Source organism: Entelurus aequoreus, linkage group LG17 (assembly GCF_033978785.1).
Source record: "Entelurus aequoreus isolate RoL-2023_Sb linkage group LG17, RoL_Eaeq_v1.1, whole genome shotgun sequence".
Lineage (NCBI taxonomy): Eukaryota > Metazoa > Chordata > Actinopteri > Syngnathiformes > Syngnathidae > Entelurus > Entelurus aequoreus.
The window spans coordinates 11,520,773-11,592,861 of NC_084747.1; the positions used below are offsets into that span (position 1 = coordinate 11,520,773).

At 38.6% G+C, this 72,089-nt stretch overlaps 4 protein-coding genes and 1 non-coding gene across 6 annotated transcripts in view; all 5 read left to right on the forward strand.

The window, feature by feature from the left end:
* The first annotated feature begins 3,962 nt into the window (after positions 1–3,962).
* LOC133631880 (gastrula zinc finger protein XlCGF57.1-like) lies at positions 3,963–17,064 on the forward strand. Its single transcript, XM_062024052.1, has 2 exons — positions 3,963–4,463; positions 15,653–17,064. Exons 1-2 carry the CDS (start codon positions 4,286–4,288, stop codon positions 16,822–16,824), a joined length of 1,350 nt encoding a protein of 449 aa, XP_061880036.1. The 5' UTR covers positions 3,963–4,285; the 3' UTR covers positions 16,825–17,064.
* Positions 17,065–21,560: 4,496 nt separating this feature from the next.
* On the forward strand, positions 21,561–34,734 carry LOC133631881 (zinc finger protein 501-like). Its single transcript, XM_062024053.1, has 2 exons — positions 21,561–21,842; positions 33,257–34,734. Exons 1-2 carry the CDS (start codon positions 21,668–21,670, stop codon positions 34,402–34,404), a joined length of 1,323 nt encoding a protein of 440 aa, XP_061880037.1. The 5' UTR covers positions 21,561–21,667; the 3' UTR covers positions 34,405–34,734.
* A 6,111-nt stretch (positions 34,735–40,845) lies between these two features.
* Positions 40,846–67,421, forward strand: LOC133632358 (oocyte zinc finger protein XlCOF22-like). Its single transcript, XM_062024740.1, has 3 exons — positions 40,846–41,120; positions 51,829–52,218; positions 64,964–67,421. Exons 1-3 carry the CDS (start codon positions 40,943–40,945, stop codon positions 66,211–66,213), a joined length of 1,818 nt encoding a protein of 605 aa, XP_061880724.1. The 5' UTR covers positions 40,846–40,942; the 3' UTR covers positions 66,214–67,421.
* Positions 67,422–69,521: 2,100 nt separating this feature from the next.
* The window catches only part of LOC133631883 (zinc finger protein 84-like), a 6,731-nt gene continuing 4,163 nt past the window's right edge, over positions 69,522–72,089 (forward strand). The window contains exons 1-2 of one of the 2 annotated variants that reach the window (XM_062024055.1): positions 69,522–69,842; positions 71,088–71,304. In XM_062024055.1, coding sequence (XP_061880039.1) covers positions 71,160–71,304 — 145 coding nt within the window. In that variant the 5' untranslated portion in view covers positions 69,522–69,842; positions 71,088–71,159. The remainder of the gene's footprint in view (positions 69,843–71,087; positions 71,305–72,089) is intronic. The other variant, XM_062024054.1, reaches the window with a different exon arrangement.
* On the forward strand, positions 71,799–71,885 carry trnay-gua (transfer RNA tyrosine (anticodon GUA)). Its single transcript is given in 2 exon segments — positions 71,799–71,835; positions 71,850–71,885. It is a non-coding gene; the product is annotated as a tRNA-Tyr (tRNA).

Genomic DNA, 72,089 nt, shown 5'->3' on the forward strand with positions numbered 1-72,089 from the left:
GTTGCCCGTATCGTGGTGAAAATCGCCAGAGACGTTAATCACGACAAGACGTACGTAAAAGTCTCAGGAAGCCACACTACATACATACATACATACAGGAAGTCGGCCATCTTTGTTTCTGCCTGCCATTTTTAGGCCAAAAACAGCAGTCCTACTTTAACAAACTCCTCCCGGGGACTTTGACCTAATGACAGAAACCAGACCGATGGGTGGTGATAAATGGCGAAGGAATTGTGTCTACGTGATAAGATGTGGGCGAAGCATGGCGCCAAACTCAGTGGCCTAGTGGTTAGAGTGTCCGCCCTGAGATGGGTAGGTTGTGAGTTCAAACCCCGGCCGAGTCATACCCATACTTGCCAACCTTGAGACCTCCAATATCAGGGGGTAGGGGCTTGGTGGGGGCGTGGTTGGGGGCGTGGTTATTTACAGCTAGAATTCACCAACTCGAGTATTTCATATATATTTCATATATATATATATATATATATATATATATATATATATATATATATATATATATATATATATATATATATATATATGAAATACTTGACTTTCAGTGAATTCTAGCTATATATATATTTATTTTATTTAATACAAAAAAAAAAAAATACTTGAATTTCAGTGTTCCGTTGGCTATCCATTAGATGGCAGTATTGTCCTGTTTAACTTCTCCGTTCATTGGGCAGGCAAGCTGTTTATATTGTGGGAAAGCGGACGTGAGAACAGGCTGTCCCCACTCAGTCTCAGGTCCGCATTGAGCTGGAGGGGGCGTGGCCTCCAGCTCCGGCTGAATACCGGGAGTTTGTCGGGAGAAAATCTCTGCCGGGAGGTTGTCGGGAGAGGCGCTGAATACCGGGATTCTCCCGCTAAAAACGGGAGGGTTGGCAAGTATGGTCATACCAAAGACTATACAAATGGGAGCCATTACCTCCCTGCTTGGCACTCAGCATCAAGGGTTGGAATTGGGGGTTAAATCACCAAAAATGATTCCCGGGCGTGGCCACTGCTGCTGCTCACTGCTCCCCTCACCTCCCAGGTGGTGATGGGTCAAATGCAGAGAACTAATTTCACCACACCTAGTGTGTGTGTGACTATCATTGGTACTTTAACTTTAACTTAACTTAACTTTGATCTGATGGTTGGCCACAAAACTTTCATGGTTTATAACTTGGCTCCACAAAGTGAGATCACGCTAACAATCGGTTGAAATGATGATGACCACACCTTGAACTTCTAGATGGGTCAGTACCTATTCGTACCAATCCGTGGTGGGCAGAAAAAAAAATATGCTCCTCGCTATCATACATCAAACTTTTACAAAGTATTACTTGACATTAAAGGGGAACTGCACTTTTTTTTGGGAATTCACAATCCTTATGAAAGACAAGAATATACATCCATCTTCTTCCGCTTATCCGAGGTCGGGTCGCGGGGGCAGCAGCCTAAGCAGAGAAGCCCAGACTTCCCTCTCCCCAGCCACTTTGTCCAGCTCCTCCCGGGGGATCCCGAGGCATTCCCAGGCCAGCCGGGAGACATAGTCTTCCCAACGTGTCCTGGGTCTTCCTCGTGGCCTCCTACCGGTCGGACGTGCCCTAAACACTTCCCTAGGGAGGCATTCGGGTGGCATCCTGACCAGATGCCCGAACCACCTCTTCTGGCTCCTCTCCATGTGGAGGAGCAGCGGCTTTACTTTGAGCTCCTCCCGGATGACAGAGCTTCTCACCCTATCTCTAAGGGAGAGCCCCGCCACCCGGCAGAAACTCATTTGGGCCGCTTGTACCCGTGATCTTGTCCTTTCCGTCATAACCCAAAGCTCATGACCATAGGTGAGGATGGGAACGTAGATCGACCGGTAAATTGAGAGCTTTGCCTTCCGGCTCAGCTCCTTCTTCACCACAACGGATCCATACAGCGTCCGCATTACTGAAGACGCCGCACCGATCCGCCTGTCGATCTCACCATCCACTCTAGTTAATAGTGTGAGAGTCCAGTCCATAGTGGATCTAACATAATAGTGAGAGTCCAGTCCATAGTGGATCTAACATAATAGTGTGAGAGTCCAGTCCATAGTGGATCTAACATAATAGTGAGAGTCCAGTCCATAGTGGATCTAACATAATAGTGTGAGAGTCCAGTCCATAGTGGATCTAACATAATAGTGAGAGTCCAGTCCATAGTGGATCTAACATAATAGTGTGAGAGTCCAGTCCATAGTGGATCTAACATAATAGTGTGAGAGTCCAGTCCATAGTGGATCTAACATAATAGTGAGAGTCCAGTCCATAGTGGATCTAACATAATAGTGTGAGAGTCCAGTCCATAGTGGATCTAACATAATAGTGTGAGAGTCCAGTCCATAGTGGATCTAACATAATAGTGAGAGTCCAGTCCATAGTGGATCTAACATAATAGTGAGAGTCCAGTCCATAGTGGATCTAACATAATAGTGAGAGTCCAGTCCATAGTGGATCTAACATAATAGTGAGAGTCCAGTCCATAGTGGATCTAACATAATAGTGAGAGTCCAGTCCATAGTGGATCTAACATAATAGTGTGAGAGTCCAGTCCATAGTGGATCTAACATACCGGTAATAGGGAGAGTCCAGTCCATAGTGGATCTAACATAATAATGTGAGAGTCCAGTCCATAGTGGATCTAACATAATAGTGAGAGTCCAGTCCATAGTGGATCTAACATAATAGTGTGAGAGTCCAGTCCATAGTGGATCTAACATAATAGGGAGAGTCCAGTCCATAGTGGATCTAACATAATAATGTGAGAGTCCAGTCCATAGTGGATCTAACATAATAGTGTGAGAGTCCCGTCCATAGTGGATCTAACATAATAGTGAGAGTCCAGTCCATAGTGGATCTAGTTAATAGTGTGAGAGTCCAGTCCATAGTGGATCTAACATAATAGTGAGAGTCCAGTCCATAGTGGATCTAGTTAGTGTGAGAGTCCAGTCCATAGTGGATCTAACATAATAGTGAGAGTCCAGTCCATAGTGGATCTAGTTAGTGTGAGAGTCCAGTCCATAGTGGATCTAACATAATAGTGAGAGTCCAGTCCATAGTGGATCTAGTTAGTGTGAGAGTCCAGTCCATAGTGGATCTAACATAATAGTGAGAGTCCAGTCCATAGTGGATCTAGTTAGTGTGAGAGTCCAGTCCATAGTGGATCTAACATAATAGTGAGAGTCCAGTCCATAGTGGATCTAGTTAGTGTGAGAGTCCAGTCCATAGTGGGGCCCCCAGGAGATCATCTTGAGTGGAGACAAGTCAGCAGTGCAGAGACGTCCCCAACTGAAGACACTTTAGTGGTCCACCCCGGGTCCCGACTTTGAACAGCTAGCACCTCATCTGTGGTCACCTAACAACCTCTCTTCCACGCAGGAGAGGTTATTCTCACGTTGTTTCCACAAAGTGCTTAATTACACACTGTGCAAGTACTGTTTGAAAGCGCTCATTCACACTTGAGGGAGAAATCTTTCCCCAACAGAACAGAAACATGCAGAGATGTGTCACTGATGGTTCACTCGTTTGTTTTCCGGGAAATAAAACATTGTTCCAACAGTCCGTAAAGGCTGTAAAATTGTAAAAATGAATACAAATAATTGACATAAAACAGACTCTGAGTTGTCCTTTGTTTCAAATTGCCAAAATAAACTGAGACCGATTGATGTTAGCTACTTAATTGTCTGAGACCATTTTGGTTTAGTCAGACGCACTCACGGCGCTTTTATTGTGAAGACCGGAAGTGTCGTGTCGGAGCTCGTAACAACTGTTGTCAGGCGGGCAGGCAAAGTTCGGTTCACGTAAATGAATACATCAATAAAGTCATCAAACGGACTATGAGCTCTCTGCAGCGGTCATCTTTAGTCGTGTTTACAGGCATAGCATGGGGCAGCTATATTTGGGTCCTGTGTGAACTCTGGCCTGACCTAGAAGCGGTAAAAGAGAGCGGAAGTGGATGAGGAGAATTGTTGACGTGAAAGTGATCGGTCTTTGATAGCTGACACCTCAAATATATTCTGTGTGCTGCGACAACAAAAGAAGCTGCTTCGTCATTTTCCGAGTTTGTGACGTCACTGAGTTGCTCAGCAACTCACCGAGCCAACTAAAGACAGTCTTCAATACCGCCGCAAGGTGGCAGCAGTGTGACGTCATCAGTGCTTAAACTGCCGGAAACCAGTCGACGTCGAAGGAGGCGGAAGTTAAAGACAAAAACGCGAGATAAAAAATCACGAGGACTGTGAAGTTTAATCGAGTGAAAAACATCCAAAATGTTGAAAGAGTTGGTGAAGGAGCGACTCATGGCGGCGGCTGATGAAATATTCGCGCTGTTTGAAAGAACCATCGCGTCGTACGAGGAGGAACTTTCTAGAACACGAGAGGAGAAGGAGCGACATCGACAACAACTGGAAGCTGTTTGCAAAAGTCAAATTGTGTTACATATTGAAGGTATGTTTACATATTTAATAACATTCTATGTAATAATCAAATACACGTTCTACATTATTCACATGTGAATAATGCTGTATAATAGACTGTATTTATGTTATTCACATGTGAATAATGCTGTATAATAGACTGTATTTATATTATTCACATGTGAATAATGCTGTAAAATAGACTGTATTTATGTTATTCACATGTGAATAATGCTGTAAAATAGACTGTATTTATATTATTCACATGTGAATAATGCTGTATAATAGACTGTATTTATGTTATTCACATGTGAATAATGCTGTATAATAGACTGTATTTATATTATTCACATGTGAATAATGCTGTATAATAGACGGTATTTATATTATTCACATGTGAATAATGCTGTAAAATAGACTGTATTTATATTATTCACATGTGAATAATGCTGTATAATAGACTATATTTATATTATTCACATGTGAATAATGCTGTATAATAGACTGTATTTATATTATTCACATGTGAATAATGCTGTATAATAGACTGTATTTATATTATTCACATGTGAATAATGCTGTATAATAGACTGTATTTATATTATTCACATGTGAATAATGCTGTATAATAGACTGTATTTATATTATTCACATGTGAATAATGCTGTAAAATAGACTGTATTTATATTATTCACATGTGAATAATGCTGTATAATAGACTGTATTTATATTATTCACATGTGAATAATGCTGTACAATAGACTGTATTTATATTATTCACATGTGAAAAATTCTGTATAATAGACTGTATTTATATTATTCACATGTGAATAATGCTGTATAATAGACTGTATTTATATTATTCACATGTGAATAATGCTGTATAATAGACTGTATTTATATTATTCACATGTGAATAATGCTGTATAATAGCAGTGTTTCCCATACACTGCCAAGATACCTGTGGCTATGGGCGTGGTCACCATGACATCAGCGAGTAATTTGCATAATTTACTACAATGATTTGATTTTCTCTAAAAAGGCTAAAAAAATGTATACTTATTAATTAATAATAACAGTTTTGTTTTAAACGTCCATCCATTTTACAATATAATTACAACACTTTATGTACATATTTATATACAGATTTGAACAATAAGTTATTCACTGAAATATATTTATTAATTGTGGTTCTTACAAAAAATATATCTTATAAAATATAAAAGCTAAAATGTCTCAAAGCTCTGCCCCTTTAATTAGTGCATACTAAATCATTTAACTTTAGCCTACTACTACAACCATATTATTTACCAGCAACATAAAGTGAAACAGAGGGAGAGGTGTCCTGCCACAGTCAGTAACAAATAAACAGAAAACAGTAGTGGTGGTAGATCAGGGGTCACCAACGCGGTGCCCGCGGGCACCAGGTCGCCCGTAAGGACCAGATGAGTCGCCCGCGGGACTGTTCTAAAAAAAAAAAATGTAAAAAATGTAAAATTGTTTTTTTTTTGTTTTTTTTTTAAATTAAATCTACATAGAAAAAACACAAGATACACTTTCAATCAGTGCATCAACCCAAACAACCTCCCCCATGCACACTCATCCACACCCACTCACACAAAAGGGGTTATTTCTTTCTGCTACCAATATTCTGGTTCCCACAACATAGACAACACATCTGCAAGGGACACAGTCCCTGAAGCACACATGATTGTATAGGCTGCTGGTCCACTAACATTTTCATTAATTACTATTTTTTATGTAATTATTTTTATATTGTTTTACTTTTTTTTTTTATCCAAGAAAATGTTTTTTATTTATTTATCTTATTTTATTTTATTTTTAAAAAAAGGGCCTTATCTTCAACAGACCAGGTTGTCAATGAAATTAGATTTGTTTAAAGGGTTTTTTAAACCAGGCCCAGTCCAGATAATGTCCAAGTCGGACTCAGCAACACACACCTTCATTCATGTACACAGAAAAAAATTAGGGAACACAACAGATTGCATATAATTTATAAACAAAATTACATTTCCAAAATAAGCATTTATGTACAGTCCAGATTATGTCCAGGTCACTCAAATTATGGAACACAACAACAGATATCATATCATCTATAAACATAATTATACTTTCAAAATAAGCCTTTGAGGACTTCTCATCTTTTTTTAAAATGTTTTTTGGCATCATTATCGTTTTCAACCATGTAACTTTCTAAAATTAGAAAATACTGAATAAATGTTTTAAAGAAAGTAATACTAAGTGAATATCTGTTTTTGGCCTTAAAAATAAACATTTTACCGAGTACTATAATTAAATTGACTAAATCATGATTGTCAATGAACTCTCCTAAAATAACAGAAACCACATTAAGCTTCATAAACAAACCAATCCTTAAAAACATTTTTTCAACTTCCACCCAAAACAAAGACACAATATGACAATACCAAAACAAATGCAGGGTGGATTCAGGCTCCTGACAACAAAATCGGCAATCATCTGACTCTGTCATATTCCATAATTTTAACATTTTCCCTGTGGGTAAGAAGTTATAAATAATTTTAATTTGAAAAAAAACGATTTTGCACATCGATAGTGGTTTTATAGATTAGTTTGAATATGGCATCCCATGGCAACGGGCAGTCAAAAAAGTCCTCCCATTTTCCATTTGTGTTGTATGAGGCAGCCTTCAAAGATTTCTTTATTAAATAAAAATTATATATTTTTCTATTTATTTTAGTTCCTTTTTGCCAACTAGAATTTCTTATTAGAGGTTTACAAACTAATAATTTAGTAGTTCCATAATTAATTATTTGTTTCCATCTTTTCCCAATTACTCCAGTTAGTTGATAAAATGAAAAGCTTGAGCAAGCATCACCATACATAGCTCTAAATTCATCATACTTCATAATTTTACCATTCTCATTGATAATATCATTGACAAAAATGATTCCTCTTTCAAACATATTTTTCCAAAAGAAAGGCTTTCCATCTATTACAATATTAGAGTTCATCCATATTAACTGCTGCAAAATATCGTCTCTTTTTTCTGGCACATAAAATTGAAAACACCACTGTGAGTGGATTGTTTCCTTTATGAACCCCGCCATGTTTCCCAGCAGACTCTCTGGGAAGGGATCACTTGTAAAAAAGGATACAATTTCTTTTGATACAGTACATGTTTTTTGTCCAACAGGACATTTGTGTACCACTCAATGTTTAAATACATCTTTGGAACAATTGATGCTTTTAAAGGCAGACACATAGCCTCAAGGTTGAGAAGTTTCAGGCCCCCATATTCATACTCTTTGTACAAAACCTTTCTTTTAATCTTTTCTGGTTTGCCGTTCCAGACAAAATCGAAGACCCTCCGCTCATAAATCTTAAAAAAGTTTTGTGATGGAGCTGGTAATGACAAAAACAAATAAATAAATTGAGGAATAATTAACGAGTTGGCAATAGACATTTTACCATACAAGGTTAGGGATTTCCCTTTCCATAATTGCATAATTTTGTCCAGCTTTCTTAGTCGATTATCATAATTTACTGACCCTAGATCTTCCAGATTTTCTGGGACAACAACACCAAGTATGTTAACTGGTCCATCTGTCCACAAAACAGGCACTTTGCATTCCATTCGAAAGGACGTTCCCTTTAGATTTCCGATCCTTAACATTTTACATTTATCATAATTAAGCTTAAGGCCAGATTGCTTTGAAAATATGTCCAAAAGATTAAGAAGGTTCCGCAAACAATGAGGAAAAATCTTATCTTTGTGAATCAGCCTTTTCTGACATGAACTTCATCAAGAACAAACACAGAACACGCCTCACTGATGCACATCTGCAAGACTCACTCAGAGTTGCAGTGTCAAGTTACACACCAGAGTACAACACACTAGTTAACAGCATGCAATGCCAGGCTTCCCACTAACTGACAAAGAAACAGATAACAGATTTGGTGTCCAGTTCAAAGTGTGACATGATTTAAAAATTTGAGAGTTGACTTTTGTATTTTACATGAGTTATTATTTGTACAAACATGGTGCAAAGTAATTCATGATTTGTTAAAAAAATGTTAGTGGCTAGCTAGTTAAAATGGGATATTGTGATTTCACAAGACTGTCTTAGAAGTGATCATTTGAAAATGTTCAATTTGAAAAATGTGCACTTAGAGAAAATATAAAAATAAAGTGTTGCATATTGATAATTATCTGTTTCTATATATATTTATTGTGAGAAATCATTAAGATGATCAGTGTTTCCACAAAGATATATATAATTAATTATTAATAATAACAGAGTTAAAGGTAAATTGAGCAAATTGGCTACTTCTGGCAATTTATTTAAGTGTGTATCTAACTGGTAGCCCTTCGCATTAATCAGTACCCAAGCAGTAGCCCTTGGTTTCAAAAAGGTTGGTGACCCCTGTGGTAGATAGACACAGAGCTTCATCAAACATATGATCCACTGAACAAAGAGCTCCAAAAATCTTGAACTTTAGACTGCCATCAGTTTTACTCCCTACACTTAACCATGTGTTTCCTAGACTTTGCACCCTTTGTTATATACACATGTTGTGTTTCTAATATAAATACATTTAATAAAGTCAAATACAAATAAGGCAACAAGAGAAGTATCCTACACTTCTCTTTTGTAAAGTAAATCTGAACAGCCGATATGGGAATCTACATCTACTATATGATTTGCCTGAGAAGCTGGAGAGGACAAAAAAATATATATATATATATATATTTTTATTTTATTTTTTATTTTATTTTATTTGTGGCGGACGTAATTCTTTCGTGGCGGGCCACCACAAATAAATGAATGTGTGGGAAACCCTGAATAGACTGTATTTATATTATTCACATGTGAATAATGCTGTATAATAGACTGTATTTATATTATTCACATGTGAATAATGCTGTATAATAGACTGTATTTATATTATTCACATGTGAATAATGCTGTATAATAGACTGTATTTATATTATTCACATGTGAATAATGCTGTATAATAGACTGTATTTATATTATTCACATGTGAATAATGCTGTAAAATAGATTGTATTTATATTATTCACATGTGAATAATGCTGTATAATAGACTGTATTTATATTATTCACATGTGAATAATGCTGTAAAATAGACTGTATTTATATTATTCACATGTGAATAATGCTGTATAATAGACTGTATTTATATTATTCACATGTGAATAATGCTGTAAAATAGACTGTATTTATATTATTCACATGTGAATAATGCTGTATAATAGACTGTATTTATATTATTCACATGTGAATAATGCTGTAAAATAGACTGTATTTATATTATTCACATGTGAATAATGCTGTATAATAGACTGTATTTATATTATTCACATGTGAATAATGCTGTATAATAGAATGTATTTATATTATTCACATGTGAATAATGCTGTATAATAGACTGTATTTATATTATTCACATGTGAATAATGCTGTATAATAGACTGTATTTATATTATTCACATGTGAATAATGCTGTATAATAGACTGTATTTATATTATTCACATGTGAATAATGCTGTATAATAGACTGTATTTATATTATTCACATGTGAATAATGCTGTATAATAGACTGTATTTATATTATTCACATGTGAATAATGCTGTAAAATAGACTGTATTTATGTTATTCACATGTGAATAATGCTGTATAATAGACTGTATTTATATTATTCACATGTGAATAATGCTGTATAATAGACTGTATTTATATTATTCACATGTGAATAATGCTGTAAAATAGACTGTATTTATATTATTCACATGTGAATAATGCTGTATAATAGAATGTATTTATATTATTCACATGTGAATAATGCTGTATAATAGACTGTATTTATATTATTCACATGTGAATAATGCTGTATAATAGACTGTATTTATATTATTCACATGTGAATAATGCTGTATAATAGACTGTATTTATATTATTCACATGTGAATAATGCTGTGAAATAGACTGTATTTATATTATTCACATGTGAATAATGCTGTATAATAGACTGTATTTATATTATTCACATGTGAATAATGCTGTATAATAGACTGTATTTATATTATTCACATGTGAATAATGCTGTAAAATAGACTGTATTTATATTATTCACATGTGAATAATGCTGTATAATAGACTGTATTTATATTATTCACATGTGAATAATGCTGTATAATAAGTACTTTCTATTCTATTCTATTCTATTCTATTCTATCTACACGTACACAGTCCTCAGTAAACCAGTGTCGACGAAAATGTTTTTTGATTGATTGATTGAAACTTGTATTAGTAGATTGCACAGTACAGTACATATTCTGTACAATTGACCACTAAATGGTAACACCCCAATAAGTTTTTTAACTTGTGTGAGATTTCGCAAATTTTCAGGATTTATGCAGATCCCAAATACAGATCAGCAGGTACCAGAAGGTAAGAAAAGTTGCTTTTGCATAATATTGCGAAACAAAACGACAGATAATATGTCTTACCTTATACACACAGCATAATAATACTGGTATGTTGAAGCACAGTACAATCCATCAAGCGGTGTGGCTTCATAGCTTACCAAACTCCTACTAAAACATTTTGATATATTTTTGAGAACCGTGTGTAATGTTCTATATTTTCAATAAAACATATAAAATGTTGGTGTTGTTTACTTGAGTCATATTGCAGTCTGGACGTATCTCTTATGTGTGACTGCCATCTACTGGTCACACTTATCATTACACCATGTACCAAATAAAATAGCTTTGGAGTCGGTAAGCAAAAACAGAATTATTCCGTACATTAGGCGCACCGGGCTACAAGGCGCTCTGTTGAGTTTTGAGGGGAAAAAATGATTTTAAGTGCGCCTTATAGTCCGGAAAATACGGTAAATGAAAATTGCGCAACAAATCAAATCTGTTATTGTTTTTTATCGTTTCCGAACGCACCGTTAAACACTTCCGTCTGGTATGCCTCTGAGTATAGAACGATCACTTTGTGCTAAGAGAGCACAGCTTTTAGGTTCAGTGTGCACGACTGAATATCTTAGCTGCTCAGACAGTCATGTGTTTATATACGTTCAGATGGAACTATGTCTTTTATTAATGGGGAAAGACGTTAATGTCTCTTGTTTTCATATTGGCATTCTAGGCCGCGTCAGACAGTCGGTGAGTTTAATAAAGTGCAGTTATCAATCACGGTTTTTCCATCATTTACATTTAAAAGGAATCATCTGATTCAAACCGTTCCAACTTCAATACATTCCAACATCCTGGAAATTCAAACTACCTTTTTCTCCAAGTTCAAAAAAATTCCAGGAATTTCCAGAATTCCTGGGTTTCCAAAACCTCATTTCCCCCGTTTTTTTCTGGCGACTACTCCTTTCGCATTTTTCGACGCATTTCAACAGTCCAAACATTCCTCTTAGTTAGGAAAAAAAACTAAATTGTTTTTTTAACTGGAAAAATTCCCCGGTTTCCCCGAAATTCCAGGAATTCCGTAATACCATTTCTCAATTCAACATGTTACTACTTCAACATTTCTCCACCGATTTGGAAAAATTCCAACACCAACCATTTCAACTCATTCAGAACATTCAAGTTTTTTACCGTTTTCAAAAAATTCCCGTTTTTCCCAAAATTCCCACATTTTTGGGAAATTCCCATTGAAATCAATGAGACAATCTTCAAAGTTCCACAACTCCCACATTTTTCATTTGATTCAAACCGTTCCAACTTCAACACATTCTACCATCCTGGAAATTCAAACTACCTTTTTTCCAAGTTCAAAAAAATTTCAGGAATTTCCAGAATTCCTGGGTTTCCAAAACCTCATTTCCCCCGTTTTTTTCTGGCGACTACTCCTTTCACATTTTTCGACGCATTTCAACAGTCCAAACATTCCTCTTAGTTAGGACAAAAAACGAAATAGTTTTTTTAACTGGAAAAATTCCCCAAAATTCCAGGAATTCCGTAATACCATTTCTCAATTCAACATGTTACTACTTCAACATTTCTCGACCGATTTGGAAAAATTCCAACACCAACCATTTCAACTCATTCAGAACATTCAAGTTTTTTTTTACCATTTTCAAAAAAATTCCAGTTTTTCCCGAAATTCCCACATTTTTGGGAAATTCCCATTGAAATCAATGAGACAATCTTCAAAGTTCCACAACTCCCACATTTTTCATTTGATTCAAACCGTTCCAACTTCAACACATTCTACCATCCTGGAAATTCAAACTACCTTTTTTCCAAGTTCAAAAAAATTTCAGGAAATTCCAGAATTCCTGGGTTTCCAAAACCTAATTTCCCCCCTTTTTTCTGGCGACAACTCCTTTCGCATTTTTCGACGCATTTCAACAGTCCAAACATTCCTCTTAGTTAGGACAAAAAACTAAATTGTTTTTTGAACTGGAAAAATTCCCCGGTTTCCCCGAAATTCCAGGAATTCCGTAATACCATTTCTCAATTCAACATGTTACTACTTCAACATTTCTCGACCGATTTGGAAAAATTCCAACACCAACCATTTCAACTCATTCAGAACATTCAAGTTTTTTTTACCATTTTCAAAAAAATTCCCGTTTTTCCCGAAATTCCCAAATTTTTGGGAAATTCCCATAGAAATCAATGAGACAATCTTCAAAGTTCCACAACTCCCACATTTTTCATTTGATTCAAACCGTTCCAACTTCAACACATTCTACCATCCTGGAAATTAAAACTACCTTTTTTCCAAGTTCAAAAAAATTTCAGGAATTTCCAGAATTCCTGGGTTTCCAAAACCTCATTTCCCCCGTTTTTTTCTGGCGACTACTCCTTTCGCATTTTTCGAGGCATTTCAACAGTCCAAACATTTCTCTTAGTTAGGACAAAAAACTAAATTGTTTTTTGAACTGGAAAAATTCCTCGGTTTCCCCGAAATTCCAGGAATTCCGTAATACCATTTCTCAATTCAACATGTTACTACTTCAACATTTCTCGACCGATTTGGAAAAATTCCAACACCAACCATTTCAACTCATTCAGAACATTCAAGTTTTTTTACCATTTTCAAAAAAATTCCCGTTTTTCCCGAAATTCCCACATTTTTGGGAAATTCCCATAGAAATCAATGAGACAATCTTCAAAGTTCCACAACTCCCACATTTTTCATTTGATTCAAACCGTTCCAACTTCAACACATTCTACCATCCTAGAAATTCAAACTACCTTTTTTCCAAGTTCAAAAAAATTTCAGGAATTTCCAGAATTCCTGTGTTTCCAAAACCTAATTTCCCCCGTTTTTTTCTGGCGACTACTCCTTTCGCATTTTTCGACGCATTTCAACAGTCCAAACATTCCTCTTAGTTAGGACAAAAAACTAAATTGTTTTTTTAACTGGAAAAAGTCCCCGGTTTCCCCGAAATTCCAGGAATTCCGTAATACCATTTCACAATTCAACATGTTACTACTTCAACATTTCTCGACCGATTTGGAAAAATTCCAACACCAACCATTTCAACTCATTCAGAACATTCAAGTTTTTTACCATTTTCAAAAAAATTCCCGTTTTTCCCGAAATTCCCACATTTTTGGGAAATTCCCATTGAAATCAATGAGACAATCTTCAAAGTTCCACAACTCCCACATTTTTCATTTGATTCAAACCGTTCCAACTTCAACACATTCTACCATCCTGGAAATTCAAACTACCTTTTTTCCAAGTTCAATAAATTTTCAGGAATTTCCAGAATTCCTGGGTTTCCAAAACCTCATTTCCCCCGTTTTTTTCTGGCGACTACTCCTTTCGCATTTTTCGACGCATTTCAACAGTCCAAACATTCCTCTTAGTTAGGACAAAAAACTAAATTGTTTTTTGAACTGGAAAAATTCCCCGGTTTCCCCGAAATTCCAGGAATTCCATAATACCATTTCACAATTCAACATGCTACTATTTCAACATTTCTCCACCGATTTGAAAACTTCCAACACCAACCATTTCAACTCATTCAGAACATTCAAGTTTTTTTTTACCATTTTCAAAAAAAATGTAATTTTTCCCGAAATTCCCAAATGTTTTGGAAATTCACATTGAAATCAATGAGACAATCTTCAAAGTTCCACAACTCCCACATTGTTCATCTGATTCAAACCGTTCCAACTTCAAAATATTCAGCCTGTTTGGGAATTGTGTGCTCTACTTCAGTGTTTTTCAACCACCGTAAGATACAGTCTGGTGTGCCGTGGGAGATTATCTAATTTCACCTATTTGGGTTAAACATGTTTTTTGCAAAGCAGTAATTATAGTCTGCAAATGATGTGTTGTTGTTGAGTGTCGGTGCTGTCTAGAGCTCGGCAGAGTAACCGTGTAATACTCTTCCATATCAGTAGGTGGCAGCCGGTAGCTAATTGCTTTGTAGATGTCAGGAACAGCGGGAGGCAGTGTGAAGGTAAAAAGATGTCTAATGCTTAAACCAAAAATAAACAAAAGGTGAGTGCCCCTAAGAAAAGGCATTGAAGCTTAGGGAAGGCTATGCAGAACAAAACTAAAACTGAACTGGCTACAAAGTCAACAAAAACAGAATGCTGGACGACAACAAAGACTTACTGTGGAGCAAAGACAATCAACAATGTCCCCACAAAGAAGGATAAAAACAACTGAAATATTCTTAATTTCTAAAACAAAGTAGATGCGGGAAATATCGCTCAAAAAATCCAGGATTTCAGTTCATCTTCAGCATTGAAGCTTTCACACGCAATTCCTTCAGGAATTGCCCTAATCTAATTATCATTTATGGTTACATCCCCACTCAAATGATGCAACATCAAAAACAAAAAAGATGTGTAAATTGTGTCATAAAACAATTGTTGACTGCGTACGCTCCACACTTATGGGTTGGGGTGGCTCAGGAGGCAGAGCAGCTCATCCAGAAACCAAATGGCTGGCGGTTCCAAGGCAGCTTTCTCCATTCCAGTTGTGTCTTTGAGCGTGACACTTCACCCACCTTGGGGTTTTACTTTAAATGAATGTTTGGTGGAGGTTGGAGAATGTCAGCCATGTTTGTCAGTCTCCCGCAGAGCAGCTGGGGCTACTGGCGGTCTTATAATTAAGTATAATTATGAGAGTCTCACACAAAATAACAAATCCAAAAGAAAAATACATTTTAAATCAATATAAATCCTGTTTGTGTCCTGCAGATGTCCAGCAGCTGATTGGTCGTCGAGAAAAGCGTCCCCCTCAGCTTCTGTCCACTTTGAAGCAGGAGGATCCAGAGCCCCCCTACATTAAAGAGGAAGAGGAGGAACTCAGCATCTCTCAGGAGGGAGAGTGTCGCCTCGGGCCGCGAGAGGCTGATCTCACCAGGTTGCAACTAAGTGGTGTCTCTGTGAAGACTGAAGAGAAACCACCCGAGTCCTCACGGCACCTGCACAGTCCAAGTGAGGAGAACAGAGGGGCGGAGCCTCCGGGCTGCAGCTCATCACAACACATGGCAACAGAAGATGGGGGAGACCAGTATGGCGCTCCACTATCAGATAGTGACGACATAACATCAAACTCTTCTGAGGGGGAAGGCAGGGACGACGCACAAATACCTTTGAAAAACATTTCTCGCGAGAGAAAAAACACAGGAGGAAAACCGTTTAGTTGCTCTGTTCGCGGGAAAGGCTTTCCTGGAAAAGGTGAAATGATGTCGCACATGAGAAAAATCCATGGAGGAAAAAGTTTCTCAGTTTGTGGTGAAAGATTCCCTCACAGGGCAGATCTGGTGTCACATGTGGCGATACACGAGGGCCAAACATCTTACAAATGCTCAGTCTGTGATAAAAGCTTCCCCACGATGTTCCAGATTGGCACACACATGAGAACACACACCGGAGAGAAATATGTTTGTCCAATGTGTGGCAAAGTATTCGCCAGTCCGTACTATTTGAGTTCGCACATGAAAACACACTCTGGAGAGAAACATGTTTGTTCAGCTTGCGGCAAAGTGTTTGCTAATCAGTACTGTCTCAAAACACACGAGAAAACACACTCCGGAGAGAAACATTTTTGTTCGGTTTGTCATAAAACGTTCGCGAGCAGATACTATTTGACGTCGCACATGAGGACACACACTGGAGAGAAGCCTCGTTGTTCACTTTGCGGTAAAATGTTTTCTAATCATTACTGTTTGAATTCGCACATTAGAAAGCACGGCAGGGGGAAACCCTTTTGTTGCTCTGTTTGCGCCGCACACTTTGCGGATCAGTCCAGTTTGATCGCACACATGCAGACTCACGCTCAACAAAAAGCTTTCAGTTGTTCGCATTGTGCTAAAAGTTTTACCCGAGAGCACCGTTTGAAAGTACACATGCTCACTCACACTTGAGAGAGAAACCTTTCTGTCAGGTTCAAACACTGATGACATCTATTAAACAGACAAAGAAGCAAGGAATCAAACAGAGACAGAATTAAATTTGGCTCAATTGAGGACAAACGTCTGGGCTGTACCCTTGTACAGTTTCCCACCACACTCTGACAAAATATTGTACGCCTCCTCTTTTATTTGGACTTTCCCTGATTACATGACAACAGCTGTTTCTAAAGGGACGGGGGTCATAAACAGCCGCCGCCTATGGTCACAAAACAGTTCAAAGAAAAGGTGCTTGGAGGGGAGTCAGGTCCTGCTTCCTTTCCGCTTTGTAGATCTCGGGTCAAAACAAAATCTTCCTGTGGATTACAACACATCAAAGAAACCAACACTTTCATGTCGCTTCCCATCCTACACAGTGGAGTTTTACAAGCCTTTTGCTTGGTAGGATCAAAGACAGCTTTTGTCCTCTCGCCGGGAACTCATGGCAACACAAAGTTTTGTGATAACTTAGATACAATTATTCTGACACTTTCCCCAGCTGTTTTGTTTAGGGGGTTGTGAACCAGGAAGTAATATCCCGTTCAAAAGATCCGTAAAGGCTGCATTTTAAAATCAAATTTAATTGAAATAAAACAGACTGACTTATCTTTAGGTAAATTAGGTGGATTTTTTCCATTTAATTTCACACAAAAACCAAATATAGTGTCTCAAAAACAATATAATAATGTGTAAAAATAATGCTTATATTGAAATCAATCAATCAATCAATGTTTACTTATATAGCCCTAAATCACAAGTGTCTCAAAGGGCTGTGTCAGAATAATTGTATCTAAGTTATCACAAAACTTTGTGTTACATTGAGTTCAGCTCGCCCGGCGAGAGGACAAAAGCTGTCTTTGATCCTACCAAGCAAAAGGCTTGTAAAACTCCACTGTGTAGGATGGGAAGCGACATGAAGGCGTCTGTTTCTTTGATGTATTGTAATCCACAGGAAGATTTTGTCCTGACCCCAGATCTACAAAGCGGAGAGGAAAGAGGGCCTGACTCCCCTCCAGGCACCTTTTCTTTGAACTGTTTTGTGATAAGGGCGACGGCTGTTGACGACCCCCCCTCCCTTAGAAACAGCTGTTGCCATGTAATCAGGGAAAGTGCAAATAAATCTTTCGTCAGAGCGTGGGACGACACTGTGCAAGCGTACAGCGTCTACGCGGTTCTCCTCAATTGAGCTAAATTGAATTCTGTCTCTGTTTAATTCCTTGCTTCTTGTCTTGTTTAATAGATGTCATCAGTGTTTGAACCTGACAGGCTGCACAAGCCACAACGACATCCTCGGCTCAGATCCCACATCAGGGCAAGGAAAAACTGAAAAGAGAAACCGGGTGTGTGTCCGAAAAGGAGCCGGAAGAAGCAAAAGCACAGAATGTCCAAAACTCGGCACTCAAATATAATAGTCTGATTCATTATCAATAACACGAAACATAATGACCTTGTATAACAATATTTGGTTTATAGTTACAGGAGACTTATCATATAGAAGTACATCCCACTCATCATTTCATCAAATATAGTTTGTGAATACATGACACCTTTAAGATATGTTATGTTCCCTTCTTGTTGTACTTACTAAAAACATTTTTTTGGTATTTATTTTTTTTAAATGAATGATGTTTTTGCTTACTATTTGGATTTCCTCGTCCAATTGGTTCCACAAAACTAGCATGCACAAACTTTCAAGAGTTGCTTTAAAATCCAATTTGCCCCTCAATATTATTTTCCATTTCTGTCGTTGAACATTTTGTGGATATTTGGCGGCAGCAGAATATCCATCCATCCATTTTCTACCGCTTGTCCCTTATGGGGTCCAGTTTTAAATATTACTCTTTAAGTTTTGGATTTGACCAGATCCATGAATGTAATTATTTGTGACTTTATAAAGAGCGCATGTGTGTGTAGCCGACATTGTGTGTTGTTATCAGTGCTCTTTTGTAACATGCATAACTTCTGCAAGGTGCTCTTGTGATGATTCTCCAAGTAATAATAATGTTCAATAAAGAGTATGCAAGGCTTTATAGTTCAGGGTGTGTTTGGTTTGACCTAAAATTCCAACTCTTTGCTATTTTTCTTGCTCTCAGATATTTGATGTGAGGTTTCCAGCACCCAAAAATATACCTTTATAGGTTATTTCGATCTCCGTGTCCCATTTGACATTTACGTTCACTTTACGAGTCCCAAACATCACCAATTTGGTTTTTGTTCGAGCTTTTTTGTGAAACCAACCTTTCAATTGGATTGGTCAAGGGCCAGCATAACCAACAATCAAGATAACGTGTACAATGTCAGGGCGACCTATAATGTATTCCGACCTCGCTCAACAAACAAAATAGAAAGGTAAACAGGACAGAAATTCCACTTTCTTTGGTTACTACTTCCGTGAGCTGTTCCAAGTCCTCCTCGAACAAAAGACATTTGTGGAATCTGCAAAAAGCACAAGCTTAAATGTGTTACCTTATTAATGTTATGGATGTGCTGTACATACTAATCAGTAGGGGACCCAATACTGACTCCTGTGGGACACCGCAGGTAATGCATACCTTTTCAGACTTGTCTTGACCTAATTGTACAAACCTGTTGATTTTTTTTTACACAAATGGAAAACATTTATGTGTCTTAGCATAAAACTGCAGTATTACTGTGAAAAGTTTGTGCCTTATTGAACCGCTCGAGCCCGCCCACATCCATCCATCCATCTTCTGCTTCTCCAAGGTCCGGTTCCGGGTGCAGCAGCCTAAGCAGAGAAGCCCAGACGTCCCTCTTGACAGCCACTTGGTCCAGCTCCTCCTGGGGGTACCCGAGGCGTTCCCAGGTCAGCCGGGAGACATAGTCTCCCCAACATGTCCTGGGTCTTGGGATGACAGATCTTCTCAGCCTATCTCTAAGGGAGAGCCCCACCACCCGACGAGGAAACTCATTTTGAGAGCTTGTACCCGTGATCTTGTCCTTTCGGTCATAACCCAAAGCTCATGACCATAGGTGAGGATGGGAACGCAGATCGACCGGTAAATTTAGAGCTTTGCCTTCCGACTCAGCTTATTTTTTTACCACAACGGACCGATACAATGTCCGCATTACTACAGATGCTGCACAGATTCGCCTGTCCATCTCACCATCCACTCTTCCCTCACTTTATATATATATGTTAGGTCAGGAAAAATGTCATCCCTACAAGCCTGTCAGGCTTGTAGGGATGAAATAGCCTCTGTGGTTTTTTACAAACTGACCTAACGTATACTCCGCTCTACTCCGGTATATATATATATATATATATATATGTATATATATATATATATATATATATATATATATATATATATATATATATACATATATATATATATATGTCTTAATTAGATTATCCAAAAAATAGTGCTCGATACCGTGGTAGAGCGTAATATGTATGTGTGGGAAAAAAATCACAAGACTATTTCATCTCTACAGGCCTGTTTCATGAGGGGTTTTCCTCAATACTCAGGAGATTTCTCCTGAGGATTGAGGAAAACCCCTCATGAAACAGGCCTGTAGAGATGAAATAGTCTTGTGATTTTTTTCCCCACACACACATATCTATCTATATATATATATATATATATATATATATATATATATATATATATATATATATATATATATATATATATATATATATATATATATATATATATATATATATATATATATATATATATATATATATACACACATGGCAACAGCTGTTTCTAAAGGGACAGGGGTCATAAACAGCCGCTGCCTTTGGTCACAAAACAGTTCAAAGAAAAGGTGCTTGGAGGGGAGTCAGGTCCTGCTTCTTTTCCGCTTTGTAGATCTCGGGTCAAGACAAAATCTTCCTGTGCATTACAACAATATATATATATATATATATATATATATATATATATATATATATATATATATATATATATATATATATATATATATATATATATATATATATATAATGTAAAGGCCTTTCCACTTTTTACCATCTTCAAAGAATATATTAATAACTTGAAATCGTTAAACCTAAACCATCGATTGAAACTTTTATTAGTAGATTGCACAGTACAGTACATATTCCGTACAATTGACCACTAAATGGTAACACCCCAATAAGTTTTTCAACTTGTTTAAGTCGGGGGTCCACGTTAATCAATTCATGGTACAATGAAATGCTGCTGCTGCAACAGAGATACAGTCTATAAGATATATAGATTTCTAATGTATTCATACATTGTTTATGTAGCATGTATATATAACCTCATCATATTGTTTCTTCAATTTAAAAATAGCTGATCCTTCTCTGGGATTATATTCCCAGTTTTGATCTGGGATGTCTGGTCACTTATAGCATATAAGAATATTCTATTACTGTTAAGCAAACTATGAATAATAAAACATGTGTCCGTTATCATAGCTACACGTATGACAAAAATGCGGGTGAAAATCAGTGGTATTCAGTGAGGTAAGATGAATGAAATGCGCTGACAGTTCATTGCTCCTGCCAAATGAATTGCACTGTGTGGAGCGGATCACCACTCCAAGATGGCGGCCCCGCGTCTCGTCAGCGCCAGTAGGCAGTAGCGCTCCATGCTGCCTACCTTTACAACATGTCTATGTTGAATAGCTGTTCCTCCACGCGGCCTAAACGCTCCGGTACAGCAGGGGGCGCTACGCATCTTCCAAGCGGCAACCCGCCAGGAACCTAAAACAGGAAGAAGTAAAAGCGGAAGTAGACAACGCTCGACGATAGACGGCAGGCGAGAGCGTGAAGACAGCGGAGAGAAATCAAGTGAAAACATCCAAAATGTTGAAAGAGTTGGTGAAGGAGCGACTCATGGCGGCGGCCGATGAAATATTCGCGCTGTTTGAAAGAACCATAGCGTCGTACGAGGAGGAACTTTCTAGAACAAGAGAGAAGGAGCGACATCCACAACAACCGGAAGCTGTTTGCAAAACTCCATTTGTGTTACACAATAAAGGTATGTTTCCTTTTTTTATATTAACATTCTACTTCAACTAATATATATATATATATATATATATATATATATATATATATATATATATATATATATATATATATATATATATATATATATTAGTGTAGCCGAGTATTCTGGGTTCGCATATTATGTGTACTAATATAATATAATAATAAAATAATAAATGGGAGTCATAAGAGCAGGTCCGGTCTCCACCACTTCTTTAATGTTCACCCTCCTTTTTCTCTCCCTACACACCTTCTTCCACAACCACCTTTATAGACCTCTTACGTCACAGCCCTACGGCAACTCTGGAGGGACAAAACTCCTCCTTACCTAACATTATCTTTGGTAATTTGGGACATCCTGAAAAGTTTCTTACATTAGTGTCATTAAACACAACACAGGACTGTAAATAATAGCGTGATTACATTTACATTATTACGTAACGATAAACCGTATTCATGATAACTGCCTTAAAGGCCTACTGAAATGAATTTTTTTTATTTAAACGGGGATAGCAGATCTATTCTATGTGTCATACTTGATCATTTCGCGATATTGCCATATTTTTGCTGAAAGGATTTAGTATAGAACAACGACGATAAAGATTGCAACTTTTGGTATCTGATAAAAAAAAGGCTTGCACCTACCGGAAGTAGCGTGACGTAGTCAGTTGAACATATACGCAAAGTTCCCTATTGTTTACAATGATGGCCGCATGAAGTGAGAGAGATTCGGACCGAGAAAGCGACAATTTCCCCATTAATTTGAGCGAGGATGAAAGATTTGTGGATGAGTAAAGTGCAAGTGAAGGACTAGTGGGGAGTTGAAGCTATTCAGATAGGGAAGATGCTGTGAGAGCCGAGGGTGACCTGATATTCAGCTGGGAATGACTACAACAGTAAATAAACACAAGACATATATATACTCTATTAGCCACAACACAACCAGGCTTATATTTAATATGCCACAAATTAATCCTGCATAAAAACACCTGCGTGTTTGTTATGCTAGCTCCTAGCTCCTCTGCTAGCTCCTAGCTCCATAGAACACGCCAATACAATTCAAACACCTGATCAACACACACAATCACTCAGCCCAAAAGACAGTTTACCTAACCCAAGGTTCATAAAGCTTATATATTTTTAAAAAGTTACGTACGTGACGCGCACATACGGTCAAGTTATCGAATGTTTAGCAGCCAAGGCTGCATACTCACGGTACCTGATATTCAGCTGGGAATGACTACAACAGTAAATAAACACAAGACATATATATACTCTATTAGCCACAACACAACCAGGCTTATATTTAATATGCCACAAATTAATCCTGCATAATAACACCTGCGTGTTTGTTATGCTAGCTCCTAGCTCCTCTGCTAGCTCCTAGCTCCATAGAACACGCCAATACAATTCAAACACCTGATCAACACACACAATCACTCAGCCCAAAAGACCGTTCACCTAACCCAAGGTTCATAAAGCTTATATATTTTTAAAAAGTTACGTACGTGACGCGCACTTACGGTACGGTACGTGTTATGCTAGCTCCTAGCTCCTCTGCTAGCTCCTAGCTCCATAGAACACGCCAATACAATTCAAACACATGATCAACACACACAATCACTCAGCCCAAAAGACCGTTCACCTAACCCAAGGTTCATAAAGCTTATATATTTTTAAAAAGTTACGTACATACGCAAAAAAAAGCCAAAGCTGCATACTCACAGTAGCACGTCTGCGTCTTTGTCATCCAAATCAAAGTAATCCTGGTAAGAGTCTGTGTTGTCCCAGTTCTCTACAGGCGTCTGTGTATCCAAATCAAAAGTCCTCCTGGTTAGAGTCTCTGTTATCCGAGTTCTTCCATCTTGACTGCATCTTTCGGGAATGTAAACAAAGAAGCGCCGGCTGTGTACTGTTGTGGCTGACTACGTTCGAAAAATACGTCCATTTCGCACCGACAACTTTCTTCTTTGCTTGCTTGGCTTCCTTCTCCATAATGCAATGAACATGATTGAAACAGATTCACGAACACAGATGTCCAGAATACTGTGGAATTATGAAATGAAAATAGAGCTTTTTCGTATTGGCTTCAATGTGGAAGGCATACCCGTGTTCGCCGGGCTACGTCACGCGCATACGTCATCCGCAGAGGCGTTTCGAACCGGAAGTTTAGCGGCAAATTTAAAATGTCACTTTATAAGTTAACCCGGCCGTATTGGCATGTGTTATAATGTTAAGATTTCATCATTGATATATAAACTATCAGACTGCGTGGTCGGTAGTAGTGGGTTTCAGTAGGCCTTTAAAGGCCTACTGAAATGAATTTTTTTTATTTAAACGGGGATAGCAGATCTATTCTATGTGTCATACTTGATCATTTCGCGATATTGCCATATTTTTGCTGAAAGGATTTAGTATAGAACAACGACGATAAAGATTGCAACTTTTGGTATCTGATAAAAAAAAGGCTTGCACCTACCGGAAGTAGCGTGACGTAGTCAGTTGAACATATACGCAAAGTTCCCTATTGTTTACAATGATGGCCGCATGAAGTGAGAGAGATTCGGACCGAGAAAGCGACAATTTCCCCATTAATTTGAGCGAGGATGAAAGATTTGTGGATGAGTAAAGTGCAAGTGAAGGACTAGTGGGGAGTTGAAGCTATTCAGATAGGGAAGATGCTGTGAGAGCCGGGGGTGACCTGATATTCAGCTGGGAATGACTACAACAGTAAATAAACACAAGACATATATCTACTCTATTAGCCACAACACAACCAGGCTTATATTTAATATGCCACAAATTAATCCTGCATAAAAACACCTGCGTGTTTGTTATGCTAGCTCCTAGCTCCTCTGCTAGCTCCTAGCTCCATAGAACACGCCAATACAATTCAAACACCTGATCAACACACACAATCACTCAGCCCAAAAGACCGTTTACCTAACCCAAGGTTCATAAAGCTTATATATTTAAAAAAAGTTACGTACGTGACGCGCACATACGGTCAAGTTATCGAATGTTTAGCAGCCAAGGCTGCATACTCACGGTACCTGATATTCAGCTGGGAATGACTACAACAGTAAATAAACACAAGACATATATATACTCTATTAGCCACAACACAACCAGGCTTATATTTAATATGCCACAAATTAATCCTGCATAATAACACCTGCGTGTTTGTTATGCTAGCTCCTAGCTCCTCTGCTAGCTCCTAGCTCCATAGAACACGCCAATACAATTCAAACACCCGATCAACACACACAATCACTCAGCCCAAAAGACCGTTCACCTAACCCAAGGTTCATAAAGCTCATATATTTTAAAAAAGTTACGTACGTGACGCGCACGTACGGTACGGTACGTGTTATGCTAGCTCCTAGCTCCTCTGCTAGCTCCTAGCTCCATAGAACACGCCAATACAATTCAAACACATGATCAACACACACAATCACTCAGCCCAAAAGACAGTTCACCTAACCCAAGGTTCATAAAGCTTATATATTTAAAAAAAGTTACGTACATACGCAAAAAAAAGCCAAAGCTGCATACTCACAGTAGCACGTCTGCGTCTTTGTCATCCAAATCAAAGTAATCCTGGTAAGAGTCTGTGTTGTCCCAGTTCTCTACAGGCGTCTGTGTATCCAAATCAAAAGTCCTCCTGGTTAGAGTCTCTGTTATCCGAGTTCTTCCATCTTGACTGCATCTTTCGGGAATGTAAACAAAGAAGCGCCGGCTGTGTACTGTTGTGGCTGACTACGTTCGAAAAATACGTCCATTTCGCACCGACAACTTTCTTCTTTGCTTGCTCGGCTTCCTTCTCCATAATGCAATGAACATGATTGAAACAGATTCACGAACACAGATGTCCAGAATACTGTGGAATTATGAAATGAAAACAGAGCTTTTTCGTATCGGCTTCAATGTGGAAGGCATACCCGTGTTCCCCGGGCTACGTCACGCGCATACGTCATCCTCAGAGGCGTTTCGAACCGGAAGTTTAGCGGCAAATTTAAAATGTCACTTTATAAGTTAACCCGGCCGTATTGGCATGTGTTATAATGTTAAGATTTCATCATTGATATATAAACTATCAGACTGCGTGGTCGGTAGTAGTGGGTTTCAGTAGGCCTTTAAGTCATGGTTTGGAATGAAAAAGAAAAACTACTCCTATCTAAACTTGTATTAAAGGCCTACTGAAATAATTTTTTTTTATTTAAACGGGAATAGCAGATCCATTCTATGTGTCATACTTGATCATTTTGCGATATTGCCATATTTTTGCTGAAAGGATTTAGTAGAGAAAATCGACGATAAAGTTCGCAACTTTTGCTCGCTGATAAAAAAAAGCCTTGCCTGTAGCGGAAGTAGCGTGACGTCACAGGAGCTAGTATTCCTCACAATTCCCCGTTGTTTACAATGGAGCGAGAGAGATTCGGACCGAGAAAGTGATGATTACCCCATTAATTTGAGCGAGGATGAAAGATTCGTAGATGAGGAACGTTACAGTGAAGGACTTGAGAGGCAGTGATGGACGTATCTTTTTTCGCTCTGACCGTAACTTAGGTACAAGCTGGCTCATTGGATTCCACACTCTCCTTTTTTCTATTGTGGATCACAGATTTGTATTTTAAACCACCTGGGATACTATATCCTCTTGAAAATGAGAGTCGAGAACGCGAAATGGACATTCAGTGCCTTTTATCTCCAAGACAATACATCGGCGAAATGCTTTAACTACCTGCTAACGTGATAGCATCGTGCTTTAACTGCAAATAGAAACAAAAAAATAAAGGATAGAAGGAAGGATAGATAGAAAATCAACAATAATATTAAACCGTGGACATGTAAATACACGGTTAATGCTTTCCAGGCTGGCGAAGGTTAACAATGCTGTGCTAACGACGCCATTGAAGCTAACTTAGCAACTTAGCAACGGGACCTCACAGAGCTATGCTAAAAACATTAGCTCTCCACCTACGCCAGCCAGCCCTCATCTGCTCATCAACACCCGTGCTCACCTGCGTTCCAGCGATCGGCAGAAGGACGAAGGACTTCACCCGATGCGTTTGGCGGCCCGGAGACGTAGGAAGTCAAGGTGAGGTCGGCGGCTAGCGCGGCTAGCGCTCCAACAAAGTCCTCCTGGTTGTGTTGCTGCAGCCAGCCGCTAATACACCGATCCCACCTACAACTGTCTTCTTTGCAGCCTTCATTGTTCATTAAACAAATTGCAAAAGATGTCCAAAATACTGTGGAATTATGAAATGAAAACAGAGCTTTTTGTATAGGATTCTACGGGTACCATAACTTCCGTTACTCTGACTTCGTCACGCGCATACGTCATCATACCGCGACGTTTCAGCCGGATATTTCCCGGGAAGTTTTAAAAGTCACTTTATAAGTTAACCCGGCCGTATTGGCATGTGTTGCAATGTTAAGATTTCATCATTGATATATAAACTATCAGACTGCGTGGTCTGTAGTAGGGGCTTTCAGTAGGCCTTTAACTCCTTGTGGTCTGAGCAACTTAAATATGTGTTTGTGCACAGTGAAGTGATGGTTCTATTCTCAAAAGGGAGGTGTGTTTCTTTTGTCTTTCACAACTTTATTAACACCGACAGAAGTGTATTTTTTTTCTTTTCTTATAAACCTTCATTTATAAATTGCAACATTTACAAACAGTTGAGAATGAATAATAATCAAAGTAAGTACAAAACAGCGCCAGGGGGTTGTAAATTCAAAGTAACTAAAATAGAATTATATATATATATATATATATATATATATATATATATATATATATATATATATATATATATATATATATATATATATATATATATATATATATATAATAAACAAAGTGCAAAGCCATAGGCTCACTCAATCTCAGTAAATAACTTACATTTGGAACACAGCATCATAGTTTTCGCAGTTTTTTGGTTGTTAGAGGTAGAGGGTGTTTTAACGTAGAGTTCTAAGGCACAAAAAACAGGTCGGGTATTGATAAACTTACATTTATGAATATAAAACTTAGCCAATAGTATAATGAGGTTGCAAAGGTAAAACTCCTTTTCAAAAATGTTTTCATGCAGTGTTAATCCAAACAGCACGTTTTTAAAACAAAGCCCAAATCTGTCACGAATATTCACTGACAGAAGTGTTGACAACAGGAAGTGAACTGGCGTGACGTCACATAAACCAGCAGTGAACGCTCAATTTCCATTTAACAATAATATGACATATTAAAAATAAATAAATAAATACAAGCTATTGAATGAATGAATGAATGAATGATCTTTATTGTCATTGTGCATGTACAGGTACAGGTCCAACGAAATGCAGGTTGCTTCCCTAAGGTGCTTTGCATTTAAAAAAAAAAAGAAGAAACCACACAATATACAAAAACAACACAATATACACAATATGCAATATGGCCTAAGACCACTCTAAAAGGCAATGTAGAAAAAAGGAGACAGTAAAAAGTATAAAGTGACTAGTGAACTGACTAGAGAGGAGTAATGCTGGTTCCCAGAGTGCTGAGGGGGTCGGAGTCAGCATTTCCTACCTCCTATGCTGTGCAGGCATTATTATTTTGGATTAAATATGTAAATAAATATGATAACTATTGTCCAGATGGCGTGTAATCGCTGATTGCACAGTCCCGGATCGTGATTGCTGTTCCATAAGCCAGTGTTTTTCAACCTTTTCTGAGCCAACGCACATTTTTTTCATTGAAAAAATCCCAAGGCACACCACCAGCAGAAAACATAAAAAAGTGAAACTCAGCGGCCGATATTGACAGTAAAAAGTCATTGTCGCAATTGTTGCATATGACTTTAAAGCATAACCAAGCATGCATCACTATAGCTCTTGTCTCAAAGTAGGTGTACTGTCACCACCTGTCACATCACACCCTGACTTATTTGGACTTTTTTGCTGTTTTCCTGTGTGTAGTGTTTTACTTCTTGTCTTACGCTCCTATTTTGGTGTTGATTGTCATGTCATGTACGGATGTACTTTGTGGACGCCGTCTGCTCCACACACAGTAAGTCTTTGCTGTCGTCCAGCATTCTGTTTTTGTTTATTTTGCAGCCAGTTCAGTTTTCGCTTCGTTTTGCTTCAATGCCTTTTTCTTAGCGGCCCTCACCTTTTGTTTATTTTTGGTTTAAGCGTTGGATACCTTTTTACCTGCAAACCTCCTAACATCTACAAAGCAATTAGCTACCGGCTGCCACCTACTGATATGGTCAAGTATTACACGGTTACTCTGCCGAGCTCTAGACAGCACCGACACTCAACAACAACACATCATTTGCAGACTATAATTACTGCTTTGCAAAAAGTATTTTTAACCCAAATAGGTGAAATGAGATCATCTCCCACGGCACACCAGACTGTATCTCACGGCACACTAATGAAAACACTGCCATAAACAATATTATGTTTCAAGACCACAACTTTAAAAATACTCGCACTAAGATTGTATCGTTTTGACTGATTATAAATATATACATTAATTGATACATTAATTAATATACAACAAATAATTGTTTTTTTGTAAATTAAGAGATTGCGCGTGGCGTTTAGTAAGAAGCTTCCTGGTTTTGTAACAGTCCCTCGCAGGTCACCGTAGCAGTGTTGCCAAACCATACCATACCATAACATACCATACCAACTTTATTTATAAAGCCCTTTAAAAACAACCACAGTTGAAGAACAAAGGGCTGTACACCACAAAGAAATGCAGGCAAAGCACAGACTAAAAAATAACATTTAATACAGAAGTAAAATACACATTGAAAAAGCAAATACAAATTATCCTAACAACACTTTGTGTGACGACCGGGTCGCATAGTGATGCGAATGTTCGTTCTCCCAGGAATGCAGATCGGGCTTCGGACACAGCTTGCAGGTAAACAATGATTTATTTAAGAAATAAATAATACTGGAACAAACAAAAACGTGCTCATAGCACTTAAGGCAGAAACAAAAGGAGCTAGCGTGGGAGCTAGAAGGTAAACACTGAACAGAGCCTTTAGCGTGGGAGCTAGAAGGTAAACACTAAACAGAGCCTTTAGCGTGGGAGCTAGAAGGTAAACACTAAACAGAGCCTTCAGCGTGGGAGCTAGAAGGTAAACACTAAACAGAGCCTTTAGCGTGGGAGCTAGAAGGTAAACACTGAACAGAGCCTTTAGCGTGGGAGCTAGAAGGTAAACACTAAACAGAGCCTTTAGCGTGGGAGCTAGAAGGTAAACACTGAACAGAGCCTTTAGCGTGGGAGCTAGAAGGTAAACACTAAACAGCCTTTAGCGTGGGAGCTAGAAAGTTAACAGAGCAGGAAACAAAAGTCGTCATCTGTTGTGTGAAAACAAACTACGAAGCAAGACCGACTGACTGGGAAGGCAGGCTTTAAATAATAATGTCAGTGATGAAAAACAGGTGCGCGTCGAGAACACACGCGGCAGGTGAAAGTAATCAGTTGCTATGGTAACAAACTCCGGTGCATAAACAGGCACTAAAAGGAGTCCAAGACTAGCGGAAAAACACAAATGACCCGAAAACCCAAACAGAATATGATCCGCGCAGCCGATCCTAACACTTTGTTAGATAAAAAGCCAGACACTATATGTGGTAATGCCACACTGTCGCAAAAGTAGCAACGTCAACACATGCATGTACCGTGTATTACCTCAAAATACAATCTTTTAAAGATCATCGCTCGGCGTTTTACGATTGTTTGTTTGGCAACTCTGTCCCGTAGCCACGCCCCCTCGAGTAATGGAATGTACAATTGTTTACAATTCGTCACGTCAAAAATATACCTCCTCGCAAGCGATTGCTGTTCATATATTTATATATATATATATACAGTGTTTCCCATAAACTGCCAAGATACCTGTGGCGGTGGGGGCGTGGCTATGGGCGTGGTCACCATGACATCATCGAGTAATTTGCATCATTTACTACAATGATATGATTTTCTCTAAAAAGGCTCAAAAAATGTATACTTACTAATTAATAATAACAGTTTTGTTTTAAACGTCCATCCATCCATCCATTTTACAATATAATTACAACACTTTATGTACATATTTATATACAGATTTGAACAATAAGTTATTCGGTGAAATATATTTATTAATTGTGGTTCTTACAAAAAATATATCTTATAAAATATAAAAGCTAAAATGTCTCTTAAAGCTCTGCCCCTTTAATTAGTGCATACTAAATAATGTAACTTTAGCCTACTACTACAACCATATTATTTACCAGCAACATAAAGTGAAACAGAGGCAGAGGTGTCCTGCCACAGTTAGTAACAAATAAACAGAAAACAGTAGTGGTCAAATACAAATAAGGCAACAAGAGAAGTATCCTACACTTCTCTTTTGTAAAGTAAATATGAACAGCCTATATGGGCATCTACATCAACTATATGATTTGCCTGAGAAGCTGGACAGGACAAAAACAAAAACAATTTTTTTTTTTTTTTGTGGCGGACGTAATTCTTTCGTGGCGGGCCGCCACAAATAAATGAATGTGTGGGAAACACTGATATATGTGTGTATATATATATATATATATATATATATATATATATATATATATATATATATATATATATATATATATATATATATATATATATATATATATATATATATGTACATATATATATATATATATATATATATATATATATATATATTGCATTATTATTTCTCAATTGTTTGTATATGTTGCAATTTATAAATAAAGGTTTATAAAAAATTAAAAAAAAATTGCATTTAACAATAAAAAAAACAAACATTCTACAACTTTGACAAATAGAAATGGAAGAATATAAACAAATATCAACACTCAAATACGAAGGCAGGACAATATTTAATGTTTATTCTGCCAAAAAAGTATATTATTTGTTTATTTGTTTATTTATTTTTTTCGTTTTTGCAGTTTATTTAAAAAAATAAAACTTGGTTAAATTAGTTTAGTGTGTGTATAAGTTCGTTTTGAGCACTTCCCTTCATAATACTAATAATAACCGTGATATGACATTTTATATTGTTACTTTCTACATATTTACTAATCTTCTACTTAAAAATCAAACATATATCTTATATTGAGAGCCCAGGAGACATTAGACAACAAGTTTATTTATTAGGTCACAATACTGTAAATAATCCATGAGGCTAATATAGACAGACTAAAGACAAAAAGACTATAAAAAATGGGAGCCATTACCTCCGCGCTTGGCACTCCGCATCAAGGCTTGGAATTGGGGGTTAAATCACCAAATATGATTCCCGGGCGCGGCCACCGCTGCTGCTCACTGCTCCCCTCACCTCCCAGGGGGTGATCAAGGGTGATGGGTCAAATGCAGGGAATAATTTCGCCACACCTAGTGTGTGTGTGTGTGTGTGTGTGTGTGACAATGATTGGTACTTTAACTTTGAATACACTATAGATGTGCAGCACATTGTATTACTTTGTGTTAGTCGTCACTTTATATGCAGAACGACAATATAAAGGCCAAACAATTGTTAATTGGTCGAGTATAAACGTTTTAACTAATAGCTAAATTGTATGATGTAATACACTTATATGCAAATGAGTTCCTAGAATGTGTTTTTACTGCCATCTAGTGTCCACTAATAGACAGTTTTTTGCAGCGTTCCTTACTTTGTGTGGTACTAAAACGAGTAAAAGATAAATAAAATGTACTGTATTGTGTAAATTATGTCAGAAAACAACCATTTTAGTGAGACACTTCACTCAGGATGGAGCGAGGAGATTGTCAGAATAATTGTATCTAAGTTATCACAAAACTTTGTGTTGCCATGAGTTCCCGGCGAGAGGACAAATACCAAGCAAACGGCTTGTAAAACTCCACTGTGTAGGATGGGAAGCAACATGAAGGTGTCGGTTTCTTTGATGTATTGTAATCCACAGAAAGATTTTGTCTTGACCCGAGATCTACAAAGCGAAGAGGAAGCAGGACCTGACTCCCCTCCAGGCACCTTTTCTGTGAACTGTTTTAATCAAAGGCGATGGCTGTTTACGACCCGCGTCCCTTTAGAAACAGCTGTTGCCATGTAATCAGGGAAAGTCCAAATAAGAGAGGAGGCGTACAATCCTTCGCCAGGAGCGTTGTGGGACTGTAGTCCAGACGTCTCTCCTCAATTGAGCCATATTGAATTCTGCCTCTGTTTAATTCCTTGCTTCTTGTCTTGTTTAATAGATGTCATCAGTGTTTGAACCTGACAGAGATGCTAATTGTAATCCATCCCAGAGCATCTGTGGATAATGGCAGTCTTATAATTATTAGAGCCTCAAACAAAACAACAAATCCAACACAAAAATAAACTATCCACAATAAATGATGTTTGTGTCCTGCAGATGTCCGGCAGCCGATTGGTCCTCAAGAAGAACATGCGCCTCAGCTACAGGAAGGCATGTCCACCTTGAAGCAGGAGGATCCACAGCCCCCCTACATTAAAGAGGAAGCTCAGCAACTCTGGATCGCTCAGGAGGGAGAGGCTGATCTCGGTCCATTGCAAGTAAGTGGTGTCTCTTTGAGGACTGAAGACCATGAAGAGAAACCTGAGTCCTGGCAGCTTCATCGCAGTCCAAGTGAGGAGGACAGAGGGGCGGAGCCTTCAGGCAGCTGCTCATCACAACACATAACAGAAGGTGGAGCTCCTCTATCAGAAAGTGAGGACATAACGTCAAACTCTCTTAAGGATGAAAACCGGGGCGCCACCCAACAACCTTTGAGCGGCGATACAGACTGTGAAGGTGATATCAGGACTCCAACTGACAACAAACATTCCGAATACTGTAAAAAGAAGACAGGTAAAGAAGGTTTAACTCACACAGGGGAAAAACCATTAAGTTGTCCAGTTTTCCGTAAAGGCTTCTCTCAGAGAAGTAAAATGAAATCACACGTGAGAAATTTCCACGCAGAAAAAATGTACATTTGCTCAGTTTGCGGTGATGTTTTCCCCCTTCATATTCAATTGACTCGACACATGGAAAAACACACTGAAATACCTTTCAGTTGCTCAGTTTGTGACGAAAGGTTCCTTCACCGGGCTGAGCTGGTGTCACACGTGGCGATACACGAGGGCGAAACGTCTTTTAAAGGCTCAGCCTGTGATCAAAGCTTCCCGACGGTGGCCCAGTTCGACACACACATGACAACTCACACCGGAGAGAAAAACGTTTGTCCAGTTTGTGGCAAAACGTTGGCAAGCGCGTACTATTTGAGTTCACACATGAGAAGTCACACCAGAGAAAAACCCTTTAGGTGCTCTGTTTGCGCCAGAAACTTTGGGAGGCGATCCAGTCTGAATGTACACATGCGCATCCACACTGGAGAAAAACCTTTTAGTTGTTCGGTTTGCGCGATGAACTTTGCTCATCGGTCCAGTTTGAATACGCACATGCAGACTCACACCGGACAAAAACCTTTTAGTTGTTTGGTTTGTGCGAAAAGTTTTACTCGCAATTACTGTCTGAAAGTACACATGCGCATTCACACTTAAGGGAGGAACCTTTTCTTCGCTGCTTTGTTTTGGGGTATTTTAACCAGGAACTTATAACTTGTTCAAACAATTAAAACACAATTGCAAACAATAAATACATCCATCTGTCCATCCATTTTCTACCGCTTATTCCCTTCGGGGTCGCGGGGGGCGCTGGAGCCTATCTCAGCTGCATAAATAAAACCGACTGAGTGAACCTTCTTTAGCAGCTGTTGGGCAGTAAAGAAATGGACCAGAATCGGAGTTTTTAAATCTTTATTTTCTGTGCCCTCAGTTCAGTTTGGTCGAAAATGTTGTTCTATGTTTCACATTGCCCAAATAAACTGAGACAGAATGGTGTTGGCTACTTTTCTGTGATCCTTTTTCTATTCTCGATGCAGTCAGACAGGATGTAATATGAGGCGCTTTTATTGTGAAGGCCGGTGTTGTGTCTCAGAGCTCAATGACTGTTGGTGACAAGGAGAAAAAGTTGGGTTAACCTCAACAATTGAATTAATAAATTATTATGAACTTCTAAAAAAAATGGTAATATGTGTATGTATTTAGGCACTTCCAATACATTTTAACATTTTAGATTTTGTATACCGTATTTTTCGGAGTATAAGTCGCTCCGGAGTGTAAGTCGCACCTGTCGAAAATGCATAATAAAGAAGGAAAAAAACATATATAAGTTGCACTGGAGTATAAGTCGCATTTTTTGGGGAAATGTATTTGATAAAAGCCAACAGCAAGAATAGACATTTGAAAGGCAATTTAAAATGTCTAAAGAATAGTGAACAGGCTGAATAAGTGTACGTTATATGAGGCATAAATAACCAACTGAGAAGGTGCCTGGTATGTTAACGTAACATATTATGGTAAGAGTCATTCAAATAACTATAACATATAGAACATGCTATACGTTTACCAAACAATCTGTCACTCCTAATCGCTAAATCCCATGAAATCTTATACGTCTAGTCTCTTACGTGAATGAGATAAATATTATTATTTGATATTTTACGCTAATGTGTTAATCATTTCACCAGGGGCGTCACTAGCTTTTAAGGACAGGGGGGGCTTAGCCCCCAGGAGATGCACAGGATGCGAGCGAATGTAGCGCACGAGCACAAAACTTCACAAATGGCTTACAAAGATTTAGAAATTAATCATTGTTATTATTATTATTTCAGTGGGTTTATTTTCAATGTGTGTTCAGTACAACAACAAACATGGGTTTGCACAGTGACATTTTGTTTACAGCATCAACAAGAAACAATGACTTGCATGATCCTTCAAGATACACTGAAACACAATGAAAGTCATGGCATTAGCCTCTATGTTATTACTTCACAACATAGAGGCTAATGCCACAACTTTCGCTCACAATACAATAATTGTTTGTTCCCAAATATTTTTAAGTTGCACAGATTACATTTTGGGCACATATGTGACTAAAATGGTTGTAAATTCAAGCCCTGGAAATATTACTTAATTACTTGAATTAAAGTAATATCGGGATAATTTGGCTTGTATATAATATATATATATATATATATATATATATATATATATATATATATATATATATATATATATATATATATATATATATATATATATATATATATATATATATATATATATATATATATATACATTATGGCAAGCCGTTAAGGAAATTAAATATATATGGAAGTCTGAATAGAAATGAGAAACATTTATATATACTGTAAATAAGAAAGACTTAGAGTCCGTCTGCTGATCTGAAAAAGAGCCAAAGCTGTCAAAGAGCTGAGGGACCATCTTCAAAGTGCAAAGCTGAAACAAATAATGCAAACAATAAAATGTAACTTCCAGGGCTTGAGATCAACGTAGTCCCGTCGTCACGGGGACGGTAAAAAAAATGCACGGGACGAAATTAAATGCTCCCCGGGACGATGGCTTTTAACCATTTTCTTTCTTTTTCTTTTTATGTATTTATTCATTTTACATTTTATATTAAATGTCTTGGTTTTTCCACCCTCTGAAAATCCTATGAAATGTTTAACAAGCCATCCTATAATAATACAACAGCTATTAATGCAACAATATAATAAAACAAATATATTTAATGATGTTTTTTCCATTATTTTAACAATAGGCTAATGTATATTACTTTATATAGATTCTACAAGAAACACAAAACTTAAAAACTAAATTATTTACAATTGCAGACACAAGGTTCTTGTTCTGCAGTGCTTTGTGCTAATGTGCTTCGTACACCTGCAGGACCACAAGGAAGGTCGCAGAGAAAATGCGGACTGGATTTTGAGTGATGTGGGCATTTTCTATATGAACAAGTGGAATGGATTGGATACTGACGCACTAAAGGGGCTCTCTACCTTACGCTATGAAGTGAGGGGAAACTGAGTGAATAATGACAGGTTATATTATTATTTATTTAAACTCATATTCGGGCCACTTTATAATAAATATGTCGGCATGTATTTGTAAAAAATAAAAAAAATTATTATTTTTTTTAACACCAAATTATTTAGGGGGGCTTAAGAACATTTTAGGGGGGCTTGAGCCCCCCTAAAATAGGCCTAACAACGCCAATGCATTTCACACATAAGTCGCTCCTGAGTATAAGTCGCACCCCCGGCCAAACTATGAAAAAAACTGCGACTTATAGTCCGAAAAATACGGTAGATGTTAATTTTTGTGATGCTAAATATTCGAACAAATATATGACGGAGGTGTTAGTAAAATAATATTTTCCAGGCACAATGCAAAGAGTTTACAAAAGTAAAAAAGGGGAAATTAGGACAAGATAAATTACATATTCCAAGCTGTTTGTTTACATGCTTTTTTTTTAATTGTCTTTGCTATTTGGGCTTATTGGACCCTAATTAGAATAAAAACTAAGTATCATCTTTTGATATGATATACTTAGTCCATAAGTACACAAACGTGTACTTCATGTTTAGTGACATGCTAATTCTTATTTTTACACTTTTCTTTTCCAAATTCCATTGTATGTTATACTCTTCTGACACCACCAGATGGCAGTATAAGTGTCCACATAAGCGGCCATAAGACCCCAATTCAGTAGTGTACACAAATTTGGAAATAAGAGCTAAAAGGTGCTGTCCACGCATGTGGCCACTAAGCCTTCTAGAGGTTTTTAAAGGAATACAATTCAAAATTATTAATAAAATATATACATAAATGATTTTTAAACCAAAAAAACAACATTATGGTGAACAACAGTTATGTATGTGATGCTGTAGAACAGGGGTCACCAACCTTTTTGAAACCAAGAGCTACTTCTTGGGTACTGATTAATGCGAAGGGTTACCAGTTTAATACACACTTAAATAAATTGCCAGAAATAGCCAATTTGCTCAATTTACCTTTAACTCTATGTTATTATTAATAATTAATGATATTTACACTTAATTGAACGGTTTAAAAGAGGAGAAAATACGAAAAAAATGACAGTTAAATTTTGAAACATAGTTTATCTTCAATTTTGACTCTTTAAAATTCAAAATTCAACCGAAAAAAAGATTAAAAAAACTTTAAAAAAGAATTTATGGAACATCATTAGTAATTTTTCCTGATTAAGATTAATTTTAGAATTTTGATTACATGTTTTAAATAGGTTAAAATCCAATCTACACTTTGTTAGAATATGTAACAAATTGGACCAAGCTATATTTCTAACAAAGACAAATCATTTTTTCTTCTAGATTTTCCAGAACAAAAATTTTAAAAGAAATCCAAAAGACTTTGAAATAAGATTTAAATTTGATTATACAGATTTTCTAGATTTGCCAGAATAATTTTTTTGAATTTTAATCATAATAAGTTTGAAGAAATATTTCACAAATATTCGTCGTTGAAAAAACAGAAGCTAAAATGAAGAATTAAATTTAAATTTATGTAATATTCTTTACAATAAAAAATTAATTTACTTGAACTTTGATTTAAATTGTCAGGAAAGAAGAGGAAGGAATTTAAAAAGTAAAAAGGTATATGTGTTTAAAAATCCTAAAATCATTTTTAAGGTTGTATTTTTTTCTCTAAAATTGTCTTTCTGAAAGTTATAAGAAGCAAAGTAAAAAAAATAATGAATTTATTTAAACAAGTGAAGACCAAGTCTTTAAAATATTTTCTTGGATTTTCAAATTCTATTTGAGTTTTGTCTCTCTTAGAATTAACAATGTCGGGCAAAGTGAGACAAGCTTGCTAGTAAATAAATACAATTTAAAAAATAGAGGCAGCTCACTGGTAAGTGCTGCTATTTGAGCTATTTTTAGAACAGGCCAGCGGGCTACTCATCTGGTCCTTACGGGCTACCTGGTGCCCGCGGGCACCGCGTTGGTGACCCCTGCTGTAGAACATGTGAATGGTTTGCAACACTAAATGGTCCCTAGTGTGTGAATGTTGTCTGTCTATCTGTGTTGGCCCTGTGATGAGGTGGCGACTTGTCCAGGGTGTACCCCGCCTTCCGCCCGAATGCAGCTGAGATAGGCTCCAGCACCCCCCGCCACCCCTAAAAGGACAAGCGGTAGAAAATGGATGGATGGATGAGCGGAAGGACGAAGGTGTGGCGTTGTCCATTGGCATACTTATAAAAGATAGCAACCTATAAGTTATTATTAATATTATTATGTCTCAAGCTACATTTTTCATACGTGAAAGTCGATTTCCTGAAGTGAAATTGGATTAATGATTTTAAATTATTAAGTAAATCTTGGGGAAAAAAAATAGAGAGGCCCTTAAATTATTGTCTAGAATTTTCATGTTGCCATTCAATACATGTAGCCCTCAAATCTCTCAATATTTTATACACTAACACTTGATCTTGTTGTTGATAACTTCCGCGTCTCTTTCTTAGTAGCGCGCAGGCTAAGCTAACTAGCAAGCTAAGCTAAGCCTGAGAAGCTTTAAAGTCCACTGAGACGAGTCTGACGCAAATAATACATTTTCGTTTTTTCACACGATATGCGAATAAGTAAAAATGCGTAAATGAAGGATTTAACACCGACTTCCAAGCCACAACGCTCGTTAAATGCTTTTTCTGTCAATGCTGTGTTCGCTGTGAACTGCTTTGTTTTCAACAAATTCCCGGTTGCTCGGGGATTGGTAGGCGGAAGTGACGTAGGTCCGCCCTCACCCATAAACTGTTATATAGTTAAGTGGTTCTCAACCTTTTTTCAGTGATGTACCCCATGTGAATTTTTTTAAATTCAAGTACCCCCTAATCCAGGGGTCGGCAACCCGCGGCTCTAGAGCCGCATGCGGCTCTTTGGCGCCGCCCTAGTGGCTCTCTGGAGCTTTTTCAAAAATGTATGAAAAATGGAAAAAGATGAGCGGAAAAAAATATATTTTTTGTTCTAATATGGTTTCTGTAGGAGGACAAACATGACACAAACCTCCCTAATTGTTATAAATCACACTGTTTATATTAAACATGCTTCACTGATTCGACTATTTGGCGAGCGCCGTTTTGTCCTACTAATTTTGGCGGTCCTTGAACTCACCTTAGTTTGTTTACATGTATAACTTTCTCCGACTTTCTAGGACGTGTCTTATCCCACTTCTTTTTCTGTCTCATTTTGTCCACCACACCTTTAACGTTGTGCGTGAATGCACAAAGGTGAGTTTTGTTGATGTTATTGACTTGTGTGGAGTGCTAATCAGACATATTTGGTCACTGAATGACTGCAAGCTAATCGATGCTAACATGCTATTTAGGCTAGCTATATGTACATATTGCATCATTATGCCTCATTTGTAGCTATATTTGAGCTCATTTAGTTTCTTTTAAGTCCTCTTAATTCAATTGATATCTCATGACACAGTGAGACACACAATCTGTATGTAATATGGCTTTTAATTTTTTGCGGCTCCAGACAGATTTGTTTTTGAATTTTTGGTCCCAATATGGCTCTTTCAACATTTTGGGTTGCCGACCCCTGCCCTAATCAGAGAAAAGCGTTTTTGGTTGAAAAAAAGAGATAAAGAAGTAAAATACAGCACTATGTCATCAGTTTCTGATTCATTAAATTGTATAACAGTGCAAAACATTGCTCATTTGTAGTGGTCTTTCTTGAACTATTTGGAAAAAAAGATAGTTTTTTATTTATATTTATAAAGGATTTTTGAATTGTTGCTATTTTTAGAATATTAAAAAAAAAAAAATCAAGTACCCCTTGGCATACCTTCAAGTACCCCCATTTGAGAACCACTGATACAGTGTATGCCTTGAGCTCTTATTTTGAAGGCGCTAATAGCGGAAGTGGTGACACGTTGTGGTGGAGCGGAGTTGTTTTTTTTAAAACAAAGGAAATAAAGTGTCTTCGTGTAAAAGTGGATCCTCTGTGTTTGTTATTTAGCAGTTTTCTACAGTATAGGTGACATAAATAAACCCACGGTTACAATGGTAACAGTGACGGTGTGACAGGAAGTGACGCATTTTGGCGCATGCGTGGGCCGGTTGCGCGACAGACCGACAAAGGTGGCGAAGCTCGGGAGGTTTAATCGACTTAAAAACGTTAAAAAAAAAATGCTGAAAGAGTTGGTGAAGGAGCGACTCATGGCGGCGGCTGATGAAATATTCGCGCTGTTTGAAAGAACCATCGCGTCGTACGAGGAGGAACTTTCTAGAACACGAGAAGAGAAGGAGCGACTGCGACAACAACTGGAATTTGGTTGCCAGACTCGCGTTGTGTCACAAATGGAAGGTATTGTTTAAAACATGTTTAATGACCTGTTCGATTATCAGTTCGCTGATATTTGTCATTAACAGCAAGGTAAACAGTCATCCAAGATGGCTCCTTTTTATTTTTATTTTTAAACCTTTATTTATAGTATTCAACATTTACATACAAGCAAGAAATAACAACAATCCAAACAAGTACAAAACAGCGCCAGGGGGTTGAAAACTCAATAAAGTAACTAAAATACAAACCCCGTTTCCATATGAGTTGGGAAATGGTGTTAGATGTAAATATAAACGGAATACAATGATTTGCAAATTATTTTCAAGCCATATTCAGTTGAATATGCTACAAAGACAACATATTTGATGTTCAAACTCATAAACTTTTTTTTGTGTGCAAATAATCATTAACTTTAGAATTTGATGTCAGCAACACGTGACAAAGAAGTTGGGAAAGGTGGCAATAAATACTGATAAAGTTGAGGAATGCTCATCAAACACTTATTTGGAACATCCCACAGGTGAACAGGCAAATTGGGAACAGGTGGGTGCCATGATTGGGTATAAAAGTAGATTCCATGAAATGCTCAGTCATTCACAAACAAGGATGGGGCGAGGGTCACCACTTTGTCAACAAATGCCTGAGCAAATTGTTGAACAGTTTAAGAACAACCTTTCTCAAGCAGCTATTGCAAGGAATTTAGGGATTTCACCATCTACGCTCCGTAATATCATCAAAGGGTTCAGAGAATGTGGAGAAATCACTGCACGTAAGCAGCTAAGCCCGTGACCTTCCATCCCTCAGGCTGTACTGCATCAACAAGCCACATCAGCGTGTAAAGGATATCACCACATGGGCTCAGGAACACTTCAGAAACCCACTGTCAGTAACTACAGTTGGTCGCTACATCTGCAAGTGCAAGTTAAAACTCTCCTATGCAAGGCGAAAACCGTTTATCAACAACACCCAGAAACGTTGTCGGCTTCGCTGGGCCTGAGCTCATCTAAGATGGACTGATACAAAGTGGAAAAGTGTTCTGTGGTCTGACGAGTCCACATTTCAAATTGTTTTTGGAAACTGTGGACGTCGTGTCCTCCGGACCAAAGAGGAAAAGAACCATCCGGATTGTTATAGGTGCAAAGTGTAAAAGGCAGCATGTGTGATGGTATGGGGGTGTATTAGTGGCCAAGACATGGGTAACTTACACATCTGTGAAGGCGCCATTAATGCTGAAAGGTACATACAGCTTTTGGAGCAACATGTGTTGCCACCAAAGCAACGTTATCATGGACGCCCCTGCTTATTTCAGCAAGACAATGCCAAGCCACGTGTTACATCAACGTGGCTTCATAGTAAAAGAGTGCGGGTACTAGACTGGCCTGCCTGTAGTCCAGACCTGTCTCCCATTGAAAATGTGTGAAGCCTAAAATAGTAGAAGGGAGACCCCCGGACTGTTGAACAACTTAAGCTGTACATCAAGCAAGAATGGGAAAGAATTCCACTTCAAAAATGTGTCTCCTCACTTCCCAAACCTTTACTGAGTGTTGTTAAAAGGAAAGGCCATGTAACACAGTGGTGAACATGCCCTTTCCCAACTACTTTGGCACGTGTTGCAGCCATCAAATTCTAAGTTCATTATTATTTGCAAAAAAAAAAAAAAGTTTATGAGTTTGAACATCAAATATGTTGTCTTTGTAGCATATTCAACTGAATATGGCTTGAAAATGATTTGCAAATCATTGTATTCCGTTTATATTTACATCTAACACCATTTCCCAACTCATATGGAAACGGGGTTTGTTTATATATATATATATATATGTGTATATATATATATATATATATATATATATATATATATATGTGTATATATATATACTGTATATATATATATATATATATATATATATATATATATATATATATATATATATATATATATATATATATATATATATGTGTATATATATATATATATATATATATATATATATATATATATATATATATATATATATATATATATATATATATATATATATATATATTTAAATGTAAAGCCAAAGGCTCACACAGGCTCAGTAAATAATCCAGATTTGGAACACAGCATCATCGTGTTCACAGCTTTTTGCTTGTTAGAGGTAGAAGTGAAGTGAATTATATTTATATAGCGCTTTTCTCTAGTGACTCAAAGCGCTTTTACATAGTGAAAGCCAATATCTAAGTGACATTTAAAGCAGTGTGGGTGGCACTGGGAGCAGGTGGGTAAAGTGTCTTGCCCAAGGACACAACAAACAGTACAAATTGATTATTAATCCACTTGTGTCATTTATCTAACTATTCATTTGTCTACATTATGAGGGACAAGTGGTAGAAAATGGATCATTAATCTACTTGTTCATTTACTGTACGAAAGCCTGTTGTGTGCCGTTAACCAGTTCTGTAATGTTCCTGTGCCTTTAAATCAGGGGTGTCCAAAGTGCGGCCCGGGGGCCATTTGGGGCCCGCAGCTAATTGTTTACCGGCCCGCCACACAATCTGCAAAAATTGCAAAATTGATAGTATTGCAAAAATTCAAAAAAACATTTAAAAAAGTGAAATGAGGTGAAATCTAACGAGAAAATGTTGCAATGTTGACAAAAAGCTGCCATGCAGGCTGTTTTTTATTCTTTTCTCTTTCTTTATTTTTCTTTTTTTTGCCATTGCTCAAAAAAAACACAAAAAAAAAACGATGTTATAATGAATTATTGACCTATTCAAGACTCCAATTACTTCAAAAATGTCACTTTAAAATGTTTTATGTGGAAAAAAATATTGCATATATTGTGTGGTTGCCATACAAAAACATCAATGTTTTCTTTAATAATAATAATAATAATAATAATAATAATAATAATAATAATAATACCTGAGATTTATATAGCGCTTTTCTAAGTACCCAAAGTCGCTTTACATGTTAAAAGACAAAAAAAGAGTATAAAAACAAACAAAATAATAGTTCTAACGTAAAATGGACAGATATATCTGAAGTTGATCTCGTAACTTAAGTGCTGAAAGTAAAAAAAACCTAATAAAAATGTATCACTTTATGAGTGGGGCACCTTTTGGATCCCAAATATATTTAGTGGGATTTTATTAATATTTTCACTGTGATTACTCAAAAATATTAAAGAATTAAAATCAACGGTGTCTTGCATTATTGTTCTTTTAGAGCTCTAATTATTAAATGCTGCATATTTCAGTTTTACTATAAAAAAACAAAGTTGTCTTTGACAGAAAAGGCATAAAACTAGGGATGTCCGATAATATCGGCCTGCCGATATTATCGGCCGATAAATGCGTTAAAATGTAATATCGGAAATTATCGGTATCGTTTTTTTAATTATCTGTATCGGTTTTTTTTATTTTATTTTATTTTTTTTATTAAATCAACATAAAAAACACAAGATACACTTACAATTAGTGCACCAACCCAAAAAACCTCCCTCCCCCCATTTCTTTCTGTTATCAATATTCTGGTTCCTACATTATATATCAATATATATCAATACAGTCTGCAAGGGATACAGTCCGTAAGCACACATGATTGTGCGTGCTGCTGCTCCACTAATAGTACTAACCTTTAACAGTTCATTTTGCTCCTTTTCATTAATTACTAGTTTCTATGTAACTGTTTTTATACTGTTTTACTTTCTTTTTTATTCAAGAAAATGTTTTTAATTTAGTTATCTTATTTTATTATTATTTTTTAAAAAGTACCTTATCTTCACCATACATGGTTGTCCAAATTAGGCATAATAATGTGTTAATTCCACGACTGCATATATCGGTTGATATCGGTATCGGTAATTAAAGAGTTGGACAATATCGGAATATCGGCAAAAAGCCATTATCGGACATCCCTACATAAAACCTTTTTTTTTTTTTTTTACTTTTTATCAACCTGAAGTTGATATAGAGATTTACTGTAAGCGTTAAATAAAACATAATAATAATAATCTGACTTATTTTTAACATTTTAATGACTGAGACCCTTTATGGACCGCGGGAGCCCTAAAGGTTAAAAAAAAAAAAAAATCCAAATATTTTGTTATGGTTTGAAAATGAAAAATATCAAAATGGCCCCCACATGCTTAAATTTTTCTGTGTGCGGAAAAAGTTTGGACACCCCTGCTTTAAATTGATAGGTCAATCTGTGACGTCATTTCCCCTTTAAAGCACGTCTTTGTCAGAATAGCCGCTTTCGATCAATGGTGGCAGCCAGCCTTGTGTGCGTTTTTGATTGATTGAGACTTTTATTAGTAGGTTGCACAGTACAGTACATATTCCGTGCAATTGACCACTAAATGGTAACACCCCAATAAGTTTTTCAACTTGTTTCAATCCAATCCAATCCACTTTATTTATACAGCACATTTACACAACAAGAATGTTTCCAAAGTGCTGCACAGCCATGTTAAAAACAATATTAAAAACAATATTATGCTCCACCAATGACTGAATAAAAACAACAAATAAATGAATAAAAAACCAATATAAAAAATAAATGATTAAAAAACGATTTCAAAGGGTAAAACCAATTATTAATTAGTTTTACCAATTAATAATTGGTAAAACCAATTATAATTGTTTAAGTCGGGGTCCACGTTAATCAATTCATGGTACAAATATATACTATCAGCACAATACAGTCATCAAACAAATTAATCATCAGAGTATATACATTGAATTATTTACAATCCGGGGGGTGAGATGAGGAGGGTTTAGTTGATATCAACAATTGAGAACAGAGAACTGGACACTGAAACAGTGTAGGTGTGACTTGGTAGGATATGTACAGCAAGTAGTGAACATAGTGAGTTCAGAAAGCATAAGAACAAGTACAGTATATACATTTGATTATTTACATTTGGTTATTTACAATCCGGGGAGGTGGGATGTGGAAGGGAGGGTGTTAGTCTAGGGTTGTAGTTGCCTGGAGGTGTTCTTTTAGTGCGGTTTTGAAGGAGGATAGAGATGCCCTTTCTTTTCCACCTGTAGGGAGTGCATTCCATATTGATGTGGCATAGAAAGAGAATGAGTTAAGACCTTTGTTAGATGGGAATCTGGGTTTAACGCGGTTAGTGGAGCACCCCCTGGTGTTGTGGTTATGGCGGTCATTTACGTTAAGGAAGTAGTTTGACATGTACTTCGGTATCAGGGAGGTGTAGCGGATTTTATAGACTAGGCTCAGTGCAAGTTGTTTTACTCTGTCCTCCACCCTGAGCCAGCCCACTTTGGAGAAGTGGGTAGGAGTGAGGTGGGATGTGGGGTGGAGGTCTAGAAGTAACCTGACTAGCTTGTTCTGGGATGTTTGGAGTCTAGATTGGAGGGTTTTGGAGGTGCTAGGGTACCAGGAGGTGCATGCGTAATCGAAAAAGGGTTGAATGAGAGTTCCCGCTAGAATCTTCAAGGTGCTTTTGTTGACCAGAGAGGAGATTCTGTAGAGAAATCTCGTTCGTTGGTTGACCTTTTTGATGACCTTGGTTGCCATTTTATCACAGGAAAGGTTAGCCTCTAGTTGACGACTACATGTAAGTTTTGTCATTTACTGTCACAGCATTTGAACTGAATGTTGTGCCTTGCTACTTCTGCACATGTTTGGTGCATCGTATGCTAAGTTCAGATGTTTTTGGGTCAATTGAGAGATAATTAGTCTCGTTGACGGCGTTTCCATTCACGTGAAGGTTATTTAATGTCAAATGTAGACACTTTTTCTTAACTTTCTGATCTCTCTCTCTATGTCCACTACTTGCTGTACATATCCTACCAAGTCAGTCCTACACTGTTCCAATGTCCATTTCTCTGATGATGCAATTGTTGATGACTGAAGAGATGTTACCAACCAAACCAAAACCACCCCCCCTCCTCCATATCCCACACCCCAGATTGTAAATAATTCAATGTATATACTCTGATGATTATCTTGTGTGATGACTGTATTATGATGATAGTATATATGATAGTATATATCTGTATGGACCCCGACTTAAACAAGTTGAAAAACTTATTGGGGTGTTACCATTTAGTGGTCAATTGTACGGAATATGTACTTCACTGTGCAACCTACTAATAAAAGTTTCAATCAATCAATCAATCAAAAAACGTCGTTGCAACTGCGATGGCGTAGTTTGGCCTCTAGATGGCAACAGAGACCACATAATCGCCATTTATGGCTCTGAAGCTTAGAAACATGTTGAAGTTCATGCATAGTTAAAGGCCTACTGAAATGAATTTTTTTTATTTAAACGGGAATAGCAGATCCATTCTATGTGTCATACTTGATCATTTGGCGATATTGCCATATTTTTGCTGAAAGGATTTAGTAGAGAAAATCGACGATAAAGTTCGCAACTTTTGCTCGCTGATAAAAAAAAAGCCTTGCCTGTATCGGAAGTAGCGTGACGTCACAGGAGCTAGTATTCCTCACAATTCCCCGTTGTTTACAATGGAGCGAGAGAGATTCGGAGCGACAAAGCGACGATTACCCCATTCATTTGAGCGAGGATGAAAGATTCGTAGATGAGGAACGTTACAGTGAAGGACTTGAGAGGCAGTGATGGACGTATCTTTTTTCGCTCTGACCGTAACTTAGGTACAAGCTGGCTCATTGGATTCCACACTCTCTCCTTTTTCTATTGTGGTTCACGGATTTGTATTTTAAACCACCTCGGATACTATATCCTCTTGAAAATGAGAGTCGAGCACGTGAAATGGACATTTAAAGTGACTTTTATCTCCAAGACAATACATCGGTGACACACTTAGCTACTGAGCTAACGTGATAGCATCGTTCTCAAATGAAGATAGAAACAAAATAAATAAACCCCTGACTGGAAGGATAGACAGAAGATCAACATTACTATTAAACCATGGACATGTAACTACACGGTTAAAAATTCTCAGCCTGGTAAGGCTTAACAATGCTGTTGCTAACGACGCTAAGGCTAATTTAGCAACTTAGCAACCGGACCTCACAGAATTATGATAAAAACATTAGCGCTCCACCTACGCCAGCCAGCCCTCATCTTCCCATCAACAGCCGTGCTCACCTGCGTTCCAGCGATCGACGGCGCGACGAAGGACTTCATCCGTGGGTTTGTCGGCAAGCATCGACTAGGCGTAGTAAGTAGTCCTTGTTGTGTTGCTGTAAGTATTGTACTTAGCCGCTAAGACACCGATCGATCCCACCTACAACTTTCTTCTTTGCAGCCTCCATTGTTCATTAAGCAAATTGCAACAGATTCACCAACACAGATGTCCAGAATACTGTGGAATTTTGTCGAAGAAAACAAGAGGTTTTTGTATCGAGTCCGATGGGCTCCAACCACTTCCGTGGATTCTGTGACGTCACGCGTATAAATCATATCCAAAGGAGTTTTTCAACCGGAAGTGTGGCGGGAATTTTAAAATGTCACTTTATAAGTAAACCCGGCCGTATTGGCATGTGTTGCAATGTTAAGATTTCATCATTGATATATAAACTATCAGACTGCGTGGTCGCTAGTAGTGGCTTTCAGTAGGACTTTAAGTGCAGTATATATGTTATTGATGTAAGTGCAGTATATATGTTGTTGTTATGCACAACTTTATATTATATTATGTATGCACATGCATGTATATTGCTGCATATTAATGAGTATATAATTGGATTGTAATTTTTCCTATTTTCTCTATTTGTTTAGACCACACACACACACACACACACACACACACACACACACACACACACACACACACACACACACACACACACACACACACACACACACACACACACACACACACACACACACACACACACACACACACACACACGTACCTTTCAGCAATAAAGATGATTAAAGGATTCTGTCCATCGTGTCCCAACTCTAAAGGAACTACTATCCCTTCCTTACATTTACTGTTAATATCTGCTTATTTTCTGTTTGAACATGTTCTATCTGTTGAAATGTAATAATCACTTATTCTTCTCTTCTTTGATACTTTACATTAGTTTTGGATGATACCACACATTTGGGTATCGATCCGATACCAAGTAGTTACAGGATCATACATTGGTCATATTCAAAGTCCTCATGTGGTCAGGGACATATTTTCAGAGTTTATAAACATCATATACATTTAAAAAAAACTAAAGTAGATTTTGTGATGTTAAACACAGACTCTGGCAAAACTTCAGTATTAATGCTATTGGACCTCAGTGCTGCATTTGACACTGTCGACCACTCAATACTTTTGGACAGGTTGGAAAACTGGGTGGGGATCTCAGGCAGTTTTAAGCTGGTTCAAGTCATATCTACAAGATAGGAACTATTTTGTTTCCATTGGTGACTTTGTATCAGAACCAACCAACGTAACGTGTGGAGTCCCCCAAGGTTCAATCTTGGGGCCGACTTTATTTAACATCTATATGCTCCCACTAGGACAAATCGTGCAAAATAATAACATTGACCATCATTGCTATGCCGATGACACCCAAATCTATGTAGCGCTATCACCAAATGACTATCGCCCCATAGATCTTCTGTGCCAGTGCATTGAGCAAGTCAAACACTGGATGTGCCAACATTTCCTACAACTAAATGAAGATAAAACTGAGATAATTGTTTTTGGTGCTAAAAAAGAAAGGTTTAAAGTCGCCCAACACCTTCAATCACTGTCCCTGAAAACCTCAAATAAAGCCAGAAATCTTGGGGTTATTTTAGATTCTGATTTACATTTCGACAGTCACATCAAATCAGTAACAAAATCTGCCTACTATCACCTCAAAAATGTAAAAAGACTTAGAGGGCTCATGTCAGCTCAAGACTTTGAAAAACTTGTACATGCCTTTATTACCAGTAGGCTAGACTATTGTAATGGTCTCCTTGCAGGTCTTCCCAAAAAAACTGTCAGGCAGCTACAGCTTGTTCAGAACGCTGCTGCTAGAGTTCTAACAAAGACCAAAAAATGTGAGCACATTACACCAATTCTTAAATCCTTACATTGGCTCCCTGTACATCAGAGAATAGATTTCAAAATCCTCCTGCTCACATATAAATCACTACATGGTCTAGGGCCCAAGTATATCACTGATATGCTCCCACTATATAAGCCCTCTAGATCACTAAGATCTTCTGAGAGCAATCTGTTAGCGGTTCCAAGAGTAAAGTCAAATCAAGGGAGAGCATCATTCAGTCACTATGCAACAAATAGCTGGAATAAACTTCCTGAAGATGTCAGACTCTCCCCAACTCTGACTACTTTTAAAACTAGACTGAAGACTTTTATGTTCACCTTAGCTTTCAGCTAAATCTTTTAATCTTTTAACGTCCGCACTGTTTTTATTTTTATTGTCTGCATTTTAATTTTGAAGCACTTTGAGTCTGCCTAGTGCAGGGGTCGGCAACCCGCGGCTCCGGAGCCGCATGCGGCTCCTTGACCACTCTGATGCGGCTCAGCTTCATACATGCCGACCCCCCCGATTTTCCCAGGAGATTTATGGATCTCAGTGCCTCTCATAGATAACTCCCAGGGAAATAATTATCCTATTTACACTCTAATTACTAAATAAAGGGCGTACCCTGACTGCACTACAGTAATTGTCCACTAGCATTTACATACGGCGTGCCAGTCCAGCCACATGTTGCATGTTGTTATTACAGCAAAGCATACTTACTCATCAGCCACACAGCTTACACTGACGGTAGCCGTATCAAACAACTTTAACACTGTTACGTTACAAATATGCGCCACACTGTGAACCCACACCAAAAAATAATGAAAAACACATTTCTGGAGAACATCCCACCGTAACACAACATAAACACAACACAACCATTACCCAGAATCCCATGCAGCCCTAACTCTTCCGGTCTACATTATACACCCCCCCCCCTACCACCAAATCCCCCCACACATCAACCCCCTGCCCCCTCTCCGTGCGTTGGTTGAGCGGAAGAGTTAGTGCTGCATGGGATTCTGGGTATTGGTACCATCGGTGTAAGATGCGTGGCTGCTGACCTAGTACGGAAGAGTTAGTGCTGCATGGGATTCTGGGTATTGGTACCATCGGTGTAAGATGCGTGGCTGCTGAGTTAGTACGCCTTGCTGTCGCTTACGTGAACAAGCTGAAACTGCATTGTTTGTGAGGTCGAGCAGGTACACTGTTAGGGCATACTGTAGAGGGCGCCAAATGCAGTGTCATCACGCTCTGATATTCGGGAGTCTCCCGGGAAAAATGAGAGGGTTGGCTAGTATGACGCTATCAAGCGCAAAACTCGCGGGCTGCACTAACATCAAATTTCCACATTAAAGTGCGTGCCGGTGCGTGTGTCGGAGACCCCTGGTTAACATAGCACACAGCATTTAAGCTTTGTATGCGGTGTTTTTCATTTTAAAATTTTTTTTGTGGCTCCCATTACTTTCTTTAATTTGTGAAACTTGCCAAAATGGCTCTTTGAGTGGTAAAGGTTGCCGACCCCTGGCCTAGTGTATGAAAAGCGTTATACAAATAAAGTTGCCTTGCCTTGCCTAATAAATATCGATGTAATCATAGTAGTATCGGTAAGTGCTTTGCCGTGACCGCATTTTTGTTTTTGCATGTTCATTGAACTGGAATGTTGTCTGTCCATTTGCAAAGTATTCATATTTGATGGCTAACTGAATATTTGACATGTGTGAGATCAAGTGTGTTTGTGTCCTACAGACGTCCAGCATTGTGAAGAAGAACATCCCCATCAGTCTCGGTGGGGGACTTTCACTTTGAAGCAGGAGGAGCCACAGCCCCCCCACATTAAAGAGGAAGAGGAGGAACTCTCGATCTCTCGGGAGGGAGAGTGTGGACCTGAAGAGGCTGGTCTCTCCAAGTTGCAACTGAGAGTTATCTCTGTGAAGACCGAAGACCATGAAGAGAAACCACCCGAGTCCTCGCAGCCTCGTCGCAGTCCAAGGGAGGAGAACGGAGGGGCGGAGCCTCCAGGCTGCAGCCGTGACGGGAACGGCGGCCAAGAACCTTTGAGCAGCGACACACACTGTGAAGGTGACGCCAGGACTCAAACTGACGACACACATTCTAAATGCTGCAAAAAGAGGAGAGGTAAAAAATGTTTGACCTGCTCACTTTGTGGTAAACACTTTTCTTACGAGTGCGATTTGACGCAACACATGAGAACTCACACGGCAGAAAAACCATTTAAGTGTCCAGTTTGCAGTAAAGGCTTCGCTCAGAAAATTAAAATGAAGTCACACATGCGAAATGTCCACGCGGAAAAAATTTACAGTTGCTCAGTTTGCCGGGAGGATTTTTTCTTTAAGATCCAGTTGACTCGACACTTGAAACATCACAAAGAAATACCTTTCAGTTGCTCTGTTTGCGGCGAGATATTCCCTCGCCGTGCAGATCTGGTGTCACATGTGGCGATTCACACAGGCGAAACTTCTTTTAAATGCTCAGTCTGTGAGAAAAGCTTTCCCACGGTGGCCCAGTTGGACACACACATGAGAACTCACACCAGCGAGAGGCCCGGTTGCTCGCTTTGTGCTAAAACCTTTTGTAACGGAGACTCTCTGAAGTCACACATGAAAACGCACACCAAGGAAAAACCCTTTAGTTGCTCCGTTTGCGCTAAAAACTTCACTCAGCGATCCAGTTTGAACGTACACATGCGCAACCACACTGGAGAGAAACCTTTTAGTTGTACGGTTTGCCTGGCGAAATTTGCTCAGCGGACCAGTCTGAACGTGCACACGCGCATTCACACTGGAGAAAAACCTTTCAGTTGTTCGGTTTGCGCTGCGAAATTTCTTCAGCTCATCAGTTTGAATACACACATGCAGTCTCACACCGGACAAAAACCGTTCGGCTGTTTGGTTTGTAATAAAAGGTTTGGTCGCAAGTACTGTCTGAAAGTACACATGCTCACTCACACTTGAGGGGGAAACCTTTTGGGGTTTTTTAACCAGGAAATAATATCTTGCTCAAACTATCTGGCAAGTCTGCATTTAAAAAAATGCAAAAGGAAATACAAATAATTGAAATAAAAGCAAATGAGTGGACTTTTAGTAGAAGCTGCTGGGCAGTGAAGGAATACATCACAATTTAGTGTGGATTGTTCATGTTGGATTTTGGGACTATTTATTTTCTGTGCCCTCAGTTCAGTTTTGAGTGGATACATTTGGTCATAAATATTGTTGTTTGTTTCACGTTGCCTAAATAAACTAAGACAGAATCCTGTCGGCTTCTTTTCCGAGACTCTTCTTTCACTGCAAAAACTGAAATCTAAGTAAGATGAAATATCTCAAATAAGGGTGATATTTGCTTATTTTCTGTCTGATAAGATAATTCTTCTCACTAAGCAGATTTTATGTTAGTGTTTTACTTGTTTTAAGTGTTTTAAAGGCCTACTGAAATTTTTTATTTTTATTTAAAAGGGGATAGCAGATCCATTCTATGTGTCATACTTGATCATTTTGCGATATTGCCATATTTTTGCTGAAAGGATTTAGTAGAGAACAACGTCGATAAAGTTCGCAACTTTTGGTCTCTGATTAAAAAAAAACCTTGCCCCTACCGGGAGTAGCGTGACGTTGTCAGTTGTTCACTCCCTCATATTTTCCTATTGTTTTCAACGCAGCTAGAGCGATTCGGACCATTACCCCATTAATTTGAGCGAGGATGAAAGATTCGTGGACGAGGAACGTTAGAGTGACGGACTAGAATGCAGTGAAATACATATTTTTTTTCGCTCTGACCGTAACTTAGGTACAAGCTGACTCATTGGATTCCACACTCTCTCCTTTTTCTATTGTGGATCACGGATTTGTATTTTAAACCACCTGGGATACTATATCCTCTTGGAAATGAGAGTCGAGAACGCAAAATGGACATTCAGTGCCTTTTATCTCCACGACAATACATCGGCGAAATGCTTTAGCTACGAGCTAACGTGATAGCATCTTGCTTTAACTGCATATAGAAACAAAAAAAATAAACCCCTGACTGGAAGGATAGATAGAAAATCAACAATACTATTAAACCGTGGACATGTAAATACACGGTTAATGCTTTCCAGGCTGGCGAAGGTTAACAATGCTGTGCTAACGACGCCATTGAAGCTAACTTAGCAACCGGACCTCACAGAGCTATGCTAAAAACATTAGCTCTCCACCTACGCCAGCCAGCCCTCATCTGCTCATCAACACCCGTGCTCACCTGCGTTCCAGCGATCGACGGAAGGACGAAGGACTTCACCCGATGCGTTTGGCGGCCCAGAGACGTAGGAAGTCAAGGTGAGGTCGCCGGCTAGCGCGTCTGCTCTCCAACAAAGTCCTCCGGGTGTGTTGCTGTAATCCGCTGCTAATACACCGATCCCACCTACAACTTTCTTCTTTGCAGCCTTCATTGTTCATTAAACAAATTGCAAAAGATGTCCAGAATACTGTGGAATTATGAAATGAAAACAGAGCTTTTTGTATAGGATTCTACGGGGTACCGTAACTTCTGTTTAACTGACTACGTCACGCGCATACGTCATCATACCGCGACGTTTCAGCCGGATATTTCCCGGGAAATTTAAAATGTCACTTTATAAGTTAACCCGGCCGTATTGGCATGTGTTGCAATGTTAAGATTTCATCATTGATATATAAACTATCAGACTGCGTGGTCGCTAGTAGTGGCTTTCAGTAGGCCTTTAAATGATGTCAGTAAGATATTACAGCTTGTTGCTGAGATTTGATGAGCTATATTGAGTAAAACATGCTTGAAACTAGAATAAACTGTTGCAAAGCTGTGTCATCAACACTCACAAGTATAAAACTGCTTTTTTAAAGTAATAATTTCTTACTTCAAGCATGAAATAAAAAATCATGATGCCAAGCGCATATTATTATGTCAAGATAATGGCACTAGAATTTACTTTAAGAATATTTTTCAACATATTGAGCAAAAAGGTATTTTTTTCCACTTGTTATTAGTGAGAATATACTTATTTTAAGGTATTTTGGGGTTCATTGAGGTTAGCTAATTTGACTTGTTTTGGAAAGTCTTGACAAGCCGAATGTTCTGGTTCTATTGGCAGATAATTTTGCTTAGTTCAAATAAAGTACCCCTAATTTTTGTATTATTTTTTCCTGTTTTTGAACACTGACTTTTTGCGGTGTTGTTTACAGGATGTGATGTGCAGCGTTTTGTGTGACGAGGAAGCGAGGTTGGGTTAATATGTGGTGAATGAATAAATAAGGAAGTCGTTAAACTTATCATGAGCTCTTTCGCTCAATTTGAGTTATCTGTAATCATTTTTTTTTAAATTATACACCTTTGTTTATGAAGTTCAACATTTACAAACAGGGGCAGCACGGTGGTAGAGGGGTTAGTGCGTCTGCCTCACAATACGAAGGTCCTGAGTAGTCTTGGGTTCAATCCCGGGCTCGGGATCTTTCTGTGTGGAGTTTGCATGTTCTCCCCGTGACTGCGTGGGTTCCCTCCGGGTACTCCGGCTTCCTCCCACCTCCAAAGACATGCACCTGGGGATAGGTTGATTGGCAATACTAAATTGGCCCTAGTGTGTGAATGTGAGTGTGAACGTTGTCTGTCTATCTGTGTTGGCCCTGCGATGAGGTGGCGACTTGTCCAGGGTGTACCCCGCCTTCCGCCCGATTGTAGCTGAGATAGGCTCCAGCGCCCCCCGCGACCCCAAAGGGAATAAGCGGTAGAAAATGGATGGATGAACATTTACAAACATACATATGAACAAAGACAATTAAAACAAGTACAATACAGCGCCAGGGGGTTGGTAATTCAATAAAGTAATTACAGTCAAATGTAAAATATATATATGTAGATGTATACACTACATTGCCAAAAGTATTTGGGTTAGGGTTAGGTAACCCTGACCCTAACCCTTTACTCACATATGAACTTGAAGTGCCATCCCATGGAATTGTCCAAAATGTTTTGGTATCCTTAAGCATTCAAAGTTCCTTTCACTGGAACTAAGGGCCCAAAGCCCAACTCCTGAAAAACAACCCCACACCATAATTCCTCCTCCACCAAATTTCACACTCTGCACAATACAGTCCACAATGTAGCGTTCTCCTGGCAACCTCCAAACCCAGACTGGTCCATCAGATTGCCAGATGGAAAAGCGTGACTCATCAGTCCAGAGAAGGCGTCACCACTGCTCTAGAGTCCAGTGGTGATGTCCTTTACACCACTGCATCCCACGCTTTGCATTGGACTTGGTGATGTATGGCTTAGAGGCAGCTGCTCGGCCATGGAAACCCATTCCATGAAGCTCTCTGCGTACTGTACGTGGGCTAATTGGAAGGTGACATGAAGTTTGGAGCTCTGCAGCAAGTGACTGTGCAGAAAGTCTTTGCACTATGCTGACCTCTCTGTCAGTTTATGTGGCCTACCACTTGGTGGCTGAGTTGCTGTTGTTCCCAAACTCTTCACTTTTCTTATAATAAAGTTGACTTTGGAATATTTAGGAGCGAGGAAATTTCACGACTGGGTTTGTTGCACAGGTGGCATCCTATGACAGTTCCACGCTGGAAATCACTGAGAGCGGCCCATTCTTTCACAAGTGTTTGTAGAAACAGTCTCCATGTCTAAGTGCTTGATTTTATACACCTGTGGTCGGGCCAAGTGATTAGGGCACCTGATTCTCATCATTTGGATGGGTGGCCAAATACTTTTGGCAATATAGTGTATGTAGTAATGTGTATAGTTATAGGCTCACACAAGTTGTGTAAATAGTTTACATTTGGAGCTTTGCATCATAGTTTTCACAGCTTTTTGGTTGTTAGAGGTGGATAGTGTTTTAAAGTAAAGTTCAAACTTTTTTTAAAGGCACACAAATATTGAGAAGCTTACATGTATGAGTGTAACTGCTGTGTACCCGTCCCGCCAAGAAGCCACACACAGGCTGGATTGGATGATGTGGTTCTTTACTGGTAGCTGCAATGAGTGATCAGAACGCACGTACACACAGTATGTGGTTAGCACCTCCGCTGGTTTCCATGTCATTAGCAGAATGCAGGAAGTCTGCTCAAGTACATAACATTTTCATATTTTTACAATTACATGATATGCAATTACAGATGTAACTTAAAGGCCTACTGAAAGCCACTACTAGCGACCACGCAGTCTGATAGTTTATATATCAATGATGAAATCTTAACATTGCAACACATGCCAATACGGCCGGGTTAACTTATAAAGTGCAGTTTTAAATTTCCCGCTAAACTTCCGGTTGAAAACGTCTTTGGATGATGACGTATGCCAGTGAAACAGAAGTATTGGTACCCCATTGAATCCAATACAAAATAGCTCTGTTTTCATCTCATAATTCCACAGTATTCTGGACATCTGTGTTGGTGAATCTGTTGCAATTTGTTTAATGAACAATGAAGACTGCAAAGAAGAAAGTTGTAGGTGGGATCGGTGTATTAGCGGCGGACTACAGCAACACAACCAGGAAGACTTTGACTCGGATAGCAGACGCGCTAGCCGACGCTAGCCACCGACCGCACGGATGGTCGTGGTGAAGTCCTTCGTCCTTCCGTCGATCGCTGGAACGCAGGTGAGCACGGGTGTTGATGAGCAGATGAGGGCTGGCTGGCGTACGTGGAGCGCTAATGTTTTTATCATAGCTCTGTGAGGTCCCGTTATACTAAGTTAGCTTCAATGGCATCGTTAGCAACAGCATTTTTAAGCTTCGCCAAGCTGGAAAGCATTAACCGTGTATTTACATGTCCATGGTTTAATAGTATTGTTGATCTTCTGTCTATTCTTTCAGTCAGGGATTTATTTATTTTGTTTCTATATGCAGTTAAGCACGATGCTATCACGTTAGCTCCGTAGCTAAGTTAGCTTTAATGGCGTCGTTAGCAACAGCATTTTTAAGCTTCGCCAAGCTGGAAATTATTAACCGTGTATTTACATGTCCATGGTTTAATAGTATTGTTGATCTTCTGTCTATCCTTCCAGTCAGGGATTTATTTATTTTGTTTCTATATGCAGTTAAGCACGATGCTATCACGTTAGCTCCGTAGCTAAAGTGTTTCGTCGATGTATTGTCGTGGAGATAAAAGTCACTGTGAATGTCCATTTCGCGTTCTCGACTCTCATTTTCAAGAGGATATAGTATCCGAGGTGGTTTAAAATACAAATCCGTGATCCACAATAGAAAAAGGAGAGAGTGTGGAATCCAATGAGCCAGCTTGTACCTAAGTTACGGTCAGAGCGAAAAAAGATACGTCTTGCACTGCATTCTAGTCCTTAACTCTAACGTTCCTCATCCACGAATCTTTCATCCTCGCTCAAATTAATGGGGTAATCGTCGCTTTCTCGGTCCGAATCGCTCTAGCTGCATTGAAAACAATAGGAAAATATGAGGAGGCTATCAACTGACTACGTCACGCTACTTCCGGTAGGGGCAAGGCTTTTTTTTTTATCAGATACCAAAAGTTGCGATCTTTATCGTCATTGTTCTCTACTAAATCCTTCCAGCCATAATATGGCAATATCGCGAAATGATCAAGTATGACACATAGAACGGATCTGCTATCCCCGTTTAAATAAAAAAATAATCATTTCAGTAGGCCTTTAATACAATGGTTTTTAACAATATACTTTTATTTTTACATGTGATCGTGTAGTGGTTTTAACTTGCTTTTATCTTTACTGGTATCACAATTAATTCAATACAACATATTTTCAACTTGGTTTTTAACCAACATCATCCTTTTTTATATATTTATGAAATAGAAAATAGAAAAATACAAAATACAATACAAGACATGACGTGACACAGATAATTAAATGGACTTTTAGCCCCCTCTGGTGGTGATATAACAGACCACGTTGTTCCCATGTTAAAATGGCGTACAATACAAACTTAAATATGAACGTTTTGACACGTCAAACGCACATAGTGCAACAATTATTACCGGCAATGAGTGATCAGACCGCACATACACACACTATGTGGTTAGCACCTCCGCTGGTTTCCATGTCTACAGGGGGAAAATAATATCGACTTCAGTGCAAAATAGTAATACATCTGACGTGAGCAACCAATTCAAAACGAAAATTCACCGATATAGCATTTCAACTGCTGTTAAATAACTGTGTGTCTTACAATAAATCTCACGTTGGCTTTAGAGCAATATCAGAACGTGGCTTACCATTAGCAGAGTGCAGGAAGTCTGCTAATAGCTTCCGGTTTGCGGTCATATTTATAGACTTTTAGGTACCAGCAGATGGCGCGATTGGACCTCTCATTGCATGACAAAACAATATACATATTTTAGCAGGAATTTCACTCAAATAATCAAACTATTTCTTATACCCGTTACATGAGTATAAAACTTAGCCACTAGTATAATGAGGTTGCAAAGGTAAAATTCCCTTTCAGATGTTTTCTCATACTGTGTCAATCCAAATAGCACATCTTTAAGACAAAGCACAAATTTGTCATAAATATTATGTTATCTGTAATACCGCCGCAAGATGGCAGCTGTGTGACGTCAATGTTTGCGCTGCCGTAAAACCCATAGACATGTTATGAGTAGACGCAGCATTGGCTGCTGTGACGCGAGAATATGGGCCGCCATCTTGAAGTGGTGACGAGGAGCCGGCTAGCAGCCTAAAGTGACAGTTGACAGGTAGAAAACAATTGATGGTGTTCAGCGTTTTCCCGCTCAAATGAGCGGACTGTTGAAAATAGGAATCGGGGGATTACTTTTCACAAGTAAGATTTAACATTAACGTACTATTGGTTGTATTTTGTGAAAAGAATATTACCATAAAGTTGAGAATGAGCAAAGATCTTCAATAGCACTGAAATCGTAGCCGCTATAGCAATCAAGAGTATGACCATAATAGAATTGCTTGTCAATGAAATTAATTACATTTAAAAATCTCATACTTGAATGACATAAAGTTGAAATAAATGATGAAGATAAAGATTGCAAACCTATGGTGGCATCATGCCTTCAGTGTGCATATTGTATATAGTTCTCTGCAAACCTATGAAATGTTCTATTTTGTCTTCATTATTTTGTCAGAATGCACCAGAATGCTTCATTTGTATGTGAAAATCAGAAAGAAATCTTCTGGGGGAGGATGACCCCCCTACAGGGGTTTGCTTTACAAACTTTCAGCCCCACCTAAAACAAAATTCACCAGCCGCCACTGATTATGATGCATTCTCATTTTAGGCAAATTATAAGACAATACTTTCTTAACAGTATAATTGTAAGCAGGAATAAGTCTTCAAGTAACAATATTCAAATACTAACATTGTTGGGTAAGACACAATTTGCTTTTATTCTGAATCCAGTGAAACAGATTGGTGGTTTTAGCTGATATAAAGACTTTCAGGTGTTTATATATGTTTATGCTGAAGTATTTGGCAAATGCTTTTATCCAAAGCGACATACATCAAAAATACATATAAAACAATCAGTGTAAACATGATCATTTAAGGGAAGAATGTTATAGAACATATCAATACAAAGTGTCAAGACAGAATAAACTCTCTGCTGCTGCAGCAACAGAGATACAGTCTGTAAGATATATAGATATCTAATGTATTCATACATTGTTTATGTACCATGTATATATAACCTCATCATATTGTTTCTTCAATTTAAAAATAGCTGACCGTTTTTTCCCTCTTCTCTGGGATTATATTCCCAGTTTTGATCTGGGACGTCTGGTTACTTATAGCATATAAGAATATTCTATTACAGTTAAGCAAACTATGAATAATAAAACATGTGTCCTTTAACATAAATGTAAATCAGTGGTATTCAGTGAGGTAAGATGAATTAAATGCGCTGACAGTTCATTGCTCCTGCCAAATGAATTGCACTGAGTGGAGCGGATCACCACTCCAAAATGGCGGCCCCACGTCTCGTCAGCGCCACTCCAAGATGGCGGCCCCGCGTCTGGTCAGCGCCTGTCGAAGTCGAAAAAAGGCGGAAGTTGACAACGCTCGAAGAGAAAGGCGAGACAAAGCGCGAAGATAGCGAAGTTAAAAACATCGAGAATGTTGAAAGAGTTGGTGAAGGAGCGACTCATGGCGGCGGCTGATGAAATATTCGCGCTGTTTGAAAGAACCATCGCGTCGTACGAGGAGGAACTTTCTAGAGCAAGAGAGAAAGAGCGACTTCGACAACAACTGGAATTTGGTTGCAAGACTCGCATTGTGTTGCACATTGAAGGTATTTTAACATTATTTGAAATACTATTTCGCTACTATACGGAACCATTTAAGAAAATGTATATTTTTAATCAAAGCAATGTAAAATATAATCCAAGATGGCGGCCAATGCTACTCAATGCAAATGATATTCTTCTTTGTAGCTGAGTTGCAATCACGTGACCTAAGGGCACATCCGGGCACTTTCTGGTTTCAGGCGATGGTCGGAGCCCCATTAGTTTATATTTACCTGAATAACTGCACATTTGGGCTCATTTTGAAAGGTTTTGAGACAAATATATAAGTGATCGTGAAACAAATATGCAAAATAGGATTTTTACACTCTTAAGAAATATATATTTGTAATGATTTAAACCAGGGATGTCAAACATACGGCCCTGGTTTAAAACATTAAAAATATATTTTTCTTAAGAGTGTAAAAAATCCGCTCCATCCTATTTTTAATGTATCCATCCATCCATCCATCCATTTTCTACCGCTTGGCCCTTTCGGGGTTGCCAATCAACCTATCCCCAGGTGCATGTCTTTGGAGGTGGGAGGTGCCTATCCCCAGGTGCATGTCTTTGGAGGTGGGAGGGGCCTATCCCCAGGTGCATGTCTTTGGAGGTGGGAGGGGCCTATCCCCAGGTGCATGTCTTTGGAGGTGGGAGGAAGCTGGAGGGAACCCACGCAGTCACAGGGAGAACATACAAACTCCACACAGGAAGATCCCAAGCCCGGGATTTAACTCAGGACCACTCAGGACCTTTGTATTGTGAGGCACATGCACTAACCCCTGGCCCACCGTGCTGCCCATTTTTAATATGTATATATATATATATATATATATATATATATATATATATATATATATATATATATATATATATATATATATATATATATATATATCAGGCAGCATGGTGGAAGAGGGATTAGTGCATCTGCCTCACAACACGAAGGTCCTGGGTTCGATCCAGCGCTCGGGATCTTTCTGTGTGGAGTTTGCATGTTCTCCCCGTGACTGCGTGGGTTCCCTCCGGGTACTCCGGCTTCCTCCCACCTCCAAAGACATGCACCTGGGGATAGGCCCCTCCCACCTCCAAAGACATGCACCTGGGGATAGGTTGATTGGCAACACTAAATGGTCCCTAGTGTGTGAATGGGAGTGTGAATGTTGTCTGTCTATCTGTGTTGGCCCTGTGATGAGGTGGCGACTTGTCCAGGTTGTATCCCGCCTTCCGCCCAAATGCAGCTGAGATAGGCTCCAGTGACCCCGAACGGGACAAGCTGTAGAAAATGGATGGATGGATGTCAAACATACGGCCCGGCCCACGAACAGGTTCAATCCGGCCTGCGAGATGCGTTTGCTAAGTGTAGAATTGAGCTGCATTTTTAAATGAAAGAAACTGCTGTTCTAAATGTTTCCACTGGATGTCGCAATAGCAATTCTGTTAGGCAAGCAAATAGTTTATACCGGGGCGAGCAAGTACACCAAGCAAGAGGTACACAGTAAAGCGGGGTTGCCACTCCTCCTCCTCGACCCAACATAAGACAAACAGGAGTTAAATAAACAATCACTTCAAATGCTGCATGAGACACTGCACCTTGATATAGTTCTGTATATTGTACAATATTTTGTATATTGTACAGGATTGCTTATTATTTTTATTGGATATTAGTCTGTTTATTTCAATTCTTATTTTTTATCTTTATTACTTCTTGTGTAATTTATTTTTATCCAATATTTGTTTCCACTACCGCACCTTAAATTGGAGTCCTTAATCTCCATCCATCCATCCATTTTCTACCGCTTGTCCCTTTCGGGGTCGCGGGGGGTGCTAGAGCCTATCTCAGCTGCATTCGGGCGGAGGCGGGGTACACCCTGGACAAGTCGCCACCTCATCACAGGGCCAACACAGATAGACAGACAACATTCACACTCTAGTGACCATTTAGTGTTGCCAATCAACCTTAATCTCGTTATATGCTAATATAATGACAATAAAGTCCATTGTATTCTATTCTATGAAAATAATTGTCTTCTGTGCTCATTTAGAGAAAGTGAACAGTGTGGGATTTACTGCAATACTGTCAGTCTTTTAAGCTTTTATTTTTGCTTTGTTGAAATTGTTTACACATTGCACAGCTTTTATTTTTCTATGCATACACAGTGATGCCTAGAAGGCAGGAAGTAACTCAACACTCTTCAATAGTTTTTACCTCAGTTTGTATGGTTTGTTGAGTTAGCACAGGATTATTATGTGGAATTAACAAATGAGATAGTTGATACACACAAAGGAGTTTTTATTCATGCTTTATTTTGTCGTTGTTCAATCCTAGATGGGCTGGGATTTAAAGTGTAATTGCTTTTTGTAGATACTGAGATTAAGTCTAAATTCATTGTGTTCTTCGTGGTGTTTTTAAAACTGCACCAATTTTTTTCTTCAGAATTGTCAGGTTTAAACACTGATGACATCTATTAAACAGACAAGATGCAAGGAATTAAACGGAGACAGCATTCAATTTAGCTCATTGAGGAGAAACGTCTGGGCTGTACTCTTTGTACAGTCTTCCACCACGCTCTGACGAAAGGTTGCACGCCTCCTCTTTTATTTGGACTTTCCCTGATTACATGGCAACAGCTGTTTCTAAAGGAAAGGGGGTCGTAAACCGTCGTCGCCTTTGGCTACAAAACAGTTCAAAGAAAAGGTGCGTGGAGGGGGGTCAGGTCCTGCTTCCTCTCCGCGTTGTAGATCTCGGGTCAAGACAAAATCTTCCCGTGGGGCGGTATAGCTCGGTTGGTAGAGTGGCCGTGCCAGCAACTTGAGGGTTCCAGGTTTGATCCCCGCTTCCACCATCCTAGTCACTGCCGTTGTGTCCTTGGGCAAGACACTTTACCCACCTGCTCCCAGTGCCACCCACACTGGTTTAAATGTAACTTAGATATTGGGTTTCACTATGTAAAAAGGGCTTTGAGTCACTAGAGAAAAGCGCCATATAAATATAATTCTATTCGATTTACTTCACAATAGATCAAAGAAACCGACACCTTCATGTCGCTTCCCATCATACACAGTGGAGTTTTACAAGCCTTTTGATTGGTAAGATCAAAGAGCTTTTGTCTGCTCGCCGGGAACTCATTGAAACACAAAGTTTTGTGATAACTTCGACACAATTATTCTGACAAGAATTTTCAACTTACTTGAAGTGGTTTGTGAAGAGGACTATTTGTGATATGTACATTTTTCAGAATGTGCTTTTTCTATTTTGGGCCGAAGTAAAACAATTAGAACAATCTGAAGTTGTCGCAGGGGTATTTTTACGTTCTCATGCCATGATTTTACCTGTCCGGCCCACGTGGGAATAGATTTTCCTCCATGCAGCCCCTGAGCTAAAATGAGTTTGACACCCCTGATTTAAACCATTTATCATCACCAAGACGTTGAGACTCAAGCATGGTCCGATTGTATTCCACAAGATGATGAAAGTGGCCACACTTTGGTCTTTTTGTCCATTTTTAATGAGCTGAACTGTTGTTTGTCCATTTGTACAATATTCATATTTGATGGACTGCATAACAACTGGCATGTCTGAGTAAAGTGTGCTTGTATTGTTTGTGTCCGACAGACGTCCAGCAGCGGATTGGTTGTCAAGAGGAACGTTTTCCTCAGTCTCAGGGGGGGACTTCCACTTTGAAGCAGGAGGATCCGGAGCCCCCCTACATTAAAGAGGAAGAGGAGGAACTCAGGATTTCTCAGGAGGGAGAGTGTCTTCTAGGACTGAATGAGGCTGATCCCACCAAGTTGCAACTAAGCGGTGTCTCTGTGAAGACTGAAGACGGTGAGGAGAAACCACCCGAGTCCTCAGAGCTTCATCACAGTCCAAGTGAGGAGAACAGAGGGGCGGAGCCTCCAGGCTGCGGCTCATCACAACACATGACAACAGAAGCTGAGGGAGACTACTGTGGAGCTCCTCTATCAGATAGCGACGACATGACATCACACCGCCCTGAGGATGAAGACAGGAACGGCAACCAAGAACCTTTGAGCAGCGATACAGACTGCGGAGGTGATATCACAACTCAAACTGACAACAAACATTCTGAATGCTCTCAAACAAAGACCGGTAAAAAACGTTTGAACTGCTCACTTTGTGGTAAAAACTATACCTATGAGTGTTTTTTGACCGAACACATGAGAACTCACACAGGTGAAAAACCATTCAGTTGTTCTGTTTGTGGCAACAGCTTTACTCGGAAAGGTGAAATGATATCACACATGAGAAATGTCCATGGAGAAAAAATGTACAGTTGCTCAGTTTGCGGTGAAATGTTTTTCTTTCAGATCCAGTTGACCCGACACATGAAACGACACACTGACATACCTTTCAGTTGTTCTGTTTGCCATGAAATATTCCCTCGCAGGGCAGATCTGGTGTCGCATGTGGTGATTCACAAAGGCGAAACATCTTTTAAATGCTCAGTCTGTGATAAAAGCTTTCCCACGGTGGCCCAGTTGGACACACACATGAGAACACACACCGGAGAGAAACCTAGTTGCTCGCTTTGTGCTAAAACGTTTTCTAATGGATACTGTTTGAATTCACACATGAAAACGCACACCAGGGAAAAACCCTTTCGTTGCTCTGTTTGTGCGACAGACTTTGCTCAGCGATCCAGTTTGAACGTACACATGCGCCTTCACACCGGACTGAAACCTTTTTTTTGTTCGGTTTGTGGTGCAAAATTTGCTCAGCGAACCAGTTTAAATACACACGTGCAAAGTCACACCGGACAAAAACCTTTTAGTTGTTCCGTTTGTGCTAAAAGATTTGGTCGCAAGTACTGTCTGAAAGTACACATGCGCACTCACACTTGAGGGAGAAACCTTTTCCCCGCTGCTTTGTTTTGGGGGGTATTCTAACCAGAAAATAACATCTTGTTCATACGATGCATTTAAAAATAAAATTGCAAAATTAAATACAAACAATTGAAGTACAGCAGACTGAGTGAACCTTCATTAGCAGCTGTTGGGCAGTAAAGAAGGAGGTCTTGGTTTCTGAATCTTTATTTTCTCTGCCCTCAGTTCAGTTTTGAGTGTGTAGGTTTGGCCATAAATGTCGTTCTTTGTTTCACATTGCCAAAGTAAACCGAGACAGAATGATTTTAGCTACTTCCCTGAGACTCTTTTGTTCAATGCTGTTAGAAACGTCAATGAATTTATAAATTCAATTTAAAACTGATTATGAACTGGTTGCGGTGCATATCTTGAGCCGTCCTCGACATAGACATGTTATAAGTAGACGCAGCATTGGCTGCTGTGACGCGAGAAATTGGGCCGCCATCTTGAAGTGGTGACGAGGAGCCGGCGAGCAGCCTAAACGAACAGTTGACAGATAGAAAACAAAGATGGTGTTCAGCGTTTTCCCGCTCAAATGAGCGGACTGTTGAAAATAGGAATCAGGGGATGACTTTTCACAAGTAAGATTCAACATTAACGTACCATTGGTTGTATTTTGTGAAAATGATATTACCACAGAGTTGAGAAGGAGCAAAGATCTTCAATAGTACGGAAATCGGAGCCGCTAGCAAACAAGAGTATGACCATAATAGAATTGCTTGTCAATTAAATTAATTACATTTCAAAATATCATACTTGTCATTCTCTGCAAACCTATGGTGGCATCATGCCTTCAGTGTGCATATTGTATATAGTTCTCTGCAAACCTATGAAATGTTCTATTTTGGCTTCATTATTTTGTCAGAATGCACCAGAATGCTTCATTTGTATGTGAAAATCAGAAAGAAATCTTCTGGGGGAGGATGACGCCCCTACAGGGGTTTGCTTTACAAACTTTCAGCCCCACCTAAAACAAAATTCACCAGCCGCCACTAGGGATGATGTTTGATAAGGAATTATCGAGTTCGAGCCTATTATCGAATCCTCTTATCGAACCGATTCCTTATCGATTCTCTTATCGAGTCCAGATAGGTTGTTGTATATGGAAAAAAACACACGATTGATTGATTGATTGATTGATTGACAATATTTGGTTTAACAAAAGCTCACTTTTATTATATAATAAAAAAATAAAATCTAATAAATAAATAAATATTGACTGTTACCCACCTAAAAAAATAAAATAAAAAAATAAATATTGACTGTTGTTATCCAAAGAATATTAAGTGGGATTTTTCAGAGAAACAAATATATACAGTAACACAAAAACAAGCTGTCTCTGTGATCACTATAGGTGTGTAAATAATAATATAGTGTTAAATAAAATCAGTCCCTTTGGCACAAAACTGAAAATAATACAGCTCTCCAAAAAGTGCACTTCTGCTGCTATTGGAACATAACTGTTTGTTATGATGCTTTGACTTTTTTGCACTTTATTTCTTTATCGAAAGAAAATTCTATGAAGAGAAAAGTTGTTTGCAAATGTGGTTACAATGCTAAAAAATGAAAAGTTAAAGCTAAAAAAAGAAATACACTTTATTGAGTTAACATTATTTCTTTATGGGGGAAAGATCTTATGAGCTACAGAATATAACAACTACACTACCCAGCATGCAACGGGAGTTACAAGCATGCGCGGACACCCCGAAAAGTGTTGCATGTTGCCACGCTGTGAAAGTAAACGTCAAGAACTCAGCCAACACGCCTCGTCTGCATTATTTATAATTAGACCGACAACACATCTACAGTGTGATTTTGTAACGTTTACAAAGAAAGAAAAACAAAAGTTAAAAAAGGGAGATATGTTGTATATATATGTATGTGCTGCGGTTGTTTTAAGAACGTTGCGACAGCTGCCGTAAAGGAGGTGCGTTGCTAGCCTGGTTGCTATGTTTCCGGTTGGTCGTAAAAGTGTTGGTCATGTGTTTTTACCCTGCTAAAATCTCTCAGTAAAGTTATTCGTTGGATTATAGCTTTTGTTTCGAACTTTATTACACCTTGGAGCGCTTTTTCCCGTCCATTGTTTTCCTGCTTTCCCTATCTGCGCCTAATGACTGAGCTACGTGACGTCATTTCTTGTGATGTCCCACGGAGCATTTCTGGTCGGGACGGGATTCCACTCTTTTTCTTTACTATAGTGGTCTCGATAACGGGTACCGGTTCTCAAAAAGGTATTCGAGTCCGAGGACTCGGTTCTTTTCTTATCAAACAACCGGGAAACCCGGTTTCGAGTATCATCCCTAGCCGCCACTGATTATGATGCATTCTCATTTTAGGAAAAAGTATAAGACAATACTTTCTTAACAGTATAATTTTAACCAGGAATAAGTCTTCAAGTAACAATATTCAAATACTAACATTGTTGGGTAAGACACAATTTGCTTTTATTCTGAATCCAGTGAAACAGATTGGTGGTTTTAGCTGATATAAAGACTTTAAGGTGTTTATATATGTTGAAGTATTTGGCAGACGCTTTTATCCAAAGCGACATACATCAAAAATACATATAAGACGATCACTGTAAACATGATCATTTAAGGGAAGAATGTAATAGACAATATCAATACAAAGTGTCAAGACAGAATAAACTCCTGTCCTGTTTAACTTCTCTGTTCATGACTGAGAAATCATTTGGGCCACTGTGTTCAATGGAGAAGTCTGTTCTACTTATTTACAGGCAACATACACCTTCCCCTTCCAACTGTCCTGGATGAACTGGAATTCTTGTTTCCATTCGTTTTGGAACTTGCAAGCGTATTTATACTGTGGGAAAGCGGACGTGAGAACAGGCTGTCCCCACTCAGTCTCAGGTCCGCATTGAGCTGGAGGGGGCGTGGCCTCCAGCTCCGGCTGAATACCGGGAGTTTGTCGGGAGAAGGGAGGTTGTCGGGAGAGGCGCTGAATAACGGGATTCTCCCGCTAAAAACGGGAGGGTTGGCAAGTATGACATAAGTCCCCTGGGAAAGATAAAGACGAATATCATTCAGTGACACCACCATTTTCAGGAGATTTGGATTCTATCGATCGCTGTCAATGACGTAAGAGGAAATGACTATATTATAAAAAATAAAAAAACCCAGCGACGGACAGTAAGAGGAAATGACGGACGTAAGAGGAAATGACGTAGGCGGAAATTACCCCGGAAGTAAATGGGGGCTAGGAAGGTTTTTGTAATGGCAGAAAATTGGCGTGACCCTGAGAACATGTCTGTGGTCCTCAATACTGCCGCAAGATGGCAGCAGTGTGACGTCAACGCTCGGGCTGCCGTAAAACCTCCTTTCGGAGTCGGAAAAAAGGGTGAAGTGGACCACGCTTGACGACACACGCCAGACAAAAGGGCGATACAAGCGAATTTCATCAAACATCCAAAATGTTGAAAGAGTTGGTGAAGGAGCGACTCATGGCGGCGGCCGATGAAATATTCGCGCTGTTCGAAAGAACCATCGCGTCGTACGAGGAGGAATTTTCTAGAACACGAGAGGAGAAGGAGCGACATCGACAGCAACTGGAAGCTGTTTACCAAAGTCAAATTGTGTTACAAATAGAAGGTATGTTTACATATTTAATAACATTCTACTCAGTCATTCAACATTATATGTTTTATTCAAAGCACGGGAGACATTATCAACATGCATTCATTCACAATAATGTAAATAATGGTGGGGCTAATATACACTATTAAACAAAAGAGTGAAACATTTCTTAAATGTATTTTTTAATGTGTAAAACATGTCAGAGGAACAATAATCTTTGCTACACCCAGGGCTGGCTGCAGAAAACATGACCTTTTTTTTAGGTGGGGGGCCAAATGTAAAAGTTCAGTCACACTTGTCTAGCAGATCTATTTCTCAGATTGAACTCGCTCTTCTCACATATAGCTCACTTTTGTCCCATTTGAACACATTTTCCCCACACTGTCATCACATTTAAAAGTTTAAATTAAATGTTGACTCTAAATATTATATCAAAATGTTATAGCTCAACCTAAATCTTAAATATAAATGTAAATGTTGACTCTAGATGTACATATTACATCTAAATTTAAATCTAATGTTAAATGTCAAATGTAAACCTAAATGTTAAATCTAAATGCTATCTCTGGACCTTAAAGGCCTACTGAAATGATTTTTATTTATTTAAACGGGAATAGCAGATCCATTCTATGTGTCATACTTGATCATTTCGCGATATTGCCATATTTTTGCTGAAAGGATTTAATAGAGAAAATCGACGATAAAGTTCGCAACTTTTGCTCGCTGATAAAAAAAAGCCTTGCCTGTAGCGGAAGTAGCGTGACGTCACAGGAGCTAGTATTCCTCACAATTCCCCGTTGTTTACAATGGAGCGAGAGAGATTCGGAGCGAGAAAGTGATGATTACCCCATTAATTTGAGCGAGGATGAAAGATTCGTAGATGAGGAACGTTACAGTGAAGGACTTGAGAGACAGTGATGGACGTATCTTTTTTCGCTCTGACCGTAACTTAGGTACAAGCTGGCTCATTGGATTCCACACTTTCTCCTTTTTCTATTGTGGATCACAGATTTGTATTTTAAACCACCTCGGATACTATATCCTCTTGAAAATGAGAGTCGAGAACGCAAAATGGACATTCAGTGCCTTTTATCTCCACGACAATACATGGCGAAATGCTTTAGCTACGAGCTAACGTGATAGCATCGTGCTTTAACTGCATATAGAAACAAAAAAATAAAGGATAGAAGGAAGGATAGATAGAAAATCAACAATACTATTAAACCGTGGACATGTAAATACACGGTTAATGCTTTCCAGGCTGGCGAAGGTTAACAATGCTGTGCTAACGACGCCATTGAAGCTAACTTAGCAACGGGACCTCACAGAGCTATGCTAAAAACATTAGCTCTCCACCTACGCCAGCCAGCCCTCATCTGCTCATCAACACCCGTGCTCACCTGCGTTCCAGCGATCGGCAGAAGGACGAAGGACTTCACCCGATGCGTTTGGCGGCCCGGAGACGTAGGAAGTCAAGGTGAGGTCGGCGGCTAGCGCTCCAGCAAAGTCCTCCTGGTTGTGTTGCTGTAGTCCGCTACTAATACACCGATCCCACCTACAACTGTCTTCTTTGCAGCCTTCATTGTTCATTAAACAAATTGCAAAAGATGTCCAGAATACTGTGGAATTATGAAATGAAAACAGAGCTTTTTGTATAGGATTCTACGGGGTACCATAACTTCTGTTACTCTGACTTCGTCACGCGCATAGGTCATCATACCGCGACGTTTCAGCCGGATATTTCCCGGGAAGTTTTAAAAGTCACTTTATAAGTTAACCCGGCCGTATTGGCATGTGTTGCAATGTTAAGATTTCATCATTGATATATAAACTATCAGACTGCGTGGTCGGTAGTAGTAGGTTTCAGTAGGCCTTTAATATTAAATCTAAATCTTAAATCTAAGTCTAAATGCTAAATGTTAAAGCTAAATAAAATAAAAAATTGCAAAAAAAGAGACATTTACGGCAGCACCTTTGATAGCTCAGTTGGTAGAGCGGAGGACTGTAGTGGCCGATGCTGACATCCTTAGGTCGCTGGTTCAAATCCGGCTCAAAGGATCGCCCTCTACTTCTTACTTGAAGTGAATCAAAAATAATCAAAACAGTGTCTTACATCCCGAGGTCGCCAGTTCAAAACTGTTACCACTACGATCTTGGCCTCCAAACTACAATATGTTTATTTATCTTCATTATTTTGAATCGATAACTGGAAGTTGTATTTGTTGTTATACTCGGGGCATTCAATCAAAACAAAGTGGCTAC

Coding starts and splice junctions, on each gene's coding strand:
- LOC133631880 (XM_062024052.1), top strand. CDS start 4,286: ATGTTGAAAGAGTTGGTGAAGGAGCGACTCATGGCGGCGGCTGATGAA. Junction 4,464..15,652: donor AATTGTGTTACATATTGAAG/GTATGTTTACAT, acceptor TGTGTCCTGCAG/ATGTCCAGCAGCTGATTGGT.
- LOC133631881 (XM_062024053.1), top strand. CDS start 21,668: ATGTTGAAAGAGTTGGTGAAGGAGCGACTCATGGCGGCGGCCGATGAA. Junction 21,843..33,256: donor ATTTGTGTTACACAATAAAG/GTATGTTTCCTT, acceptor TGTGTCCTGCAG/ATGTCCGGCAGCCGATTGGT.
- LOC133632358 (XM_062024740.1), top strand. CDS start 40,943: ATGCTGAAAGAGTTGGTGAAGGAGCGACTCATGGCGGCGGCTGATGAA. Junction 41,121..51,828: donor CGTTGTGTCACAAATGGAAG/GTATTGTTTAAA, acceptor TGTGTCCTACAG/ACGTCCAGCATTGTGAAGAA. Junction 52,219..64,963: donor ATGCTGCAAAAAGAGGAGAG/GTAAAAAATGTT, acceptor TGTGTCCGACAG/ACGTCCAGCAGCGGATTGGT.